The sequence below is a fragment of the Camellia sinensis genome, chromosome 11 (assembly GCF_055761805.1).
Source record: "Camellia sinensis isolate YWXY chromosome 11, ASM5576180v1, whole genome shotgun sequence".
NCBI classification, from domain to species: Eukaryota; Viridiplantae; Streptophyta; class Magnoliopsida; order Ericales; family Theaceae; genus Camellia; species Camellia sinensis.
In genome coordinates, this window is record NC_138971.1 from 52857272 (window position 1) to 52925111 (window position 67840).

Here is a 67840-nt window from a genome sequence, read left to right on the forward strand (position 1 = left end):
ACGTGCCCAACATTTTTCTCCAAAGGACCAGGGTAAGAAAACCCATGGATTGAGAGTATTTGGGGCTAGAAATGAGAACTAGAGAGAGAAGGCAACAATTTTAGGGTTTGGAAATGTTTAGAGAGAGAGAGAGATGAAAAATTGATCCAAAAAGTCTTCTTCTTGAAATAATATATGCACAGACCACTCGAGCGACCAAAACACCACTCGAGCGAACAGACACGATAAATGACACCGCTCGAGCGCACAATGACCCCCTCCTAGTAGTTTCATAGATGACAAAAGATCGCTCGAGCGCAGATATCACACTTTCAGTAGTTTTACAAACTGTAAAAGACCGCTCGAGCGCAAGAAGCATCGCTCGAGCGAACATGCAAAAATCTGGGCAACAACTTTTTGAAAAACTAACTTCTCAACCTGTTTCAAACACAACCAAAACTCCCAATAGCGAAACTCAACAAGTATTACGATGAAAAAGAGATGAACAATAGTTAAGTAGAGGGATTCTCGGATCCAAAATCAACAAATGGGTCAAGTCTAAACTAGAATCGTTATAGCAGTGGTTGTTGAGAGTTTTGTTGTTTATTGAATTGATTGTTGAAAAATGGAGGTCGATGATCCATTTTTTGAAAGTTTTGGCTAATATACAGTTGAATTCTTTTTTTTAATGAAAGGGTTAAGAATAACAAATGGTCAAGAATAAATATATGGTTTGCATTTTATGGAAGAACACAAATTGTTATTACTTACAAAAAATATGCACAACGGTTGAAAAATTGAATCACCAAATGTAGAGTTGCAACAGTAACATGTGATATTATTTCTGGGTTGCTTTTTGAAAAATGAATATTATATTCTTTTGGGTCCCACAATGGCTGGCTATGTGGTTGGCTACAGATAACACAAATGGTAACAACTAACAACTTTAATAGCTGTGCTAACAGCTGCATTGCATGGGATAACAAGCATTACAAGCTCACTAACTGACAAAATCTAATACTAATTGGGTGTTAACATGTTCATTATGGTTGCTCTAAGGCCAACTAAAAAAATGAGACCTTTAACATATATATATATATTTGGGTAAATTATACTTTGCCCTTTATGTTTGATTGCTTTCTCAATTTAGCCCTTGAAGTTTTTATTTTTTCACTTTGACTTTTGGAGAAAATTAGAAAAACTTGAAATATAAAAGGTCAATGTGAAAAAATAAAAACTTTAAGGACCAAAGTAGAAAAATAACCAAACATAAGGAAACAAAGTGTAATTTACCCTATAAAATTTGTTGGTAATTTTTTTTTCTCTTGTACCTGCATAAAATTTTCTTGCATATATAAGTATTAAAATTACTCATTTTTAATTAAAATATTAGGTGATAAATCATATTTGAAAACATTGTATTTGGGAGTGAATCAATTATATTTTGTTTCTTACAATAAATATAACATTGTATTTTCTGAGTAATTTCATATAATTTTTATTATTAGCATAAATCATAGTTGTTGATAGATGAAAATAGGCTAATTTAGTAACTTTTTGGCTATTTGGCTAAAATATGAGTTAAAAAAAACTAGTATATTTAGGATGACTTTTTGACTTTTTACGAAAAGATGTGCAAAAAGTAGAGAAAAAAGAGAATATTTGACTTTTTAGTATGGGTTGTTGGCTTTTTGACCTTTTTAGTGACTTTTTGGCTAAATCGGTCGCTTCCCAAACGAGGCCTGAGATAGATTTTGGACATCTTCAATGAATAATATTATTTATTTATTTCTTCAATTTATTTTTTTTTTCACCTCATGTAACTGATTGAGTAACAATATTATAAACTTCAACTTAAAAAAAAAATTGCTTCTCTAGAGGCAATCCTAATTAGTGTAGTTAATAATATTCTATAAACAATCTATATATTTGATAAATTACTATTTATTACATTTAAATAATCCATCATTTCAATGGTTTTTAATTTTTTTTTTTTTTGGATAAAATTATAGTATTTGGTTTATTAGAATAAAATTAAATAATCATTTATTAACATATATATAGAATGACTATTTGCTTGCTATGGTAAATGATAATTTGATATGTAATACATTTTTTAATTTTTTTTTTGAGTAAACCAAACATGCAATGGCAGAGGCACATAGGACCTAGGGGTCATGTGCCCCCTTGGGTTTTGGGATTTTTTTATTTTTTTTATTTTTAAACATAAAGAAAATATTTTAAATAAGAAAATTTATAAAAATATTATTTAAAGTGAAATGTCAATAAATTTTTTAAAATTATGAGAACAATAATTATAGCGATCCCGGGTTTGTCCCCTTTATGTACAGTGTTCCGAACTTAGGTTCCGTGGAGTTGGTGGTTGTATGTCTTGTTGTCATCCTTTAATTCCATATGTCTGAGCTTTAGGATGTGTTGAGTGTGTTTCGAACAGGTGGGTTGCGCCTCAGTTCAAATTCTTGTTGCCTAGTTTTTGAGTGGTCCGCTCGAGCGGGTCCTTGTGCGCTCGAGCGGGGATTCCATACTTCCAGCATTTCGTGCCTTTGCAAAAGTACTGCAGGCTTGTTTTTCACGCTCGAGCAGGTTTCCCTACGCTCGAGCGGGCCATTTTGGCGCTCGAGCGGGTGTTCACTGTCTGAGAAAATACTGGGAGGGGAGAATCCACGCTCGAGCGGACTGGTTTTCGCGCTCGAGCGGATGTGTTTTGTTTTTGTGTCTTGGAGCTTGAGCGGGCCTTCTTGCGCTCGAGCGGGTCCAGTTTTCGTGTTTGACGCTCGAGCGTCCTATCATTCGCGCGAGCGGGGGTGTCGTATATCAGTTGACAGCTAGGCTATTTTGAATCACTTTTCAACTTCCACTCTCTTCCTTACTTTTCCGAAAAGCCATTGTTGAGAGCTTCTCTCACTGCTTTCTCCCTTCTCTCTTAGGATTGATCTAGTTAGAGTGTTCTTCTACCCTTTGGCCTTTACAAAAAGTGTGTTGATCGTCGAGGCCTACGTTTTGATCCGAAAAGTTTGGAGTTTGGAGCACTTTGAGTTTGGTCTCCTCCTCCGTTTGAGCTCTAACTTCGAGGTAGGGATATCCTACTCCATCTTATGAGCTTTGTCTTTAAATTTTGGCATTTTGATATGTTGGGGGTTGTTGGGAAATTTTGAGAAGGTTTTGGGGTCTTTGTGTAATTTTCAAAAGTTGGGGTTTCAAACATATAAACCGTTATGTATGTAATACATTGGAAAATGGACTTGGTGTTGGATTATTGATGGAGAATGGAACCTTAGGGTTGGCATTGTAAATATGGGAGAAAGCCCTAATTGTTATGATAAATTAATTTGTATAATTAATTTAGGGAAATGAGAAATTGAATAGGAAATATTCAAATTGGAAAGGTATGAGATTAGAGGGTGTAGTTGGATTAATTTATCGCTCACCTAGACAAAATGTTGATATTTTATCCAGTTGGTGCATTTATTTTCTATTTAGAAATAACTGCTTTGAGCTATCGGTGGAGGATAGTCTTGATTGTTGTAGACAATGCATGATGATTAGGCAAATTAAAACTAATCAATTGAGTATGCTATCAAGTATGGTGGTTGGTATAATACATCAAAACATTGTATTAATTGATTGAACATGTATATGATAATTGTTTATATACATTGTATTGTGTGGGAGGAGATGGGGGATGTACTCTACGGTTTATTGGATGATGGGTGATGGACCTCTAAACCGAATATTGTTTGACATTGATACAACACTACCATGTGTATCATTTGTGAATTATAGAAGTGTTTTGATTGACATTGATATAGCACTAAAATGTGTATCATTTGTCTTGATTGATTAAATTTGTATATGATAATTGCTTATATACATTGTATTATGTGGGAGGAGATGGGGGATGTACTCCACGGTTTATTGGAAGATGGGGGATGGACCTCTAAACCGGATTTTGTTTGAGATTGATACAACACTAAAATGTGTATCATTTGTGAAGTATGGAAGTGTTTGTTTGATTTGATATAGCACTAAAATGTATGTCATTATCATTTGTGAAGCATGGAAGTGTTTGTTTGATTTGATATAGCACTAAAATGTATATCTGTATCATTTGTGAAATATGAAAATCTTTTTGTTGACTTTGATACAGCACCAAAAAGTGTATCCATTATGAATTTTGAAAGTATTTTAGTGATGAGTTATCATCTCATTAAATTATGTGGCCAGACTCCGAGCCTTGTTTTCAAACTTAAAGTTGGATAAGAAATGGAAATGAATTGTAATATGGGCATGATTGTCATGAAACTGTAACATGGTATACGTTGGAATATAAGTGTGGACCATCTATCTAATGTTATTGTTTTAGTCATTGTTTATAGTTGGTTTAGTGTATTTCTACTGGGCTGTGACTCACCCTGTATAGGACTTCATTTTCAGGTATTGATGGTATGCTACCTCCAAGAACATAGCTTGGGAGGTTAGAGGCAGACAAACTATTTTGTTGTTGTGTTTTCTTTGGATATATTTCATGTAAATTCAAGCAAAAGGTTTAATATGTATTTGAGTTAGTACTCTCTTTTTGTAACCAAGTGTTGACTTGGAAAGTTGTAAGCCTATAGGGCAGTTACTTTTGTTGTCAATGTGTAATACAATTTGTAAGGATATTCTAATGATTGTAATATAATATCTCTTTCTTGTTACTTGACTGTATGATGTTATGGGTTTATTTTGAAGGCGTTACAATAATGGTTATTTTGATTGAAAATAAAGAGACAATGATAAGTCATATTATTATCTATGAAAATTTTAATATAATGATGATATCTATCATTATTGACATGCAAATATAATTAATTTTAATGAAGATATGAAATTTATTGGATTGTTAGTTACATTTGACACATGGAGTTTATCCTCTATGTAGAGTTTGTCCTCTATGTGTTTCTTTCCATTTATAACTAAAATGACTACTATATAAATTATAATCAAGCAACGCATCTTTATTTATAAAAAATAAAAAAATTACAATAAGTCATGACTAATATTAAAATGAGTTATAACTAACTATTACTTGATATTCATAACCAAAATAACAACCACGAGAAGTTATAACTAAATTATATCTAACACTATAATTTGTTATAACTAAAGACCACAAAAATCATAATTGTGACATATGATAGACACTTTTTTTTGCAGTATGTTGTATAGAATTTCTCTAATAAAATATATCATTTCTATCTCTATTTATCTTCTTTTTAAATTTTCCAATCCACCTATAAAATAGGTACTCCCCAATATTTGTATAAAATTTAATCTCAAGTCCTTTAATTTAAAATTCATATTTATCCAAATGAACTCTTTATATTTAAGTTTAATAATATCTCATTGTTGTTTATTATGAAAAATAAAATAAAATAAATGTTATCATTTATATGTGTCCCCTCTTCACTGAATTCCTGACTACGCTACTGCAAACATGATAATGAATATCATGATAGATGATTATTTCACACAGTTTATTTCAATAAACCACACATAATATATGACCTAAATTTTAGGAGCCCTAATTTTTAGATAGAATTTGGAGGTCCGAGGCACCCAGTCGCCTTGCCTCATGGTTGAGCTTGTGCTTACACATTTTCAATGTTTTGCTTTTAGCTTCTCAGTCACAAAATCCTGGTTTCATCTTAGCGGTAGGAATGGTAATGGACCGGGGCGGGGATCACACTCCCCGTCCCCAATCCCCAATGGTAGAAATTTTTCCGTTCCCGACCTCGATCCTCGATAGGGAGCCTATCACTGCCCCCGTTCCCTAACGGGGATCGGGTTTCCCCTACCCCAAAACTTCCCCGATCAAAATAAAAAAAAACAACAACAAACACATATTCAACAACAGAGATTCAACATATATATCAGCAACAACAACAATCATATTTGTTTTTCATCATCAACATCAGAACTCAGAGCTATATTCAACAAATCTAAGCTCAAACATATATTCAACACTATACTTAACATACATAACAGATCGAACAGATCTGAGCACAAAAAAATAAAAAATAATAAAAATTAACACATTCAGAGAGAAAGACGACTGCAATCGACGACGATGGAGAGACGACAGAACTCTGACGATGATGGGAGAAGGGACAACGGTGATGGAGATGAGGGATGACGGCGATAGGGAGGAAGGACAGCGGCGATGGGGAGGAGGGACAGCGGACAGCGGCAAATCGGCGATGGAGATGAGGGACAACGGCGATGGAGGGACGACGGCGATCGGCGGTGATAAGAGGAGGAGATTGCTGCCGATGCCATGAGACCAACTGCGCAGAGAGAGAGAGAGAGGGAAAGAGGCTGAGATTGATAAATGAAATGAATTAGGTGACTGAGAGAGGCTGACTAACATATATATTCGGGGAATTATGCGGGGGATAATTGGGGGCGAGGCCGGGGCCGGGGTAACCTATCCCTGTCCCCGGCCCGAAAACTATCGGGGATTCAATTTTCAATACCATCCCCGGCCCTACGGGGGTAATTTTCACGGAAAACCGGTTCTAATCGAAGTCGGGGGATTGGGTCTCCATCGGGCCGAGTTCAAATTGCCATCCCTACTTAGCGATGGCAATAATAACAAGAAAGAGAGACTGATAAGTGATGGTATGAATGGAAGAGAGGTTGTGGTCATGGGGGACTGTTGGCCAACAGTGGATGCAGGAGGAGGGAAAGAGTGTTTTTTGTTAATCTTATTAACTTATGACATCATGTGTTTTGTAATTAATTTTAAACATTTCATTTCTATTGGAATTTTGGCAAATATTTAACTGATATGTAATTTTTATTTTTATTTTTGCCTTTTAATTGTTGGAGGGGATGAGCTCCTCTCCATACCTGCATCTCTACATGCCCTTCCATATCTCTTTTATGGGTCCCAATCTAAACCCACACCAATAAGGTAATCGGCTACCACATGGGCCTCACAATAAAGATAATTTATACAAAAAATTAATTTCATCGAATATCTATAAACACATGAGCAAATCATATTTTGTTTTATAAAATGAATGACGACTATGTTTAGAATATAATTTTATAAAATAAAATTATAATGTGATTTGTTTATATGTTTATAATAATCTAATAAAATTATTTTTTTTTATAAATAATTTTTATTGTGAGATTTACGAAGTGGACAATTCATATCATCTATGTATGACTGAACTAAGACCCATAAGAATGATATGAAAGGATATAGATAAATGAGATATGGAGGGGAGTTCATCTTTGTTGGAGCTAGGATCGCAAACGTCGAGTTCGAATTCGAGCTTGAGCTCGAGCGTGAAAAACCAACTAAACTTAAATTATGTTAAAAAAAAAAAAAACTAAACTTAAATTAATTTACTTAATAAGATAAAAAAAAGGAAGAAAAATATGAACAAAACATACAAGAATACTTGTATTAATAATAAATTTCATCAATCAAATATGTAATTTTACATAAACACTAAACATAAATAGAAAAATAAAATTAATTATTGAAAATTTATTTGATATATTATTAAAAGTAAATATATATATATATTTTTTATATTCATGAGTTTTATCAAGCTGAATTTGAAATTACTCAAACTTGGCTCGATTAATAAACGAGTCTAAAAATCAAATTTAAACTTATTTATTTAATAAACGAATTAAATTTAGACGAATTTTAAACGAGCCGAATTCAAACGGCTCATAAACAGTTCAGCTTGTTTTTAGAGCATCTCCAACGGTAGTAGGCATTTTACCTATCTGAATATTACTATAAAGTATATATTTTATTTTGCCTATCAACTGTTTTATGTTTTTACTCCAACCATGCTCTTTATTTTAGCTATTTATCCAAATACTATTAATTTTATAGAATGCCACGTCAACAACAAAGATGGAGGGAAATGATCCTAATGAATGAATACATTTTGCCTAGCGTTGAAGGCTAGCTACATGTAGCTAGTGACTATGAGTTGAGCCAAAATGCCTAATCATATGCCTAGTGCATTGGATTTGAAAAAAGTGAATTACACTAGGCATTTTAACTAACAAGTATTATATGCCTAGTGCATTGGAGATGCTTAATTGGAATTAAATTGTCCACTTAAACCGGGTCGAATCGACGGCTTGTCTGACCGGTTCACCTACAAACCCGGCTTCAAACATCAACAATTTGCCCGCCACTACAAATAAATAAAACCCCCACCCAAAACCCTACTCCAAATTCACTCTCCCTCCACAACTCAACTCTCTCTCTCTCTCTCTCTCTCTTCAAATTTGGCTCCAATTGACACACTCTCCTCTCCTCCAAGTACCAACACATCCCTAGTTCGTTCCAGTCCTCCATTGTCAATTTCAAGCCCTAGAATTCGTTCTAGGGTTTTCACGCTACCAATCTGCAGAACATGTCTTGGGAAAACGAGATCGTATTGCGTGATGTCACTAGTGCTGGTCTCGTTATCAGCGACCGCATCGGCCGAGATGTCGCAGCTCACCTCGACCTCGAAGAAGCTCTGGAAGCTTCCAGATACGCCAGCCATCCCTACTCTACTCATCCCAGAGAGGTACTTCAACAATTCTTAGAACTCCTTGTTTGGTCGCCGAGAAAGCTGTGCAAAAGAAAAAGAAATAATTTTGAATTTTTTTTGGGTGGGTTTTTTGCTGCTGTGAATTGTAGGTCTGAGAGTATGTTTGCTGAATTAATGTGAATGATGTATCTATATCTGGGGATTTTTTAAATTACCCAATTTTGTATTACCAGTACTTAAACTAGTGCTATTAGGGTTTAAAAGATGAGGAATCAATTCAGATTGAAACTTGGGTAAAAGACAACTTTTTGTATTTTTTTTTTGGGTCTTGTACAACTAAAACAAATGGCCAAAGAAGTCCAAATTCATCTTAGGAAGGTTCAGAAATTTATTCATTCACTTTTCTTGGAAAGTTTCAAAATTTTTGTTCAGTTATGTCCCTTCTTCAAGAAACGCTCATTTTTTTTGCTTGTTTACTCATGGTATTGGACTTTATATATATATATATATATATATTCCACTGGATTTTTGCATGCTGATTTACTATTGAAAGAGTTTGGTTGATCTGTGAGTCTGTTGATCTGTGACTCGTATTGATCAACATCTATTGGCATTAATATTATTCTTAAGCATAGTCAGCTTCTGATTAATTTATTTTGCTTGCTTTCTCACTTGGAAAAGGATTTCCTTCAATTTTATCATCTTATGTTGTATAATTTGGTTGCAGTGGCCTCCTTTGGTTGAAGTGGAGGATACCTGGGAGCTACCTTCTGTACTCATTGAAAGATATAATGCAGCTGGTGGGGAAGGAACTGCTTTATGTGGAATATTTCCAGAGATACGCAGAGCTTGGGCAACAGTAGATAACTCTTTCTTTTTATGGCGTTTTGATAAGTGGTGAGATTGGTATCTGAGAAAGGATTTCACATCTTCATTCTCAATGGTTTCCTTTTGATAAAACAATAGTTCTCTGGTTAGACATTTGATAAGTTCTCAAGGGCACTTGGTGGTTCAACAATGAATATATTGATTATGGTGCTTATATCAATGTAGAGGCTTTTATTTATCCAAAAAAAAAAAAAAATTCAATGTAGAGGCTTCTATTTAGAGTAATGATAACATTGAATTAAATTTATGATATTAAATTAAATCATACCTTATTAGATGGAATCTCTTTGTAATTTTAATTATCTTTGGAAAGTAGGAGATTCTTTCAGCATTTTAGCTTTTGAAGGACTGTCAAGTACTTGATAGGCTTCTTGTGATCTGGTTAAATTATACAAGTTCAGCTAGAATGGAACTTGTGATAGAATGTTGTTGTATTGACTAAAAGAATATTGGTTAACCTTTTTGTTCGAAACATATAATAAAAACGTGATATGATACTACTGAATTTTATGGGAAAAAATTATTAGTTAAATGACAACGTAAAAAATGGGCCAAAAAATGCAAGTGCGTAACCCTTCACTCAAAGTGGGTTGCTCAGGTGTTTAGGATGATCTAAATAAGTATACTTTTACGAAAAGATGTGCAAAAAAGTAGAGAGTTAATGTGACTCAAAAAAGATAAAAAGATAAAAAAGTGCACTTTTGTAGGGGATGCCAAATAGTGTGGAGGGGCCTTTTCCATTTGATATAGTTTTTGTTTTTACACTTTTCTCTTGTTTATTTTCCTTCTTTTAATTGAAATTTTTTTTCTACTTTTAGGTCTCATGCATACCTTTTCATTGCATTTCAATATGATTTCATGGCTTATATAGAACTTTGTTATATCATATGATTCGCGATTTGAATTGTACAAGTAAATTCGATTTAGTGGGTAATCGACATGAATAGGTTGCATGAATCACAAATAACTAGAATTGGTGGTGACTTAGTGAATCCTTGAACTGAATCGATGAATCGTGAATCATGAATCGATTGACTTTTGATTTGCTGAAATTGATTTTTGGGTTACTTTTTTGATTTTTTATTTTTCGGAAAATGGTTCACATAAACCCTTTAAAGGTCTTTTAGGTTACTAAATGGCATCCTTTGACTTTCTCCCTCCTTATTTATTTTCCAAGACTCAAACAACACGCTAGAAAAAATGAACCTTCTCTACAATATTCTAGGCTTACATATTCAACTTTATACAAATGTTTGCACTTATAAAAGGAATATTTTCAAGGCATCAAGTGAGATTTAGTTTGGAGAATTGGATTTCTTTAACAACACCACACCCCACCCCATCCCCCCGAGGTTAGTGTTTCTATTACTTTAGTTGTAAAAAGTTTAAAAACATTGTTGATGCATTATTCTTCTTGTTTGGATATTGAGAATTTGTCTCTGTTTACTTTCTTTATTAAGAATGGTTGATAACAAATATCTAAAAGGGAAAATGTAAAGTTCTTACAAGGGAACTTGTGTTAATTTCTAACCTATTAGGCCACATGATCATCATTTAAAATAACATTTTCATTGATTTAAGTCAAAATATTTAATATCTATAAGATATATTTAAAATCCAAGTGTATAGATATATTTTTCTATGTAATTTAGAAAAAGTGATCGAATAAAGATTTGCGATTTGATTTGATTCGATTCGATTTGCAATTCAGTATAAGGTCATTTTGATTAACGATTTGACAACTACGTATAGAAAGAGATAAGAAAAAAAGTTAATACTTGAAGATATTATATGGTAAATATTTCATGCTAACTTTGCGGAATTGTTATGTAGAGTCAAGTCATTACCACTATGTGCTCAGGTGGGAATTCACACAAATTTTTATATTTCGTCAACTACTTCTGTTTCCCATCCCTTGAATAGCATAAGCAGACATCATGCAACCCTGACCTCAATGAAGTTTTCTATAATTAGCAAATGTAGTTATTTTATTTATGTATTTTTTTGTAGCTTTAGTGCTTTTTATAGGTTTTGAAGAGTTTCCATTTCCTTTTACACAAATTGTAGATGGTGATGAAGAGGTTCATAAACATTGTTTTGGTTTGGTCTGAGCAATAACATTAAGAATTTGGTGACTCATAAACAAGGGACATAGAATGGATGTAGACTTGGTTTAGCTTTTCCAATTTTTATTTGAGCTTCATAAGCTGAAATGTCCTTAGTAGCAGGAATCGTGGAAGGGACTGACGCTTCTGAGGAAGAAGCGCGATTTTGCGCTTCCAAGGAAGAATCGCACAAGAATCGCGCTTCTAATACGAGAGAATCGTGCTTCTAATGCGAAAGAATCGCGATTAGGGCTGAGACCTTCTCTCACGGTCGATCTCGACTGTCTTTGTCGATCTCTTTTCTCTCAGTCTCGATCTCCTCTTCGTCTCTCTTCGCCTCTGTTTGCTTCGTCTCCCTCTCTCGTCTCTGTTCTCCCTCTCTCTCTCTCTCTCGATCTCTGTTCTCCCTCCCTCTCGCTCTCGCTCTCCCTCTCCGTCTCCGTCTCCGTCTCCGTTTTATATTATATAATATAAATATAATTTATCATATATATATAATATAATACAATATATTATATTTAATATATATAATATTTATCATATATATAATATAATACAATATATTATATTTAATATATATAATATTTATCATATATAATATAATTTGTCATAGATAATATAATTCTTCTGTCTAAAATAAAAAATTATTTATTAAAATTTATTATTCCTAACTTTTTAGCATATGATAAATAAAATAAATCATCTAATTATTTAAAAGAAATCTATTTAAATCATATATAATAAAAAAAAAGTTAAAAAATTTATAAAATAAAAGATCTAATTTTTATTTTTTATTTATTTGAACATAAGTTATTATTCATTATTTATTATAATAAATAAAATATAATTAATAAAAATAATATATAAGCGCTCCTAATTTACGACTCCTCTAAGTGGCCACGTTCCCCCGCTCCCGCTTCGTGCAACTAAGAAAATGTCTATCACAATATTAATTATGTTTTAGTTTTGGTTATCATCACTCTCACAATCTTAGCATAACTAGGAGTAGAGTGAAGTTGTAACTTGTAAATAGTTCATTTGTAGAGATTAGATTTCAGTGCATATCAACTTGTGCCAATTGCCAAGTTTAGCCCCCCTATTACAACTTAAAAAAGCTTTGGTTTTGTATTGACTTGAGCAATTGTTTATATACATGGTTGGGTGAATGATACAAAACAAAGTAGTAGCTGATTTTATTTGTTTTGGGCTAGTTAAGGTGAATTGAGGCTAATTATACACTTTCCTGGAATGGTGGAGGCATTAGGTTGTGCTTGTAGACCCTCATAAGTGCATATGAACATTTGCTTGCTCCTTAGTTTACTTTGATGAGAAAAAGCAAAATTATTTTGGATTTAACTTTTAGGCTGCGCTTCCTTTCGACTTATTTTCCACTTTTAGGGCTCACCACAAAGCAATAAACGTATAAATTGTAGTTTTCTTTCACAAAATATGTAGTCTTATGCAGGTTTATTGGGCTTTGGCTTATGGTTTTTTTGTTTTAAGCGAAATCCATAAAAGGAAAGTTGATTTTCATTGGGCATATTTTGTGCAGCATATGGTATTTACCTGATTGTATCAGTACTTATACTTGCATAATAAATCCACTCAAGAAAGTCCACTTGGCTTCTTTCCAATTGCATAGCGTTTTCACTCTGCTACATGTATCCTATTTTGCTATTTGAATCTATCTATGGTTGTCTTGTTTAATTGAGTCATAGGTAAATTATGCCCTTTTCTGTTGCCTTTTTATTATTATTATTATTATTATTTTTTTTGTGTGTGTGGGTCATGCTAATGAATAGCCTTGTGGTTGTTAAGGTGGAGATAAGGCAAAATAGTTTGAATCTTAGCGCATGTTTTACATATTTTGAAATACTTTTCTATTCACTTTTTTGCATATACATCATTGCTTGGGCAACCATTAGCATTTTATTTTACTTTATTTATTTATTTTGAGTTTCTCTTAGTTGAAGCAAATCACTCGTTCATACAGTTTTTAGTTGCACATGACCATACCATCTCAATAACTCTCACCTTGCCCTTGTTAGGAAACATTAAAAATCTTTTTAATTGGAAATTTGCACTTGGACCTTTTATTTTAGAGGGAATGGGTTATACATCTTATCGTGGTTTCTTTCAACAACAAGGATCATTTGATCTTTATACCCTGAAACTTCCACCACTTAGGAAATGAAGATGCTAACCGTTAGCCGAACTAGGGTTTCCTACTATAATGTTTATTGAAAATGTGGGCACCTCTGAGTTTGGACTAAGTTCATTTTAGCCTGTCTTAGCAAGTTCATGCTTTCATTGGTTTCTATGTATTTAATAGGCTCAATCTTCTGATTTTGATTTGTGTTAGATTATATGGGTGTATTTTATTTGTTAGTTCCCCCTGCCCCTGGTACATAAAGATTACCTTTAGGTTAATTTTGTACCATTCTTTGTTACATACCAATTGAAATGAAAACCAAGATATATGCTTGTATATACATCCTCAAAACTCAGAAGTACCCAAGTGTGTGAAATGGATTATAATTCATACCTTGATTCTATAGCATCTAGTTGGATAGTTCTTCTGGTTGTTTTCCAAGTCTGAAGCCTGAAATGCTGGTGCCATGCGTCGTGCTGTCATTCATTCATATCACTGTAGTTTGCTTGGGTTTAAATTTTGCTTATAATTGCTACTGTTGGATTGATCAAAGTTAACATGAAGTCATAGTTTATAACCAATTTCAATCTAGTAAATATTATTTTCATAGGTGGTTGCTTGCCTTGAGAAAAACTATACTTGAATATAATGCATTTTCTTGGCAATCTTTCCATTTGGGTAATTTTCAGTTTGCCTTTATAAAATTGGGTTTCAAGGTATTGGAATTGTCTGGGAGTTTAATCTAGCTTTGTTAGCTGTCTGGTTGTGTTGCTACCATTTTTGACACTAAGGAGGTTGGTGAAGGAAAAATTTGGAAGATAGGCTAGGTGTTAGATGTCATATTGGTTAGGAGTTCATATGGGGTTGGTTTGTGGAAGGGCCCGAAGGGCATTAGGAAGTACTGGATCAGGTTTTTTATTTTGTGGTTTGTTGTAGGCAGTGGTGGCTTTAGGGTGTGCTCATAGCAGCATCATTATACATGATGGGGATGTTTCTTTTAATTGGCCTTCTGTGATCTCTTCTGCATTGCTTTTAAGAAGGATGCTTACATGGCAGAGTATGCTAGGTATTTTGACAAAGGAAGAGTGGATTTATGAGATACTGTCAAACTGGGAGTTGGTGTTGAGTTCTTTGAGTTATTACCCAACACTTATCGTTGATAGTAGAGAGAATGCTTAGTGCTGGAATGTGGATTGAAGTGGAATGTTTGGTGCTAGATCATGTTATAAGCTATTGTATGGGGAGGAATGGTAGGCTTCACTTGAGGGGATTTGGTGTGTCAATTTGCCGTTCGATGTGTCTCTCTAGTCTCTTCATATGGACAATTGCTTTGTAAGCAACCCTCACTATTGGTAATTTGGGTGATTGTGGAAAATGCTCCTAACCCTTAAGCATATAATGTGCAAGGAAATGGAAAAAAATAGATCTATGGAATTTGTCGTCACATTTGGAATTTTTGGTTATGACAAGTTTGGTGTTTTTAATCAAGCCTTGTTGGTAAGTGGTTGTGATAGTTTGCTTGTGAAATGGACAATGGAAGGAGGGCAGTGGACGGAAAATATGGGTGTGCTTATTGGGGTTGGGCTTTGGAGAAGGTTTCATGGGGGTGGCTTGTGGAAGGATATTAAGAAAGGATGGGAGCCTTTTTCCGGCCACAATCAGTTTGTGGTGGGAAGTGAAGAGCATGTGAAATTTCGGAATCATCATTGGTGTGTGGAGAAGTTGGAGATGGTCTTCCCTAATTTGCTTGTGTTACCCTAGATACGGAGGCTTTGATGAGTGTTTTTTTTAGGTTTGTTGATGGGCAAGTCTTTTGGGACATCGTTGATTAAAAAAAAAAAAAGAAGCTATTAGGACATTGCTTTTCGAAGGGAGCTAAATGATTGCAAGATGGAGCTGCTAGATTTTTTTTGCCCATATTGTAGACAGAGGTAATGCAGTTTGATGTAAAATGTCCAACTCTGGCCTTTTTAGTGTCAAGTCTTTTTATGAGGTTCTTTTGGGGCATGGGGGAGCCTCCCTTTCCTTGGAGAATAGTCACACAAGGGCTCTATCTAAGGTGGCCTTTTTTTGTATGGTGCGTGGTAAGGTTGTCACTATCAACGACTTAATTTGAAGAAGGTAAGCGTATGTCAACTGGTATTGCATGTGTAAGCATGATGAGGAGACGGCGATTCAATTACTTATCCATTGTGAGGTAGTGCGTTAATTGTGGCCATTGGTTCTCTTTATGTTTGATGTTGTCTGGGTTTTCCCGAGGAAGGTGATTGAGCTACTGTGTTCTTGGAGAGTTCATGTGGGAAGGAGGAAGGCCTGATGTTTGGTTCCATTAGTGCTTGTGTGGTTGATTTAAGGAGAGAGGAATAGAAGAACACTTGTTGGTGCGGATTTGTTAGATTTGAAGATCAGAACCATCCCCTGCTTATTTTGTATAGTTGGTGTGCTGGGATGGTTGATCCATCCTTGAATAATTTTTTGGATTTTGTAGCACCTTTGGAATAAGGCTTTTTTGGTATAATGGATATAGATCATTTGTGTATGGATTGTGCACCCTCTTGGTGCTTTTTTGATATAATTACACTTAAAAAAATAAAAAATAAAAGTAAGGCAAGCTTGGATGGTTGCTCCCTTATTTGTTATGACGAGTGTTAGAAGGAGAGGGATAGGGGACTTTTGAAGAGGTCAAGACCTAGTGCTTAAACTAAAGAAATATTGCTTAATGCAGTCCAATTTTGGGTTTGATGTAAGTAGCCCGATTCTTTGTGCTTACTTGCATAGATTTTATTGGAGTCTAGCTTTCTGGAGGAAACTTGACTTTTCTTGCTGCCATATACGTTGTGTATGAGTGGGTTGAGCCTCTGTTGTTCTATTTTCTTTTCTTTTTTTGGTATTATATGTAATATGTCAATGGCTTGCTTTGTCTCACATTCTAATTATGGCTTCTTTACTAAGAAAGAAACTCAATGACTTTCCAAGTTTAATCATTCTTCATGTGAAAAAGATCAACAATTGTATTTATCAAAAAAGAAAAATAAAAAAAGATCAACAATTAATGTCTTGAAATGTACAGTTTTAGACCTTTCATTTCTTCTTCTGATATCTATGCCAGTGATCTGAAACAAAATTCAATTCAACAAAAGGGGTCAAAGCATGTTGGCTCCTGATATCTAGTTACTGTTTTAATGTTTATGAAGAAAATAGTTGACGCTCTATATTGTGAAAAAGTTAAATATTTAACTGAATATGCAAATCATATAGGTGAATGGTCCTCTTTTTATTTTGTAGCTTTTGAGTTACTCAGTGATCTCATGTCATGTCATGTCGTATACTTGATTGAGTACCATATACAATAATCTAGTTCTATCTTAGCTTCTGTTGAAGATTTCTGCATGTTTTCATATCCACATGATTTGCATTTCTTGTTTTAAATGTTTAACTTTTTGTTTAGGGATGGTCAATGTCCTGAATATAGTGGGGAGGAGCAAGCTATTTGTGCTGTTGGCCTGGCCAAAGCTAAACCTGGTATTTTTGTTGAAGCTATCCAGTATCTTTTGGTCTTAGCATCTCCTGTCGAGGTAGGGACTTTGTTCTAGCTCTTTGTTATTACTGTTTTTTTCCCAAATGCAATGTTTTGACTGCTTTCTAATGTATTCTTCAAGATTCCGGTTAAATGTATAGTTATTGACTAATTTTTTGTGTTATTATGAAGTTATCCATATGATAGTACTGTTAATAGTTGTTCGGATTTTTTTCGTTTTACGTTTCTTTGTATGAATCTCATTCAGTTTGGTTTTGTTTGATAAATCATTAGTTTTAAGAATATATATTGGATGATGTTATTCAAGAACAAATCTTCTGGGGATGTATAATTTGCATTTAATCATTTCTAGTATTTATTCTTTAATTTCAAAATTTCCCTTAATTTATTATTGAATTTTAATTTTTATTAAAGTTTTAGTGCACAATTTTTAGTCAATCACACTTACGAAACAATTTCAGAAGTTCAATCTTTAAAAATTCAAGTTGACGACTCTTTTTTGTTCCAAGTTCTCAAAAAGCACCTTGTGATGGACAAAATTTCAGTGAGGAACTCTAGTTCATTTATTTCTTGGAAGAAAGTGGGAATAGGCAAACATAATGGGGATTGGACAAATGCTTGTTAAATCACCGTTTTTTTTTTCCTCTCTTGCAATTGGAATTCCAAGGAATCACGTTGTTAAAATGTCTACATTGCCTTCATTTATTTCAGACATGTCTGAATGTGACCTATTATTATTAGATGACATGCTTCGGACACTTGGAGGACACACGTGTCCGTTGTTTAGAGACATATAAAACTAATTATGAGTTTGAATAAAATAACTTAGGATACAATGACAAAAGAAAGATGGTATAGATTTATAGGAATTAGTATTACATTTTATTTGTTATTATTTTTGAATGATATATTCATATACATGACAAAATAATATATATAACTATATATTTTGTGTGTGTTTTCCATGTGTCGCATCTTGCATTTTAAAAGAAAATTTGTCGTGTTGAACTAATTATGAATTTGAATAAAATAACTTAGGATACAATGACGAAAGAAAGATGATATAGATTTATAGGAATTAGTATTACGTTGTATTTGTTGTTATTTTTGAATGATATATTCATATACATGACAAAATAATATATATGACTATATATTTTGTGTGTTCTCCATGTGTTGCATCTTGTATTTTAAAAAGAAGAAGAAAATTGTCGTGTTGATGTGTCTGTCGTGTTGCAAGTTCGTGTTCGTGTTTGTGCTTTTCTTTTCTTTTTTTTTTAATCGAATTAACAAATTTTTATTCGTAGCATGCCAGAAAGGATGGACCATCGGGCTTTCAATTCTCGTGTCTTGACGACTGGCCTTGGCTTGGATCCGTGTTATGTTGTTTTGTATTACCTTTGAATAAACTATTCATATATTTCACATATAATAAATTTAGAAGTGTAAATTTTTAAAGTGTCCCAGAGGTATCATCTCTTGTATTTTTTGAAAATTGACATGTCGCATGTCGTGTTGTGTGTCCATGCTTGTGCTACTTAGGAGATAAGAATTTCGATATTTTGATGAACCTCTTCAAATTCGTTGAATAGCACATGCACATGTTCCTTCTTTTAAAATGTATTTGTATGTGCATGTGCAATTATTCTTCATTCTTTAATTGCATCGGTTTCCTGTTAGCTATCCTTTTTCCCCTTGGTAAGATCTTTAATATATTTCTTTCCTTTGAGAATTATCTTCTTATTTTGTGAATTTTTCTTCTTTTTGTTGATTAGTTCAGCAATTCACATCTATGTTCTATTGTGGCCAGTTGATTCTTGTAGGAGTATGCTGCACTGGAAGGGGCGATGGAATGGACCCGTATGCGGAGGTTTCGCTACAGCCTTTGCCAGATTATACAATACCATCTGATGGTGTCACTATGACATGTATCACTTGTACTGATACAGGTCATATTTTCCTGGCTGGCCGTGATGGCCACATTTATGAATTGCATTATACAACCGGTTCAGGTTGGCACAAGCGTTGTCGCAAAGTTTGCCTGACTGCGGGTTTGGGAAGTGTCATTTCAAGGTATCTTCTTCTTTTTAATGCCTTCAAAAGTTTATGGTCATAAGTTTGTACACGGACATAAGATTTATTATAGGATGGCCCTTAAACTCCACTAAACTTTTTAACATGATAACATACATTCCCCTTCTGATGAGTTTCACTGATGTTCTTTATTGGTATTTGGTCCATAACCTGACCTAGGTAAATTGGTGAACTCAATTCAATTAGTCCTTTCCTTTGCATATTGAAATTAACCCCAAGTTGAAGTATGTACTGTCTAAAGTGTTGAACTAATTTTTGGTTCAAAATTCCATAGTCTGAACCCTTTCGTGCTTCTTATTCTTATTTGTTCATGTTTGCTCTCTTTCTGATTCTGATCAGGTGGGTTGTACCAAATGTATTCAAGTTTGGAGCTGTTGACCCCATTGTTGAAATGGTTGTTGATAGTGAGAGACAGATTTTGTATGCACGCACTGAAGATATGAAAATTCAAGTTTTTCTTCTAGGGCCATATGGAGATGGTCCCCTCAAGAAGGTTGCAGAAGAGAAAAATTTGATCAATCAGAGGGATGCCCATTATGGAGGTAGACAGTCAACTGGGTCAAGAGCCCTGCCTCGATCAGCAAAAGCATCTATAGTTTGCATTTCGCCCTTGTCAACACTGGAATCCAAGTGGCTACATCTTGTTGCTGTTTTATCAGATGGCAGAAGGTTGTACCTATCTACTGCTGCATCTAGTGGAAGCAATGGTGCTGTTGGAGGTTTGGGTGGATTCAATACTAATGGACAGAAGCCAAGCTGCCTAAAAGTGGTAACAACTAGGCCTTCTCCTCCTCTGGGAGTTGGTGGTGCTTTCGGTGCTATGTCTCTTGCTAGTCGATCTCAGAATGAAGATCTATCACTAAAGATAGAATCAGCATATTATTCTGTTGGAACTCTTGTTCTTTCTGATTCATCTCCATCAACCACGTCTTCGCTTCTGATCGTAAACAGAGATTCAAGCACGCAATCATCTTCATCTGGTAACATAGGAACAGGTGCAAGGAGTTCTCGGGCACTACGAGAATCTGTATCTTCCCTACCTATTGAAGGCCGAATGCTGTTTGTGGCTGATGTTTTACCCCTGCCAGATACAGCAGCCACTGTACAGTCACTATATTCACAATTGGAATTCTGTGGATTTGATAACTCAGGGGAATCTTGTGAAAAGGCATGTGCAAAACTTTGGGCTAGAGGTGATCTTTCAACACAACACATATTACCAAGGAGAAGAATTGTCATATTCAGTACAATGGGCATGATGGAAGTTGTTTTCAACAGGCCAGTTGATATCCTGAGGAGGTTATTAGAGTCCAACTCACCAAGATCAATGTTAGAGGATTTTTTCAATCGCTTTGGAGCTGGAGAGGCAGTGGCAATGTGTTTAATGCTGGCTGCAAGAATAGTCCAAACTGAAAATCCCATAAGCAATGTTGTTGCCGAGAAGGCAGCTGAAGCTTTTGAGGACCCTAGACTTGTTGGAGTACCCCAACTTGAAGGTAGTGGTGCATTGTCAAATACCAGAACTGCAGCTGGGGGATTTAGTATGGGGCAAGTTGTCCAAGAGGCTGAGCCTGTTTTTTCAGGCGCACATGAAGGGCTCTGCTTGTGCTCATCAAGGTTGCTTTTGCCTTTGTGGGAGCTTCCTGTTATGGTGACCAAGGGTGGCTTAGGTTCTTCTGATGGAAACGGGATAATTGTATGCAGACTCTCTGCTGGTGCAATGCAAGTCCTTGAAGACAAAATTCGTTCTTTGGAGAAGTTTCTAAGATCTAGAAGGAATCAGAGAAGGGGACTGTATGGTTATGTTGCTGGTCTTGGAGACTTGACTGGTTCGATTCTGTATGGAACTGGTTCAGATCTGGGTGCTGGTGATAGAAGTATGGTGCGGAACTTATTTGGTTCTTATTCTCGGAATGAGTCTGCTGAAGGTGGTGCATCTAATAAAAGGCAACGGCTTCCGTATAGTCCTGCGGAACTAGCTGCCATGGAGGTATGGCCTTAGCATGTGTCATTTGCTCTGTTTTTTATTTATTTATTATTTAATTTTACAGATGTTTATTTTGATCTCTTCTCATTTGTTACGAGCCTCTTGGACTGTTTTCCGTAGGTGAGGGCAATGGAATGTATCAGGCAGTTGCTCCTTAGATGTGCTGAAGCTCTGTTTTTGCTACAACTCCTTTCACAGCATCATGTAACGCGTTTGGTTCAGAATCTTGATGCTAATCTACGACAGCAATTGGTTCAGTTGACATTCCATCAGCTAGTCTGTTCTGAGGAAGGCGATGGACTTGCAACAAGGCTTATATCTGCTTTGATGGAGGTACTTCTGTGCTACTGTTACAGATCTCTAATTTAATTACCAACAAACTGTTATTATTTGGTCAACATTTTCCCCCCCTCTCCATTGCTCTATAGGAAAAAAAAAAATGGTTAGTAGCTTGTGTTGGGTCTATCTGTCACTGTTGCTTTTGAATTCTTCCCTTACAATAGATGTCATCCATGCCTCCAGTACTACACAGGTCCTGATGGCAGGGGAACTGTTGATGATATTAGTGGTAGACTACGAGATGGGTGTCCAAGCTTCTTCAAGGAATCAGATTACAAATTTTACTTAGCTGTGGAATGTCTCGAGAGGGCTGCTGTGACTTCTAATACTGAGGAGAGAGAAAATCTTGCTAGAGAAGCCTTCAACTACTTAAGTAAAGTTCCAGAGTCAGCAGATCTGCGGACTGTTTGCAGACGTTTTGCGGATCTGAGGTCTGTCCTTTTAAGCTGAATACTAAAACCTGCAGTTTTTCAACTACTTGTATTCTTTTAAGTGGATTGTTATATATCAGACATAAAATATTTTATGGAAATTGCAGATTTTATGAAGCTGTGGTTCACTTACCTCTGCAAAAGGTCCAGGCCCTTGACCCTGCCGGTGATGCTTTTAATGAGCAGGTAGATGCAGGAATTCGAGAATACACACTTGCCCAGCGTGAACAATGTTACGAGATTGTCACTAGTGCTTTGCGTGTTCTGAAAGGTGAAACTTCACAAAGGGAATTTGGTTCTCCTATCAGACCCATTACACAATCTGCACTTGATCCAGCTTCTCGGAAAAAATATATTTGTCAAATTGTTCAACTTGGTGTCCAATCATCCGATAGACTATTTCATGAGTATTTGTATCGGGCATTAATTGATTTGGGCCTCGAAAATGAATTGTTGGAGTATGGAGGCTCTGATTTGGTGCCTTTTCTGCAGAGTGCTGGGCGTGGACATGTACAAGAGGTGTTGTTTGTATCTTTTTATATATATAGTGATTTATTTTATTAATTTTTACTGGTATTCAGAGCATTCGCATCTCTTCTGAATTTATTTATTTATTTATATCTCTTTCTTTGCTAGATTCGGGCTGTTTCTGCAGTGACATCAGCTTCTTCTCCGCCTGGTTATTTAGGAGTACATATTCCATCGAATCAGGCAAAATATTTTGAGCTTTTGGCACAATATTATGTCTTGAAGCGACAGCATGCTCTTGCTGCTCATGTACTATTAAGACTGGCAGAAAGGCGGACTGCTGATGGGGGGGATGTCCCTACACTGGAACAGAGGTCCTCACTAGTACTTATTGAAGAATTTTTCATGATCTTTTTTACCCCCTATAATAATCATTCGTTCAGTATGTCCATGTTGAATGACATTTCAGGCATGACAATCCTAGAACATGTTCAACTTAGACCTGAGCCAATATAAAGGATTAGTTAATCAAATAATAGATAGTAAATGGATTGGTTTGAAAATAAATGAATTGGTAGTCGTATTATATTATTCTCTTCAGACTTAAACCTAACTAAAGTAACACGGGTTTGGACAATGTTGATACCTTTTGGCAACGTAAATTGACCTAACGTTAAGATAAATAAGGCTTTGACTTGGATTTTTCTTCCATTTGTGTCATAGACCAGCAGGGTGATTTTCATTCATTGTCTACTCCTTCCAGTTCCAATATTTTCCGTGCCACAACAATTTGAAATAGAGAATCTATATCAAAGAAAGGTTAAACTGTTGGAATAATGGTAGTATCTATTTCTATTTGATACATCACAGTTAGTAATATTGGTACATTAGGTGAAGGTATGGAAAGAGAGGGATTTGAACCCTACATAGCAGTTTCAATGCTCCTACTTGAACCACTCAGCTATCTCTCCTCCGTAATGATTATGACCCAAAAACCAAGTGAATAGTGGTTCATTCATTCTCGATTATTGGATAGGTATGCCCAATCAATTCGAACTATAAAGAAAGATATTAAACCCTTTTTTCTTTACTACCTAGAAGTAAATGATCTAGTCAACATAAGTGAATCAAGCAAATCGAGGTTTACATTTGGGTTGAACACTCGGTTGTTAATTCATCGTACTTTCCTAGTTATATTAATTTTTTTAGCTCATTGTATTCAGTTTAAAAAGAGGGTTTGTGGTGCAAAAGACACATAATCTAAGTGGTACATTTTTGAAAAAGATTCATGCAAACTGATCCCGAGTACTTGGGATTCTGATATAATTGGATTGAGTTTAGATGCATACACGACTTGAATAAAATATGGCATAATGTGTATCAAAGAAGGCTAAAAGGGGATTATGGGGTCTTTCTACTTTCTTTAGATACTATTGGCATCTCTAGAAGCTTGGATTTGCATCTGGTTGTATGAGGAAGCAAATTCATCTACTGTTTCCTTTTTCATGGTGGGGTTAAATGTCTCCTAGGAGTTACTTAGGATGATGTTCCTCCTGTGTTCCTATTTTCCTCTTTTCATTCCATCAGAGGGAATAATAATGATTTTCTCTTCTATCATTTATTTTTTCTCCACGTGAAGTCTATTTCACTCTCATAAAAGAACATCAGATGCATGTTTTGTGGTTTGGCTTAGTCAGTTTATCTGAGTTGTCAGCCCCTTAGTAGTTTCTTGTTTTCAGATTTTAGAAAAAAGTTAATGCCTTCGTAAACTTGTGCTGAAACAAAATTTTTTTTAACGAGTGAAGTATGGTTTGACCCAAACTTACGTTGGTTGTCAATCATAAATCATTTCTCTTTGAAATGACGTGAATTTTTCCTGTACTCTGGTCACTTTCTGATAATTTTATTCCTTTCCCATTTGGCAATGTCAGGCGTCAGTACCTAAGTAATGCAGTTCTGCAGGCAAAGAATGCAAGCAATAGTGATGGTCTAGTAGGTTCTACTCATGGTGCTTTTGATGATGGCCTTCTGGATTTGCTTGAAGGGAAGCTTGCTGTTCTTCGATTTCAAATAAAGATCAAAGAGGAATTGGAGGCCATAGCCTCTAAGTTTGAGGCACCCCCTAGAACATCTGAATCTGCTCCAAGTGACTCGTCTCCTGATAGCATCATCCGTGTTGATGCCAATTTTGTGAACTCTATACGTGAAAAGCTCAAAGAGTTATCATTGGATTTAAAGAGCATCACTCAACTATATAATGAATATGCAGTTCCGTTTGAGCTTTGGGAGGTATATTCTTCACCCCTATGCTTTATGTGGTCCATTTGGAGCAAAAATTAAAGGAGTTTTTTTTGTGATCCTGAGGACCCGCTGCATATACTTAATAGCTGTTTTGTTGCCATCTTGTTTAGTTGGATATCCTTAGCTTTGTAAAATGTTTTCTCACTTTGCTAGGCCTTTGTTTTTTTCTCTTTAAACATGGTTTCCTTTGTAATTAGGTTGCTTCCCTATTGTCTCACTAAAAGCTCATGATTATATTAATTTATACAGGAGAGACAAAGTAGCCTTTTAGGCCACGTTTGATTGCTGGATTAATTTAAGGGGAGATTGGATACCATGAGATTGCAGTTGGGGTTAGTGGGGGTAATATTGGGATAATGGATGGGATTATATATAGTTTTTTATTTTTATTTTTTTAAGATCCCTACTAATATTACTTTAGATTTTAGAAGAATAAGGACAAACAATTTTCTAGTAGTAGTTTAGGTCCTCCAACAAACACAGTTAACCATTTTGGACAAAAATAGCCTCCAACAATTAGGTACCTTTTACATTGTTTAAGTTATTTCAAAACTTTAAAATTTAATAACTTTCGATTTACATCTTTATATTTTTGTAAAATTTATATTTTAGAGTCCTATTGACAATATCTTTCAAACAAGTAGCATGAGTAACATGAAATTTTGAAGAAAAAAAAATTCATGAAATTTTACTGTGTTTGTATGTTACAGTGAAATTTCTCTGACTTTGTACAAAAATTGATTATTAATCTAAAATTGATTATTAATTGCCAAAATTAGGTCCTTAATTCTATATTTATTACTAAAAAGTCCAAATTGAAGGTTCCAAAATTACAAATTTTAAAATTTTCTATATTAAATCAGTAAAATTTCATTGTATATATAGTGAAATTTCTCAGACTCTGCATGGTGAAACTTCATTGTGCAAAATCAGTGAAAAATATTTTTTTGAACTCTAAAAGATAAAAAATTGTGGGTCAATTGCAAAGTTAGGTCGTTAATTACTAGAAATTTCACTGGTTGAAGCCAATGCAATTGCACAAGTCAAGTGAAATTCCACTAGCATCAATCAGAAATTGACAGACTTAGTGAAATTTGACTGGCATCAATTAGAAATTGATAGAGACTGAGTTAGTAAAATTTCACTAATTGAAGCCAGTGCAATTACACAACTCAGTGAAATTCACTAACTTAATCCAATGCAAGTCAGAGATTGAGTCAGTGAAATTTCATTGATTGAATCCAGTGCAATTGTGCAAGTCAGTGAAATTTCACTGACTAATTCTAGCAAAAATCTAAAATCAATGAACTTGAAAAAATAAAAAACACAAATCAAATCTTGATATCAATCAATAACATATAAACCAACCAAATTGACGATAGATGGATGGTGTTGGAGAGAGAGAGAAAGAGCAAACGATGAGATCAATTAGATTTGAATCGGAGATGTGTGAACGGTAGTGAATGGCGGTTGACAGTAAAGAGTTGTAGTGAACAATGGTGGAGTAACACCGATGGATACGGCGATGGTAGTAGAAGTGGTGGCGGTGATGGTTGATACAGTTATGGTGGTGGCACCGTGGATGCCATAGATTTGAAATCGTTGGTCGAAGAAAGAGAGAGAGACATTGTAAATCAAAGAGACCGAAAAGAAATCTGAAAAAGAGGGGGAGAGAGATGGTGGGATGTAGGATGGATAAGGGGGAAGGATTATTAGTATAACAGTTGGCTGGAAGGAGGGAGATTATTTTATGGCATGATATAAGTAAATTCCATGGGAGAGGTGGTATTATTTATACCCCATTTAATCCCCCATAAGGGGGACTAGTAATACCAGTGTTATCAATATCGTACGATACGCAATATTTATTGTACAATACGTCTCGTATCAGTGAGAAAAAGATGCATATCACATACTGTATTGCAGATAAACTTGTATTGGTCAATACAAAAATAGTATCATTTGATTCGATTTGTATCGCGATTCTTCACATATTGTTCGATACAAGAATCGAAATAAATTTAGCCTTCTTCCATGCTAATCGCGATTGTTTTTCCGGAAAAAAAAAGAGTGACCCATCTCCAAATCTGAGTTCCTAGAGTTGATCTGGTGTTGATTTGGCTGTTGCAGAAGTTCGATCACTTCTCTGCTCTTCTCTGTTCGTGCGGTGTGTTCTTGTCAATCGAAGACAGAGATACAGAACAAAGTGAGGGTAAAAGAATTTTTTATCTGCTGTGGTCAATATATTGGCTGTTTGGAAACAAAGCTATAATAAATAGCTTCTTGGCCTCACTTGGTCTGTTAACCAAACAAGTATGTAAGTGTTTGGGTGCCGCTGGAAAACAGCTATTATTGGTCCATTTATTTATTATTTTTTGTTTACTTTTTTATTAAAAAAGAATCCCAGAAGTCTCAAAAGCTTTGCGCTGTCAACATATTTATTATTTTGATTTCTTATTTAAGACAGTTTTTTTTCTTTTTTGCTATGTTTATTAGCTATATATATGGTTGGAATGGAGACTAGAAATTTTGTATCTTCATACTTCTTTTTGGTGATATATATTTATAGTTTGTGCTATAATAATATTTTTTCAACTTATATTTTTATATGTTAACATATTTTATGATACGCGATACATTAAATTAGAACAACGATACACGATACGTATCATGAATTGACGACACTGAATAATACCACTCACACAATCCCCGGGGAAAAAAAGGGGACCAAATCTCCCCTTCCAAACCAATCCCCTAAAAAAATGAGGCCTTATAGAAGAATTAAAGGCACCTACCATAAGTTAGTTTCAAAGAATATTATCTGATTATCTCCTAGTTGCTGGACATTACAATATTGATGGAAAATCTGTTCCTTTTCCATTTCTTTCTATTTGATTATAATACTTCTTTTTAGTTGTTTTTTTTTCTTAGTTTTTTATTTTATGCTGGACATTACAATACTTTTTTGTTCTGTGTCTTTCAATGGTTTTAATTCCTTTCCCCATATATTATAGTCTAGAACTTCATGCAAAGTTTCACTAATGCACATGAAGAGATGTATTTAGTCTCTAGAATTTTCCCAGTTCTCTGATCCCAAATATGGGTATACGAACTTGAATTGTATTCTCTTTGTTAAAACCTACCATCACCTACTCCACCTACTCCACCTACCACCACATACTACCACCTACTACACACCTACCACTACCACCTACTCCACTACATCTCCTATATAAGGAGCCCCTCACCATTTGTAATTTATAACATACATCAATCAATAATACATCATTTTTTACATGGTATCAGAGCAAGGTTAAGCACTTAGTATTTTTCGCTTCACCGGCGGGCGGCACCCTCGCCTTGGCCGCCCGCCGGACCTCAACCTAGTCCGCTAGAATTGTCTACACATACCTTCTTCACTATCTCTTCTTTGATGATTGCTTCACAAACAACTGATTTTCCACGCCCTCCAATCCAGTTCACTGCTGCTGGCTTCTTATCCGAGCAAAAGTTTCCAGAGATGCCAATGACATCCATGTCTGGGAAATCCTTCTTGAGTTACTACCAGCCATGAATGGCATCTTAATCCCTACTCTCTCTCATGCTCATGCCCATACTTCTCTTTCGTCTTCCACACTGCTTCTCTTTGTTTTCTCTCTCTAACTCTTCACTACCCAATTCCCGTTTCCTTGGCCGAAAAATCGCCCTCAAAGTCGATTCTTTCGGGCATTGCGAACACCAAGTCTTGGTTCCAGTTCTATGGCAGCGGCTTTGCCATTCGCGTTCCTCCTCAGTTCGAGGACATCATGGAGCCCGAGGATTATAATGCTGGATTATCTCTTTATGGAGATAAGGCTAAGCCAAAGACCTTTGCAGCACGGTTTGCATCTTCAGATGGATCTGAAGTTTTAAGTGTTGTCATTCGCCCATCCAATCAACTCAAGATCACCTTTTTAGAGGCTAAAGATATAACAGATTTGGGTTCATAGAAGGATGCAGCAAAAATATTTGTTCCAGGTGGGTCAACTCTATACTCTGCTCGCTCAATAAAAATTAAAGAAGACGAAGGTTTCAGGACTTACTACTTTTATGAGTTTGGTCGAGATCAACGACATGTTGCATTAGTAGCTACTGTCAACAGTGGAAAGGTATTTATTGCTGGAGCTCCTGGCCCAAGAGAGAGCACATGCATATGTGTGTTGTTTTTCTCTCTCCCATGTGACCCACTCTTCAACCTATACTTTTTCTTTTTTATTTTTTCCCCACACTCCTGTTTCCCACGTTGCTTAGATTCTCCAACCTATATTTTTTCTTTTTCATTACACTTCTGTTCCCCACTCCACTTTCTTTTCTTTTTTATATTTATTTTACTCCATCTTTTGAAAAGAAACAGAAACATCAACTGGTTTGCACACCCATCAGCTTACTTTTCCATTAGTGGTAGGACCCGACCAAACAAATTTGAATCTCACATTTCCTTTTTATTTATTTATTTTTTATTCCTTTCACATTCACACATTTCTCTTCAATTTTATTCACCTACTTCTCTTCAAATTTATTTTCTTTTATTTTCAAAAAAAAAAAAAAAAGAAGCAGCAGAAGCAGAAGCACTGCACACCAAACTCATTTTATTCATGTTGGGGCTCACCCCGATCACCATGTTCCACCATACCAAAAAAATAAAAAAAAATAAAAAAAATAAAAATAAAAATAAAAATAAAAATAAAAAAACACAAACAAAACCCAAACAACCACATCCACAGGTGGGATTTTTTCTTCTCTACTCTGCCGCCGGTCTCTTCTTCTTGCCTCCGTCCTGGGCGACCCTTGCCGGTGCTGCCTCCGTGTTTCCCACTCCACTGGGCACGATCACTCCACCCTGCTCCTCCACTGCAGCATATGGCGGACCTCCAAATCGGAACATCACGGTGGCCTTCCGCTTCAGCTCCTTGTTTTCCGCCTTTAGCACACTTATCTCTGCTCGCGCATCCTTATACATGCGTTGGAGCAGAGCCAGCTGGGAGTTTAACTGCTGCACCTCATTTGCCCTACTCTGCAGCCGGTTCGACAGGTTTGTGACCGCAGTCATGGTTTCCACACATGACTTCAGAGTATACTGATTGGCCTCAATATCAGTTTGCACCGCCATTTTTTGCTCCACCGACCGCATCGGAAAGTTTAACGGAGCAAAACCAAAGGCGCTTGGTTGAGGTTCACTGGCCACCGCACCAGTTATCTCTCTTGTTGACTCGTTGAGGTCGGGAAAGAGAGTGAGCAGACCACGGGACGAAGAGGCCATATTCTGGGTAGCTGAACGGGAAGACGAGGCCATGTTATGGGTTGCTGAGTGTTTCAGAGAAGGGTTGGTTACAGAGTGTTTACAGAGTGTTTCAAGATTTGCAGCTCTTAGCGACAAGATCTCAGAGAACGAAGAGGTTTCAACTGGTTTGTTATGCTTCCAAGCCTCAGCCTCCGCTTCGGTTTATAAAGACCATGATGAAGAGGCAGACACGCGCATCATGCGCCGCTCGGCGCTAGCCGACAACATGGGCGCGCCTTTTGATGGCACGCCTTTTTATGGATTGGGCATGCCTTTTGATGGCACGCCTTTTTATGAATTGGGCATGCCTTTTGATGGCACGCCTTTTGAAAGATTGGGCACACCTTTTGAGGGTGCGACTTTTACAACGGTCCGACATGACCCCATAAACTGTCCTGACATTTGATTCCGGTTAGCTCCTTCATGGGTCCGACAAGACTCAGTAAACTGTCCCGACATTGATTTCAGTTAGCTACTTCATGGGTCCGACAAGACTCAGTAAACTGTCCCGACATTGATTCCGGTTAGCTCCTTCATGGGTCCGACAAGACTCTGTAAACTGTTCCGACATTGATTCCGGTTAGCTCCTTCATGGGTCCGACAAGACTCTGTAAACTGTCCCGACATTGATTCCGGTTAGTTTCTACAAGGGTCCAGCAAGACTCCGTAAACTGTCACAACAACTGTCACAACATTGTCTGCTACAGCGGTCCGACATGACCCCATAAACTGTCTTCTACATCGGTCCAACACGAGCCAGTGTCTTCTACATCGGTCTGCCATAACCATACAGTCTTCTACAACGGTCTGACACGACCATACAGTGTCTCCTATCCATTTTTTATTTTTCAGATTATTTTCTTGTTTTGTTACTCTCTCCAAACTCAAGTTGATTAGTTCCTATCCCCCTTGAGTTTGCGGGGGACTGTTAAAACCTACCATCACCTACTCCACCTACTACACCTACCACCACCTACTACCACCTACTACACACCTACCACTACCACCTACTCCACTACATCTCCTATATAAGGAGCCCCTCACCATTTGTAATTTATAACATACATCAATCAATAATACATCATTTTTTACACTCTTTCTCTCTCTCTCTCTCTGGTTGTTTGTGAGAATCCACTTTGACAAAGTTGGCGGGGCCCATGCAGGATGCAGCCAGTTACTGAATTTCTGATTGAGTAGTGTTTAGCATTTTTGCTTTATTTGTATCCGATGGGTTTTCCTGCTTTTGTTTTCTGCTTTCAGATATGTCTCGAAATGCTGTATTTTGCAAACTATTCTGGTGATGCTGATAGTAGTATTGTGAGAGAGACATGGGCAAGACTCATTGATCAAGCTCTTTCAAGGGGTGGCATTGCTGAAGCTTGTGCAGTACTAAAGAGGGTTGGTTCCCATGTTTATCCCGGAGATGGAGCTGTTTTACCTTTAGATACATTGTGCCTTCACCTTGAGAAGGCTGCACTGGTACTTTTCTTTTACTTTATTTCCATTTTTGTTCCTTCTCTTCTTTTATTTATTTATTTATTTTTTTGCTGTTTAATTCAATTTTTTCTTATTTTATTTTATTTTATTTTTGTTTTCCCTGCTCCAGTGGTTTCATATGATTAATGCTATTGCTGACTGACTTGTATACCTGATATGTTGTCATTTTTGTAGGAGCGATTGGTTTCAGGGGTTGAATCTGTTGGAGATGACGATGTCGCAAGGGCTCTTCTTGCTGCCTGCAAGGGTGCAATAGAACCTGTCTTGAATACTTACGACCAGCTGTTATCAACTGGGGCAATTTTGCCATCACCAAATTTGAGATTGCGTCTCCTCCGTTCAGTGCTGGTAATACTTCGTGAGTGGGCAATGTCTGTATTTGCGCAGAGAATGAATACAAGTACTACTGGAGCATCTCTCATTCTTGGTGGAACATTCTCACTGGAGCAAACAACAATATTTAACGAAGGGGTTCGTGACAAGATCACGAGTGCGGCGAACAGGTCAATTTCTTATTCGTTGTTAATTCCACTTGGGTTCATAAAGTATTCATTTGTAGCAAACAGTGTATTTGGTTTTAGTATTCTGAATTCAGTTTTTGGAAATTGAATTTTTTTATATAGTGAATATTTTTAAAATTTTAAGTAATTTTTTTACTTTTTTAGATGCACCGTACTTAGATGTATCTAAATAGTAAAATATTTGTGAAAAAATATATTAAAAAATTAATAAATACACAAAAATACGAAAAATGTATTGAAATTTTGTATTATTATTATTATTTTTTATATTTTTGGTATTTAGTAAATTTTTAAAGATTTTTTTTCACAAATATTATACTTTTTAAGTGTATTTATATTAGGTGTGTCTAAAAATTAAAAAAATTGCTTAAAATATATAAAAAAAATTCAGTGAAAACAAAAAAATACGGAAAACGAAAAAATAGAATTTTTTGAAAAGTGAATTTTGAAAACTGAAACCAAACAGAGTGAATATTTTTTTAGGGATTGAGATTTATGAATTATATGCATTCATGAAACCATTCGAGCCTGCCTCTTGCTGCATTCAAATCTTTTGACACAATGTCAATTTGCTGACCTCATCTGAAGGTTTAAAATTCTGTTTTCAACTCAGCATTTTTTTGTGAGTTGGGTGCTGTAGAAACATACCATTCTTACCAACCCCCTCCATATGTGTCCACAACCACTGCAATTTTCAGTTAGGAGAATTAGGTTTTTATAATTTCGTAGTGTCTTTATTCCAATGAAATAGTGCAAAACTGATTAAATCATTTCGAATTGTACTTGTACAACACATGTTTACCAACTCATCAATCTGGATCAAACTACTGATTCTTTCCATGGCATAGACCACTGTTAAATTAGGAATTGCTTAGAAATAGATACGGACACGCATACAGATTTTTAGAAAAGACGTTGCAAACATAGATAGGACTTTTCAAATCGCAAACAACAATAGATTTGACACATTGTATTTGGAAGGATAAGTTTTGAAGCCAGAGTTCAGACTTTTGAGCGCAACCTTCTATGATAATTTAAAGGTGTACTTGCAACAGAGAGCACACAAAGAAGCAACAAAGTGATAATTTTACATGGGAACCGATTAGGACCTTATGTTATGAACTTTAGGGTTGATTGAAGTCCTACTTTTATGTTTTGTAAGTTATTATATTGCTGGATAGTTTTCTTTCTTTTTCATTATTTTTATTTATTTGTAATGTTTTACCAGATTTTATTTGTTAACCATAGTTGTTGATTTTTGGTTTTGATAGACATGGACTATAGTATAGGTCCATGGTCGTTCTTTTGGGTCAACTTAACAGTATCACATTATTAAATTTAAAAAATATATAGGTCCAGTACAGTATTAGTTGTCCAATAGTCAAAATTTAATATTTGTGAATTGTGATTTTAATAAATTTAGGGAATCCTAACAGTATAAATTGCATGTAAACCAACCCAACCCAAACTAAGCTTTGTATTCCACTCAAGAAAGGTTGGCTACATGAATTTATGAGAATTTCAGATTGTATGTTTTGCAAGTGTATATCTCTTCTTTCCTCTTATTATTTTTTCCTTTGTCCTTTTGCTTTTCTCCTCAAAGTAACTAATGCTTGTGGTGCTCCTCACATCAGGCAAACAAACTTGTTTTAACACCAAAACCCTAGCCTATCAAATCTCAACAAATCCTCACTGCTCTTACCTCTTTCATGTGACAATAGGGTGCAGTGCAAATGTGGTTCAAGCAAGAGTAATCAAAGATATGATAAAACTTAGAAATTTTTCATAAATTTCATGGCTGAGCCAATTGGACCCATATATTCTCAAGGTTATGTCCTATAAGGTTGTTATTTTATGATAATCCTGTATAAACGATTAAACACTAAGAATGACATGTGGAGTTTTGAAAGGATTACTCTGGTAGAAATGGTAATCCTGTGTTATGCAGATCTGCCACCTAATAACTAATGTGCTCTGCATACTTTCTTTTTCTTTCCCTACCTACATTCAGTTAATACCATATGCATAGGATGCCTTTTGGTATGATGACATAACGAAGTGAAAGGTTGATAATTTCGGAGACTTTGCTTGTATGAATAAAAATGTCTTGAAATAATGGTGTGCCTTTTCATGATGATTTGCGAACCAAAATTTGGGGCCTGATGAATGGGAGAGAGAAGTTGATTCCAGTTTTCCGTTGTTCAGAGAGGGGTTTATCACCTCTTTCATCTTTATACTTTTCGCAACTTGCTCAACACTAAAATTTGCATTTTATTATGGACTTTGGTATACATTAAGATAGAAAGTTTTTCATTTTGTAATTGTTTTATTATTGAATTACGTTATTTACTTTTCTAGTGTTTTGTTCATGCTTCAAATTCTCAAGTCTCTATTCTATTTCTTGGATGGGAATGTAACAGGTATATGACTGAAGTGCGGAGGTTAGCTCTTTCCCAGAACCAAACAGAGGCTGTCTACCGAGGTTTTCGAGAACTTGAAGAGTCGCTTTTAAGTCCTCTTTCTTTCTAGCGATTTTGATTGTTCTCATTACATGTCTGGTGTACAATGATTAATGTTTGTTTCTGCATATTTATTCGGCAATAAAAGCATTGTATTTTAGTGTATCAGACAGCATCAAACGACATACAAGATCTAATTTTAGATGTGTAACAGTGATCTCAGGGAAGCATACAACAATGTTCAACCGACTTGGATTCCTTTTGTATCACATCAATGGCTGCCTGTTGGGGCTGGAACTCCGGCAATAAGAGAGTAGAATTACTGCTGGAAGGTATGGTTCATATGTTAAAATAGGCAATTATTGCTGGAGTTATAGTGCAAAGGCCCATTCTCAAAGTGAAATGGATTTGTTTCCATTGTTCCATTGTCCTGGAGTTATACTTCAAGGTAATATTACCATCATTTGTAGAATTTTCTCTTCTTCTTAGGATTGTCTAGGCTACTTCTAAATGTGGGATAGGGAGCTTCTAAGCAGTGGTTGTGGATTGAACCTACAACGGATGACAAATTGTGCAGATACAAGTTAAGGGCGCTATCACCCAACTTCGCCTCTGGTGAGATTTGAACTACCACCGTTGGCTTATAATTCTTGAAGTATGTTGAGACTTGGACTAGGTTTGAATCATGGATTTGTGGACAAGATAAGAAAGAACAAGTGAAAGAAGTTAAATTTATTTCTTTCTTTTGGTTGTCCTTGATAAGATTCAATATAGTGTATTGTTCAAATACTTTGAAAGTGTGAACAAAATTGAACTCATTATTTGCAAATTTTTTGAAGTATGTGGACAAAAGGAAAAGATAAATAAAAAAAATTATTTTATTTTATTTTTATTTATTTTTGGTTGAAAGATGTTAAAATTATTTCTTTGGTTACCTTTTTTACTCAATGGTAGATGCTCTATCTATAATGTTAGGCCTTGTTTGGCTTGTGGTTTTTCAATCACCATTAGAAGTGCTTCAGTTGTGGTTGTTTCGACGTTAAATTATTTATCTTTTAATTCAATTTGTGAATAATTCTAGTTCAATTCTTCATATATTGGGTTAGATTTATAATTGATAGTTTGGGAATTGTTATCGGTTGTTGGTGTTTGTATTTGATATTAAATCATAAATACAAATCTTATAGAATTTCATATAAACTTGTGGATTTGAGAGCTATTATGTGATAGGTTTAATTAAGGAGTAATGCTAGAGACCCTAAATATTCTATCAAAAGTTTTATCAAATGTCTCACATGGGTGTGGGGACTTCGCACAATGTGGGTCCCATGTGGGTCCCACATCCATGTGAGACATTTGGTAAAACTTTTGGTAGAATTTTTGGGGCCCCTAGCATTTAAAACCCTGCCAAGAGGGTGCACCTCAAACGCTATAGCACATTTCAATTGCCTAACATATATGAGATGATCTATTCAAAGACAAAAAAATATTATCATGCTACAAGATAGTTCCCAAGCATTTCCTCCCAAAAAAAAATATATTACATACTAATCACGAATCCATCAATACATCCAACTTCATAAGCAATTTTTACAATCAACCTCCTTCATAAAAAAAAGGGTAAGCTTACATCCTAGAATGACCCTAAGCAAAACCTCAACCACAAGATGCCCACCTGTGATCCTTCAAAAAAAATTCTAGTCTTCCAAGTTGAGGCGAGCCACACAAAAGTCTATGAATCTGAAAAAAAAATTATTTAAAAGAATGAGCTAAAGCCCAATGAGTATACCAATACCATGGAGTTATAAAACTTGCTCCTACCAATAGGGTTCAAAATAAAGATACTAAACATAAGAGCTTAATTGGACTTCAATTTATACAAAATAAAAATAAAAATGATGCAATACAATTTTCATAAAACGTTATCAGGATTTTTCCAAGGAATCTCATAAGGCAGAAAAAAAAACATACATTTGGATAATGAAAGTAAACAAAAATATAACTTTTCAATACATTAAGATTTCCTGTCCATCATACAATCCACTACATAGCCTTAGGGTCGCGTTACCTCGCGACTTAGGTGGTGACGGTACCGTTACCCAGAACATAACCATAGGAGCATAGCTCATGTCATCGTAGCACTTCAATTCTTGTTTCAATGTTTCGGTCCCCAGGACCCCTTATACATACAACGACCCTTATGGTCCTTAAAACATTTCGGTCCCCAGGACCCCAAAGCATTTTGGCCCTTGTGGCCCCAAAGGCTATATTCGGTTATATGATCAATAAAATAAATACCCTCACATAACATTTCACTGTCATTCAATCATCATCATCATAAAATTTGAAAGACTCAACTTAAATAAATTCTCATAAAAAAATTAATGCTTCATTATACAAATGAAATCGTATCTTTATTAAAACTCAACCCTTGGCCTCAATAAATTTATAGATTTTCTTTTTATACATATATCATGATGAAATGTATCATTCACTTCCTTTAATTCAAAAATTATTTTCAAACTTTGTAATAAAGATAGAGGTAAGGTAATTTCCATGGTAAGTATACTCACCTCCAAAAATAACAAAAGTGTAGATTTGAAACTCTACAAATTAATTTCCAAGAGGTGGAGAGATGCCTTCCTCCAATCCTAACAATTAGTAAATAGGATCTCAAATTAGGAAAAGCTTTCAATGAAAATTACAACATCTACAAAAATGATCCTAAATAAAATTATGCTAAGGAATGGCAAGCTAAAGAACTCCTCCAACTTTAAATCACCCAAACAAATAACTTATCCAATCTCCATAACACCCATCCTTTGAACATCTTTGAGTTAGTAACTTTTTAAATATCCAATCAATTTATATGCACAATACCACCATCAATTTACTACAAAAGTCAAAAATCAACATTTTTGTATAAACTCAACAACTTAAGTAAAATCTCTTCAATCACTTATAAAATTCCTCCATAGAACATAGAGATACCCAATCCATCATTTATCAACTCAATTTCAACATATAAATTCCCTAACACCAAAATCCCCAATTTTTACATCACATTCAAACCCTAGATTAACCCAAAAATCTAAATCTCCAAATCAACCATCAAATTGACCATTTTTTTTTTTTTAAACATGTAAAACATTCATGGAAACTAATTGAGAGTATAAAATTCAACAAGCAAACCCCAAATCATAATAGATCTAAAACACAAAAATTTCATCATCTCTAACTCAAAATATGTAAAACCTTCAACTAAACTTTTAGAGAAAGATTCTTACCAAGTACAAGCCTCTAATCCATCAAGAAAATAAATCCCATGCTTTGATTCTTCAAAAGATTAAGAAAAATCTAGAGTTTGTGCTTCTATTGTGTTATTTTCGGATGGATTCAAGGAGTGCCGACCGGACCCATTTTCCGGCGAGATAAGGTGGCCGGAGGTGGTGGAGATGGTGGGTCAAGGTGGTGGTGTAAGGGTGGAGCAAAGGTGTGGTGTTTGGCCTCCAAGAAAGTAAAGGAAAATGAGAGAGAAAGTAGAGAGAAGTTAGAGAATGAAGAATGAAGAAAAAAAATCTGCACTTCTAATTTTTTTTTTGTGTTGAAATGGGGTGTTTGGTTACACCTACCATCAAGTTTGGAGTTGGGTTTAGATATCCTAAATGGAGTTTAACATAGGAGTGTGTTTGGCTCTAGATGAAAAGTTGGGAATATTATAATTCTACCCCCCTAAAGGAAAATTTCGTCCACGAAATTTATTCGTTTGTTTAGTCTAGTTCATACCTTGAAAAAGATGTGGATATCGAATTTTCATATTATCCTCCCGCTCCCAAGTAGCTTCCTCCAAAGCATGATTTTTCCACAATACCTTTACTAGTGGTATGGTCTTGGAACGTAGTACTTGATCCTTCATGTCCACAATCTCTATGGCTTCCTCTTCATAAGACAAATCATCCTTGAGTTGGATTGGTTGGAAATCTAACACGTGAGATGGGTCAGGCATGTACTTCTTCAATGTGGATACATGAAACACATTGTGAATGCGAGATAGACTAGGTGGTAAGGCCAAACGATAAGCAGTCTTGCCAATGCGCTCTAATATCTCAAATGGCCCAATATACCTTGGACTTAGTTTGCCTTTCTTACCAAATCGCATCACTCCCTTCCATGGCGAGATTCGTAAAAATACATGATCTCCCACTTGAAATTCCAAATCTCTCCTTCGATTATCTGCATAGCTCTTTTGTCTACTTTGAGCCGCCTTCAACCTTTCTCGAATAATATGCACTTTATTGGTAGTAATTTGAACAATCTCTGGCCCTAACAATTTTCTCTCTCCAACCTCATCCCAACATACTGGAGTTCTACATCTTCGCCCATATAAAGCTTCATAGGGAGCCATCCCAATACTTGATTGATAACTATTATTATATGCAAATTCTATTAAGGTCAAGTGTTCATCCCAACTACCTCGAAAATCTAGGACACAAGCTCTCAACATGTCTTCTAAAGTTTGAATTGTCCTCTCGGATTGCCCGTCGGTTTGGGGGTGAAAAGCTGTACTGAATCTCAGTTTAGTACCCAAGGCATTTTGAAGACTAGGCCAAAAGTGGGATGTGAAGCGCGAGTCTCTGTCTGAAACAATAGATACCGGCACACCATGCAATCTCACAATTTCATCCACATAAATTTTTGCTAATCGATCAAGTGAAAAGTTTTTCTTAGTAGCCAAAAAGTGTGCAGATTTGGTCAACCTATCCACAACAACCCAAATAGAGTCATGCCCCTTCTGTGTGCGAGGCAGGCCCGAAACAAAATCCATGGCAATATGCTCCCATTTCCATTCAGGTATAGGAAGAGGTTGAAGTAAACCAGCTGGGCGTTGATGCTCTGTTTTAATCTGCTGACATACCAAACACCTTGACACGAATTCTGCTATTTCTCTCTTCATATTTGGCCACCAATAACTTTCTCTTAAATTTCGATACATCTTTGTACTCCCCGGATGCATTGCATAAGGTGAATTATGGGCCTCATCTAATATCTCCCTTTTTATCTCGGGCTCATTTGGAACACATAACCGATTTTTAAACATCAACACACCATCTTCTTTAATAATAAAGTCTAACAGAGTACCATCTTTCACTCGAGCTCGGGTCTTCTCCAAAATTGAGTCTTTCCCTTGGGCTTCTCGAATGCGATCCACTAACAAAGGTCTCACTTTAATTGTAGCTAACAAGGATCCCGACTTCCCAACTGCTAGATCAACTCCAATAGATTTTATTTCATGTAAGAGACTAAATTGAATGCCCTGAATGTGAGTTAATTTCCCTGTAGATTTTCGGCTAAGAGCATCGGCCACCAAATTAGCTTTTCCTGGGTGATAATTAATGGTGCAGTCATAGTCCTTAATCAGTTCAACCCATCTCCTTTGCCTCAAATTTAAATCCCTCTGTGTGAATAAATATTTCAAACTCTTATGATCAGTATATATCTCACATTTTTCCCCGTATAAATAATGTCTCCACAACTTTAAAGCAAAAACAACCGCTGCGAGCTCTAAATCATGGGTGGGATAATTGCGTTCATGGTTCTTCAATTGTCTAGATGCATAGGCCACTACCTTTCCATGTTGCATCAACACACAACCGAGCCCTTGATGAGAGGCATCACTATAAACAATAAATCCTTCACCACTTAACGGAATAGTAAGCACTGGGGCAGAAGTTAATCGCTTCTTTAATTCTTGAAAACTCTTTTCACAATTCTCCGTCCACTCAAATTTGGTATTCTTACGGGTCAAATGTGTTAATGGTGCCGCATTCAATGAAAACCCCTCTACAAATCTACGGTAGTAGCCTGCCAACCCTAAAAAGCTCCTCACCTCGGTCACGTTAGTAGGACGATCCCAATTCACCACAGCCTCTATTTTCTTTGGATCCACAAAAATACCTTCACCCGAAATACGACACGATCTAACCAAAACTCACATTTGCTAAACTTCGCATACAACTTCTTTTCTCGTAAGGTCTGCAATACCACCCGCAAGTGTTGTTGATGATCCTTTTGACTCCTGGAATAAACAAGTATGTCATCAATAAATACAATCACAAATTGGTCAAGGTATGGTTGGAACACTCTATTCATAAGGTCCATAAATGCGGCGGGGGCATTAGTTAGACCAAAAGACATAACAAGAAATTCATAATGGCCGTAGCGAGTTCGAAAAGCAGTTTTCGCTATGTCTTCTTCCTTAATCTTAAGTTGGTGATACCCTGATCTGAGATCGATTTTGGAGAACACACATGCTCCCTGAAGTTGATCAAACAAATCATCTATACGCGGCAAAGGATACTTATTACGCACCGTGACCTTATTCAACTGCCGATAGTCAATGCACAATCTCATGGTGCCATCTTTTTTCTTCACAAATAACACAGGTGATCCCCAAGGCGAGACACTTGGCCTAATGAAGCCTTTATCCAATAACTCTTGCAATTGTATCTTAAGCTCCTTAAGTTCCATTGGGGCCATACGGTAAGGTGCACTAGAAATTGGGGCAGTTCCAGGAATTAAGTCAATAGCAAACTCAATTTCTCGATCTGGGGGTAATCCAGGTAGTTCATCAGGAAAAACATCTATGAAGTCACACGCAATTGGTATATCCTCCAATCTTGGACCACTCAATTCGGAGTCAATCACATAGGCTAAGTATCCTTGGCACCCCTTCTTAAGCATTTTTCTAGCGGTAATAGCAGAAATAACATAAGATGGGGACGCACATCGATCTCCACAAAATCTAAATTCAGGTTCCCCAAAATTGGAAAATACTACCTCTTTCCTATAACAATCCACCGAAGCATGGTAAGAAGCCAACCAATCCATTCCCAAAATCAAATCAAAATCAAGCATCTCTAAAGGCAATAAATCCGCTACCATCTCCCTATCTCCCAACTGTAATACACAACCTCGATATACCTCCTCAATTATAACACAATCCCCAATAGGAGTAGTAATGGATAAGCAATAGCCTAGAGGTTCAATAGGTTTATCAGCATGCAAAGAAAATGATAGAGATACAAAAGAATGTGTAGAACCCGGATCAATAAGTACATGTGCCTCCCTACTGAACACATAAATAATACCTGTTACCACCTCCGGATTAGCCTGAGCATCCCGCTGAGTCAAAGCAAAAACTCTCCCCTGCGAGGTTTGTCTATCGGATTGAACACCTCCTTTATTCTGCTTGCCAAATCGAGTCCCAACCTGACCTCCTCCCCGGCTTCCCCCTCGGCCGGCACCTGAAATTTTATTACTACCAACTCCAGTACTAGCAGATAAAGCAGTTCGTGTGCAATCTCTAGCCAAATGTCCGGGTTGTCCGCAATTGAAGCAAGCTCGTGTATCTCCCAAATTAGTCATTTTAGGAACTGTGCAATCTTTCACCAAATGACCCTTCTGGCCACAACGAAAACACAAGTCGGTACCAGCATGACAAACACCTGTATGTGCCCGCCCACATTGCTTGCAAACACTTCGAGTAAACTGAGATGATGTCCCACTAGACTGTCCATGACGCTGATTATAAATGCTTTGGGTTGGGGTGGGATGCTCTCTATTTTTTGATATGCACTAGAGCTCTTGACTGAACCATAACCATGACCACCTCTTTTTGACGGTCTATTAAATGTGTTCTCATGATGGGATGAACTAAGGTGGCGCTTCTTCTGTTGTTCCGCTAACTTCATTTCTATGACATCTTCCTCAACTGTTAAGGCTTTATCAACCAAGGTTGAATAGTTAGTTATTCCCAATACTCGGATACGAGATTTGATGTCCAAATCCAACCCATCTGTAAAACGACGACATTTGACCTCCTCATCATCCACAAACGAAGGGGCAAAACGAGATAAAGAAATGAACTTAGCTTCATATTGAGCTACAGTCAAATCCCCTTGCTCTAGCCGAAGGAACTCTCTTTCTTTTTCATACCGATAGGTAGCTGGAAAGTACTTGTCATTGAAAACCTTAGTGAATTGGTTCCAGGTCAATCCTCCGGTGCCACTTGCCGTAAGTAGGCGTTGCGTGGCCTCCCACCAATATTCAGCCTCCTCCACCAGCATAAAACTAGCAAGTGCAACTCGCTGCTCGTCTGATACTTCCATCACAGAAAATATCTGCTCTACCCTCCTTAACCAGGCCTCTGCCTCCATAGGATTGGGCGATCCAGAAAATGATGGAGCCCCCAACTTCTTGAACCTCTCAATTGTGGTGAGGCGGTTCTCTGTAGGTTGCACAAATGGCCTTGACTGTGCTGCATTCTGTTGTTCAAGGATGTGAGTCTGCCTCTCCGCTAGGCTAGCCATTGACTCTAAAAGGCGCTGCACACTAGGGTCTAAAAATGCTGGAGCTGTGTCAACCCTTGGTGGTACGACTCTATCTGAATGTCCCACTTCTGGATTGGCACTTGACTCTTGAGTTTGCTCATTATGCGATTCATGTTCAATCTCTTCTTCCTGAACCCGAGGTGGAACTTCATTTCCAACACTAATTTGTTAATTAAGAGGCTAATAATAGAGAGACAAACAAAGGTGAACTAACATTCACGTAAATACGCTTTTGAAGTTTTGATTCAAATTTAGTGCCAATTTTTATGTTTTTCTCACCCGTGCTTTGCCTTGCCAAGCTGTCAATGGCGAAAAGCAAGTTTCAATGTTGTGTTCACAAGAAAAGTATGCTCTACTACTAGTCCTCACTCTTCTTTGAAATTGACCTCCTTGCTACCCCCACAACACGAGGAAGGAGACCCTCACAATTAGGGGTAAAATGGATTGAAATTTTAATTTTTGATCTGTATTTTGTAACATACGGTCTATTTTGATTTTAAATTTTTTTATATCGATGTAAATTGAATCAATCGAATATTATATTTAAACATTTTTTTTTGATAAAAATTTGGTAGGAGAACTTTTATATCTTTTCTTCATTTATTTTCAATGTGAAATTCTATAAATTTTATATAATCTTTTAAAGCTTCATACGAATCTCTCTTTCACATCAAATCAATAAAATTGATTTGAACTATAGCATACAGTTTGTATCAATTCCTCAATCATCAAAATTGAAATAATTAATTCAGTGCTAATCTTACCTTCAATACCAATCAAATTAAACCGTTTACACTCCTACCTATAATACTTCTATAGAGTAGAGAACTTGTATGTTATAATTTATTGTAAGTTAAAGATTAATAATTAAAAAGTAGATGTCAAAAGTATTCCTCCCAAGGTTTGGCCTTGACGAGACAAAAAAGGTGTCCCCAACCAAGGGTGGGTGTTGTGTCGTGCTATTTTAAGTTCATGTTAGCATTGCCTCGATATAAATCTAATTTATTCAATTTCACATATAAAATTATTTCTTACCTCATTTTCTCACTCTAAGACACAAATAAGTGGGTCTCATATACATTTATAAATGCGCATTATATTGCTGTGTTCAAGAGTGACAAAATGATGTAAGAAATGGATTTATATATAGCATTGCTCATTTTTTTTCTTCTTCTTATTATTATCGTATCTTATCATTTTTTGTTTATATCTAGTTAATGTGTTATGTCAAAACTTTCACTCTCAGTTAAAAATACCATGTGTCATTTTTAGCTTGAGTCATGTCAAAATTCTTCCCCTTAGGTTCAACTAATTTTAGATCTTATAGCATTGGTAGGCAATAAATAAGGATTTGATTCAGTTAATCTAAATTCACAATCTAAACTAAAGGCCTTTATAAATTATAAATGTTTTAATTAGTAATTTTACATCTAAAAATATCATAAAAGTAATATTTAACTAGTACTTTGTTGTAGTTGGTTCATTTTTTTATTTTGTATTATGTTTTATTTTATTTATTTATTTATTTACTATTATTATATTATTTTGGTAATTTAGATTTTGTTAAATCATAAAGCAACAAAATCATATATCTATATATATTTTAGTTCTTGTAATGATATCTTCATGTCTTGATCTATGTGAGTAAATCTAGTATATAATTTTAGTGATTATATAATCAAGTATAATTTGTGTGGGTATTAACACAAAAAATAAAAAAATAAAAATTTGTAAGTACATATCATTGTATCAAAACTTTTTCTTTTCTTTTAATTGTATATAGAAGGCTCAATTTCAAAAGTTTACCTTAGGTTCCAAATCACTTGGGGCCGGTCCTGCCCTTCTCTTTAAAAATTGATAAGTTAGAAATACTCTTCCTTTAAATTCTAAAAGAAAAGAAAAAAAAAGTCTCCAAATATAAAAAATAAATAAACAAATAACTATAAGCAATTAAGAAAAATTGAAGTATTACCAGACACCGCCATTGCGTTCAGAATGTCAAAAAAATGTTAGGAACATCAAAAAAATCTTCGAGTAGAATCTCTTGGGCCATAATACTAAAACGGATTTAAAAATAGACATTAGACAGAATTTGTTGTGTTCGCATCTCATTTTTTAAATTATTTTGCATCCAAGGCATGGAGGGTGTGTTTGATTGGACGGACTGTATAGGGGATTAGAATTTATAGGACTTGAATCCTGGAACTGTGAACCCTCCGAACTATTTGATTGGATTGGATATATATCATGTGTTTGTTTTCTCATGGGATTAAATGTCTAGAAATTACTATTTTTAGTGAATCTAATGTTTAGTTGGATGGACTGGATAGAATAAATGAGCAAAAAATTATTTTATCATTTTTCAATTGTTTACTAAGTAATAATAATATTAAGCATATCTTTAATATTTTAATTATTTTTAGCTAGATTAAATAAAAATTTATTTTATTTTACTTTTTACACAATTAAATAAATATATTTTTTAAGAAATAAATAAATAAAATATCAATAAAAATATATGTTATTTTTTTAATTAAAATTTTAAATAAATTTGTTTTTAAAAATAATAATAATTAAGCAATAAAATTGAATAAAACATCTATTAAAATTTAAATAATGAAATTAAATAAAAATAAACAAAATTTTTAAAAAAAACAATAAAATATCTATAAAAAATTATTTTAAAAAAATAAATAAAACATCAATAAAAAGTTAAATAAAATTATTTTATATTTAAATTGAGACATTTAATTTTTATTGAATTTCACTAAATATAATATATAATTAAATAGTAGAAGGTGAAAATGGTTATTTCATCACCTAATCCCAACAGTAAATAGTCCCTCCAAAATTGTCTTACACCTCTCCCTAGGATAGTATAATCTCCCATATGGGCGATAAGTAGTCCAGCCAGACTAAAAAAAACAAACGTCGGATTGGATACTTCCTCCAGATTACAATCCGTACAGTAAATAGTTCCTCTTATTCCCCAATCAAGCACACCTACGCTTGTTTGGGATGATCTAAATAAGTATATTTTTTGACTTTTTATAAAATATGAATTGGGTTTGAAATGATGTAGTAAAGATGTGATGTAATTTAAATAAGATAATGTGACTTAAATATGATAGTGATTTTTTGACTTTTTTACGTTAGGCCAAACGTAGCCTTACAATAATAGAACATGATGTGAAGAATACGTGGCATTGCTTTATCAACAAGGTAATGGTAGAAAAATGAAAAGAAAAAACAAACCTAAAATAATTACAGAGCAAAAAAATATGGGTTGTTAAAATATTTGTAGTGTACATGGAAAGTAAAAAAATAATTACTAAAATTCTGTAAAATTGCATTTTTCAGCTTCATTATTATTTGCGCTTCTCTCCATCTTCTCTCTCTTCCTCTTCTACTTCCTACCATCTGTAGTCGCTAGACAATCCTTCTCACTCTCTCTCAGACTCAGTCAATGCCAATCTCACCCTCTCTAATCCCTCCCTTACCCCTCCTATCCCTCTCCCACTCCCACCTCAACCTACTTTACATGATTTTGAAACCCATTATACATACATATATATACACAATAATGTTTTGAAATTCAAACAATTGAATAAACTGGAAAAGAAATCCGGTGAAAGGTTTAATCGTCAAGTCAATCAGAATTAAACCGTGATGTCATAAATATCTTATAAATATATTAAAAATTATATATAAATAATAATAATAATAATAAATATTAAGATATGTTAATTGTGAGATCATTTTTGTAATGCATATATTTAAATTTAAGATGCATTATATACCTATATAAATATATCATTTAAATTGTTTTTATATTAATTGCTTGTACAAATAATAATTGTTTTGACCAAAAAATAAAATTTATGCATTAAATAATAAATTTTACTTAACAATTACAAGTTGGTAACATGGTGTAGTGGTTGTTGCAAACCGGTTCTGGATGGGTTTTCAAAAATAGGTTGATTTTCTCCTCTAAAAGGGTATGGTCAAATTTCATCAAATTTTAGGCACCCTTAAATAATTTTGGTATTAGTAGGTTTAAAAATAACGGTTCAAACCAACTAATTTAACTTTACAATCTAAATTAAAGCTCCTTAAAACATCCCCAACACTTCATTATTTTTTTCATCTAATTTATTTTCAAATTTAAATAAAAAGTTTGATTAGATGTCAACCATTCCAACCGTTTCATCAAAATATGTTTATCAAAATCTTCTCTTATTTCAAATTTTCCTTTCCATTAACTTTGATGAGAAAAAAAAAAAGAAATCTTCAATGCTTTATCTATTTAAATTTTTGTTAAATTCAAATTTGATAAAAAAATGCTTCTCCTTTTATTTGATAAACATTTGACGAAAAGATTAGAGATGGTTTTGAGTCACGTTTTTATCAAATTTAAATTTGATGAAAAAAAAATTAAGGATTGGAGAGGCTCTTACAAATTATATATAAACTTAGGTAGTAATTTTACTTTTAAAAATGCACAAAAAATGATATTTAATTTCATATTTTACTGTAACTGTTTAATATTTGTTTGGTATTACTATTTTAGATTTTGTTTGATATTTTTCTTCTTTTTCTTTTTAATATATTAGGTGATGTTTTTTCTTATTGTAAATTGAATTTGCTAAATTATAAAGCAACAAGAATGAATTTTCATATTTTTTAGTATGTAAATTTTCTTCATGTCTTAATTTGTATAAGTAAATTTTAGTAATTTTATATGCAAGCATATTCTATATGGATACTAGTAAAAAAAATTATAAGTCTTACTTGCCTTTTTATCTACAATTTTTATTTATGATTACGTATACAAGTATACTATAGACTCTTAGAAATGGACTCAAAAAAATACATTTATAAATCTCATTCATTCTAGAGTTTTTTTTTTCTTCTAAATATTCCAAAAAATAAATCTATTTACGAAAAAGAAAATACCCAGAGCCCCTTTTCCTCCCCACCCGCTTGGCCCCCCCCTCTCTCATTGGTTAGATTTTCTTTTTTTTTTTCCCTTTCTCCTCCAATCACCACTCACCATGTGTGTGTGGGAGGTGGTGGGGGTTGTGATTGGAGGGGGTCTCTATCAAAGCCCTTACGAAAATAATTCACTTTTGAAACTATTTATCAAACTAATCTCTTTTCTAATATCGCGTTCAACTTGCGATTTCATAATGACATGTCCCTCTCAGTTATTGTTGATATGTAATGAGGTGCCAACATGGTGTAAAGAAATCGCATCTTAAAAACCTGATTTTGTAGTGAAATTAGATTTTGAAGTTGTAATTTGATAGCCAGATTTTGAAGGACTTATAGAAAAAAAAAAAAAAAAGTTTCAACATTATAAATAACTTTGTTCATAATCACATAAAATTTGAGTAATTATGTTGCAAATATAATTCAATATACATAATTTTTTCTTCTTCTAAATACAAAATTTTAGGTATCCTATGTACATAGCTGAAAGTACCATTTTATATTTAGACAAATATACAATAAATAAATAGTGTTCTCAACAATCAGACAAACCACAATTGCTAGATTGAAAGTAGTAAATTTGATAAATTGTAGCATTTTGCTAGAGATGTAAGCCCAATTGATACTTGTGCACTACTGTAGACGGGCCCGAACATCCCGGGAAAATCCCATTTTGTTCATTGGGCTTACTACAGTTCGGACTCAATGTCACGGTTCTTAATCTGATCTTGCAAAGTGCAATGCGAGATTGATAAATCACCAAAGAGTCCAAATTCGGCAAATCGCTTTGAAAAATTGATTTTTAGAAAGAAGTGCCAAACATGGACTGCTTTACCAGATACAGAGTCGCCACCTAAATATTTTATTTATGGAAAATTTAGGAAACCTTGACTCGTGCCTAAGGCCGCGTGTCCGTCATGACCAAAGTTGCTTCGGCTCGGGAACTTGGGTACTTGAGGGGAAGGTCATGCAATGAGCACCTCCGCTCGTTCGATCAAAGATCGGCCTTTACTAACATGATATCTTGTTTTTGAAAACACATGTGCTCTTATTCCGGTTATTAACCTAGAATTACTATGTGGTGTGCACAGCATACAAGTATAGACTGGATCGTCTAAGTTGGAACAAAACATCTCATGTTTGTTTTTGAAGGCAGTTTGCTACTCGCAAGTAGGCTAAAATGCGGATTTTGCCACCCTTAAGTGGGCTTAGAAAACATGGTGATTTGCCCCTCTCAAGTAGGCTTAAAACTTGCAATCAATGAATTGTTCCAATTCAAGTAATCCAACTTTCACCCACAGACATTCAGGCAGTTATATCACATAAGCAGTTAGCCTTATGGCAAGCATGCTATCATGGCAGTCACTCACACACATGCAAGGATGCTAAAGCATAAACACTTACCGAGTACACTGAGCCAAAACAAAAGCTATGTTAGAAATCAATGCATGATCCTAGCTATGTCAAGAATGCCTAATGCAACACATACAAAATGCAATTAAGATAGGCTTGGCTATTCTAAAATGTCATGTGAAGTGCAATTTGATACATGTGTTTAACTCAGAATTGAAATACGATGCAATTAGTATGATGCGCCGAGCCCGGTGCATGCAAGACAGATGAATGGATGCAAACATGCGAGCATAAGGATGCTAATTGAAACATGCCCTAAAACTAACCATCGTAAGCTGGTAAATAAAAGGGAGAAAGAAATGGGGGTTGGAAGACATGTATCACACACATGCACACTTATTTACAACAGTTGTGCCCTCTCGACGGAGGGTCCGAATGAATAATACAGAACTAACTAGCTAATCTAAGCTAATTTAATTAAACTAGTTATTACACAACAAAATGAATAACAAGCTACAACTAATTATTACACAACTCTAACTAATTAACAAATTAACTAAGTTAGCAATTGAATAAGCATGTAAACTATATGAAATAGGTTGCCTCAACTCTGCATTGGATGACGAAGGATGCGTGCCCAGTCACCTCGTGCGAAAATCCTTCGCGATGCCCTGATTTGTCTCTGTTTGCAACTGGTTTCAGAACACTGCAAAAAGCTCCAGAAGGCTGAAACTCTATCTTGGGAATCTGTAGGAGGGCTGCCGACCAGTTGTTGGCATTGGAGACCACCTGCCGATCACTTTATGTGCTGAAAACTAGAAAAAGTGGTCGGCTAGCCACTTTATCTGGTCGGCCAACCAGTTTCTGCTGCCAGACTTCAGTTTGCTGCAACAGAGAGCAAGAAAGGGGCATGGCAAAGTATTTGCAACACATGTATGCAAAACCACCCTCCCTCTCATTACATAAGCTCAAGGGGGTGTGGTTCTCGACCCTCGGGCCACCAATCGCGCATCTCGATGCATGATGGACGAGGAGCCAAATTGCACAACTCAATATGAAATGAATGCACACACGAACACATAAAGCCTAAAACTCCATCATGTATAGTCAAGAGTGTCAGCGATCGAGAATTAAGGCACGTTTCATCACTTCGAGTATGAAACGTCCCTCATTTCCCGTGTTTGGACTAACTCCTATTCCAAACACAATGCAACAAATAACATGGCATGACATACACAATGCGGCTCAAGCATGCAAACATTCAATGCAATGAAACAAGCATATGAACACGATGCAAGGGACAAACATGAAAACATGCAACTAACATATTAGCATACACAATGTTATGAACTACATGGCATACACAATGCTCATGACAACTAGTATACGCAATGCACATGGTAACTAGCATATGCTAGGCAATGGACATGGCATGCATAAATGCAATAATCAATCATGCAACAACATGGCATTCTCAATGCTATGAACCACATGGCATAGTCAATACACGATGGACTTAAACCAAAATGGATAGGCCTCAACCCTGTCCAAATCAGTGGCCATATATGCTAAGACAGAAACTCAAAATGCTATACAAACATGCATGCATATCGGCCCAAGCTTAAGGCTCAAACCACAACTCTCCAAAAGCACTGAAAGGATGAAACATGGGGTACAATGACATATGTTCTAGCACTGAAATGGCATGCAAAATGACTTAGAATCATGCCAACAACCCATGTAATGCATGTTGAAAGGCTCAAGCGTCAAAGCTAGTGAAGTGTATTACACTAGAGGCATGCAAGATAATACTCAAATGGCCAAACTAACCCCAAACAGACCCTATGCAAGCCAAAACAGTAGCAAAAATGAGTTGGGATGATGGCTTGAAAGGCATGAAAATGAGGCTCATGCAGTGGCTCACAAACAGGGCACAAAAGCACAACCCTCAAGAGCATTTAAAGAGCGAAAAATATGGAAGTGTAACAGCCCTACATGCTCTGAAATATCATTCTCAATGATGCCAAAACAAGCAAATACCTCAAGTTAAGCATGCAAGAGACCTCAAAACTCGAAGCTAGTCAAGGCTATTACACTACAAGCATGCATGACAAGCCTCATTCGACTAAGAAGCCTCAAAACAGAGCTAAGACAGCCCAAAATAAGAACAGAATCATGCTAGGGCATAGCCAAAATATGCTAGGATAATGAGCCAAAACATCATGCATACAAAGCTAATAAACAAGATTTACACTACAAGCATATGGAGCATGCAAGAGGCTACCAAACTAGCCAAAAATAGAGTCATGACATGTCAAATGATGGCAAAAAATCTACTGAAATGGAGCCAATACATGCTAGAAAGACATGCTACTTTGATGAGCCACAAATGGGAACACACTACACATACAAGAAGCAAACACAAGTTGGCCAAACCAGCCATAGACAGAGCTAAGGTAGGCCCTAAAAGTCATGAAAAAGTGCCTGAACCAAGCCTTGAAAGTATGAAGATGCATGCTTCTTTGATAGGCCAAAAATGCAAGCAAACAAAACAAGAAGAGAGGGGATCACCCCCCTTTGATTTGAGACCTCAAAACCACATGCCTACTACTGAAAATTCACTAGATTACCCCCCTCTGATTTAATTCGGAATGCTTAAACTGATTAAATTTTGTCCTTATTCACCTTTATATCTATATATCTATGTTCTAACTTTGACTTAGAAGCCTCAAGTTAAGGAAACATCTTGTGAGAGAGAGGATATAGAAGAATTTGAGAGGAGGAGTTCTTCAAGGAAGGAATTGGGGGAAATTAGAGATTTGATTCAAGGAATGTTTATCCCTTTTTGTTTTGTTTTTAATTAACCCCTTTCCCTCTCTTTGATTAGAGGAGGAATTTCTCTAGAGGTTATGCTAAGAAGTTACTAGAGTTGTTATCTCATGTATTGAATCGATTTGGGTTGTGTTTTGATTCAACTTAAGGTACCTATGAGAAGATACACTCTAGTCCTCCAATGAACTTGTTTGAATTTCATGATATGGCATAGTTGTATGCATATATGTCTATGTGTGAATGTAAAGCTAGAAATCTCATGAAAGTGAGTGTATTTGTGAACTTAACATTAAGAATCTAAGATGTGTTAATTGATGTATGTATTTTTGACTTCAAATTATATGAATTTAAGACCTTATATTAGCAATTTATGATTAGGTTTTAAGGTTCTAAAATACCTACAAGAAATAGGACCTTGCTGAATTTCAGACTGTGTAGATTTTGCAAATCACCGCACGTGCGGGAGTCATGGCCGCACGTGCGGGAGTCATGGCCGCACGTGCGGGGGTCATGGCTGCACGTGCGGGGAAATGGTGCAATTTTGGAGCTTGAACACTGCTAAAAAGGCACATGTGGGGCATCACTGCCGCACGTGCGGGAGTCTTTGCCGAACGTAAGGGGCTCACAGCCGCACGTGCGGCCCAAGTCGGAAAAAATGGTTCGCTCCGTTTTGCGTGTTTGACCCTCAGATATTTTTAGAAATTGCATTTTGTACCTATTAATGTTTATAAATTTGTTTGAAATGGAGTGACTGAGGAATTAATTCAACAAAGAGAAATTAACTAACTTAAAGGTTATGAATGTGTGCAGGACACACTTCGGGAGGAACTAGTGCCCCGCAGCAACACAGTGAGTAATAGTACTCGATGTATCTTAATCACGCTAAGTGTTATTGCTATTGACGTTACATTTAACATGTATGCTACTTGGGAAGAAATGTGAAATTATGAAATAAGAAACAGTGTGAAGTTATGAAAATATCGAAAGAACTTGTGAAGTATGAAACGATGAGGCCGAGGGCCAACTTGTGAAGTATGAATCTATGAAGCCAAGGGCCAACTTGTGAAGTTATGAACCCAAGTTATGAAACTACGAAGCCAAGGGCTAATTTGTGAACGTGTGAAACCGTCAGGCCAGGGGCCAATCTATGAAATTGTGAACCGATAAAGTCGTTCGGCAAATGTGTACAGATTCAGACTCACTACATGATTTCCGCATTACTTACGCTTTTATATGTGTTACAATATTAATGGTGTATTGTCGCGTTTAAGTGCTATTGTTCACTGAGCTTGGCTCACTCTATGTTATGTCTGTTTCTGTAGGTAACCAACCTGGAGGTCGGTCCTAGTCCTGTCTCCGTCGCACTTTTGCCAGCCTAAGCTTAACCAGACACTTGGTCGAAGTCGTATATTTTTGGAGTGTTTTGCTAGATGATGGCTTGCGTAGTTAGTGACTTAGGATAAAATGTACTTAATGTTTTTGTTATACGCCTATCCTTGGGGCTGGTTCTATATATGCATATGTTTATATATAGCTCTCAAATGTGTATCCCCTTATGTCTATTCGTCTTATGCTATATTTGTGATCCTGGCATGGTAGTAGTAGCTCAATGGATGTCATACTTTCTTATATACTACTCTATGATATCAATGCTTCCGTTCAGGCCCCTATGCTATGTATATATATCAGTTTAAATGACTATTTCTACATAGGTCATGCCCGAATTTTTAGGGGCGAGTTTGGGGGCGTGACAGTGGGGGTGTATGGTTAAGGGTTGCGGTGAAAAAGTGAAGAACAACACACTCTTTAGGCACCAAATATAGAGATATAGAGAGAGATATATGTTTATAACTTAGGAAAATTTTAAGAACCTCTGCCATGGAGAGGGAGAGCCTCTCTTATAGAATAACAAAGGTTCAAGCTTCTTGGAGAAGCTAAAACTTGGATGCAATCCCTCTATACACGTGTATGGAGGATATAGTCTGTGCCCTCCAGCTGGCACAGCTGGCATCCACACAGTCTGCCAAAACAGGGGGAGAGCTGCCAACCACTTAAAGTGGTTGGCCTGCTACTTGCAGTGGTCGGCTGACCACTTCAGGTGGTCTCCTAGGAAAAAAAAGTGGTCGGCAAGGGGAATTGGTGGTCTCCACACTGAAAGCAAGCCAATGGTGGGGTAGGAGACTAGAAAAGGTGGCCCAAAGACCAAGAAAACCAGTTTCCCGACCAGAAATCGGCTGGCGGGAAGGAAAGTGGTCTCAAAGGGGAAAAACTGGTCTCCCACCCTCGTACCACCTTCCAAGCAAGGAAAACAAGGTTTGTACCAAAAACAAACCAACACGGATGCAAAACGAGAGTTTGGGAGGCAAAGCGCGCAGCCGGGAGCCTCGAAACCCAGCTGTTGAGCACCAAAAGTGGTATACGATCACAAAAGTGGTCTCCCGGACCACAGTGTCCTTCTAGATAGAGGAAACAAGGTGTGGTTCAAAAACCACGCCAAGCGGAGAACGTTAAGCGGTCCCGAGACAAGGTGCACGGCCGAAGGCTTTAAAAACCGGGAACTGATCTCCAAACGGGAAAAGTTGGTCTACGACCGCGAAAAGTGGTCTACGACCACAAAGAGATGGTCTACAAGACCTCTCCCTCCCTCCGGGAAGAGAAAACAAGGTTCGGTCCACAAACCGAGCCAAAACACAAAGAGTTCGGAGACCCGGAGGCAAGGCTCTTAGCCAAAACCCCGAAGCTCGAAACGAGCACAACATGCACTATCACCGAGTGCTCAATCGATGACGTCTGAGTCTTAAGGTCGGTCAAAAATGAGGTGTCTACAGTTGCCCCTCTTTGATAGAACTCGAAAGTCATAAGTGACGGAAGTGAATGTCAAAGCCCAGAGACGACCCATTTTTGACAAGGCCGAAGACTTAGACAAAGATGTAAGATAACAAAGAAATGTGCCCGCTGGCAGGGGCAAAATGCAAATGACAATGCAAGAAGCCAAACATAACTTATGATCATGCAAAGAAAACTGTAACGAAGCAATTATGCAAAATAAATGCAACATTTTTAAGCAGGCGAATGCAAATCTAACTACATTACATGCAGAAAGGATGTAAGAGAATTATACAATTCTCGCTACGTTTCACACGCAGTAAATACAATATCTGTCTGGTTCGTCTGGTCGCGCCAGCTTCAAATGAACCGTACATATAATATCGTGCCTGCAAAAGCGAGAAACTCAACAGGTACAATATTGTTAGAAATATGCATAGCAATGCAAGTGAAAAGTGCACAACAACGCAAGTTAGAGGGGTGCATAACAATGCAACCTAAGTATGACGCATAACAATGCGAAAAGGGGTGCAAAACAATGCAGCCGAAACGAGCGTGCCAACACAAGTAGTAAGTGTATAACAAAGCCACAAGTGGTGTGCATAACAATGCAGGTGAAACATGTGTGACAATGCGTGCGAAAAGTGCAAGATAATGCGAAAAAAAATGCGCAACTTCAGATGTATGTTTGAAAGAAAATACCGAAAGAGGAAACGCAAGCCTTAACAAGCGCAATTCAGCGATGACTTCCGATTTACCTCTCGAAAGGGTCGTAACATACTTAAAAAGGATACATCTCACTCTTTGGACGAGTGACGATGAGCCATACATCGACGACTTGAATCGCAGTTCCGCGGGGACATTCTTGAGCCGAAAAGTGTACTTTTCTTGCATTTTCTCGTGAATCGGGGACTCCAATCACCACCAAAACACACAGGGAGAACAATGGAGCTCTGAAGATCATCTAGGAAGTTGGCCGACCAGTTACAAAGTTGGCCGACCAGTTGTTGCTCACCAAAGTGGTCGGCTGACCAGAAAAACTGGCTGGCCAACCACTTTACAAAATTTCAGGGCAATTCGGTCTTTTAAGCTTCGGTTCTTTAAGTACACAACTCCAAATCAGTTTTGCTCACAACCACAAGGCCGAAATACATTCTCCTTTGCTCCTAGACCCTTTGCTCTCTCAGATCTGCACTTTATACGCGTTTTCCAACACCTTACGTGAAGTTGTTTTCGCGAAAACTTTCGATTCTCTTCGTTTTGAACCGATTAGAATTGGGTTTCGGAGCCTCTTTCTCCATTTTCACCACTTGAGGTATGTTTGTCTCACAGTTTAGCACCTTTTCTCGGGCGTTGACTTTTGTTGACTTTTTCTCTTCCCGAGAGTTGACTTTTGTTGACTTCTTGCGATTTTGGCTTATTTCGCTCGTTTTTGCATCTTTTGCAGATTTCTTCAGATGGCTGACGATATCCCGTATGGTGGAGGCTTTCTATATGCAGAGGACGAGCCCGACATCATACCATTGCCTTCGAGGATACGGCCATTCGACCCAGAGGAGTACGACTCACAGGAGTACGTTCTACCTCCTAGCACCTTCTATCACTTCATGGACTTCGCGCGGCGGGCACCTGAAGACCTGCTGCTACGGAGCCGGAGTCCCATCTATCTCATCACGTGCATGAGGTACGTACTACATTTGCACATTTTCTGCGATGTATTTTGCACTTCTTTGCATATTTACATACACAGTTTATGCTCAGCATTCCGCTAATTTGGCATACGGCTCATTTGGGCACACAGCATATTTGGGCACACAGCACATAACACTGCTTAATCTGAACACACAGTCCATAACGCACACAGCTCATAACATCGCTCAATCTGAACACACAACCCATAACACGACATTCTGTTTTGTTGGCACACAGCTCATACTTTTGAAATTCTGAACACGCAGCTCATAGCTTTTGTTGTAAACACACAGCTCACATTTTTGAAATTTGAACATGCAGCTCAAACTTTTGTGGTGAACACGCAACTCATATTTTTGAAATTTGAACACGCAACTCAAACTTTTGGTGAACACGCAGCTCACATTTTTGAAATTTTGAACTTGCAGCTCAAACTTTTGGTGAACACAAAGCTCACATTTTTGAAATTTTGAACACGCAGCTCAAACTTTTGGTGGTGAACACGCAGCTCAAAATTTTTGTAGTGAACACGCAACTCACATCTTTTGAGTTTTGAACACGCAACTCACACTTTTTGTGGTGAACACGCAACTCACATTTTTCAAGTTTTGAACACGTAGCTCAAACTTTTTGTGGTGAACACGCAGCTTACATCTTTTGAAATTTTGAAAATTTGAACACGCAGCTCAAATTTTTATGGTGAACACGCAGCTCACATCTTTTGAGATTTTGAACACGCAGCTCAAATTTTTATGGTGAACACGCAGCTCACATCTTTTGAGATTTTGAAATTTTGAACACGCAGCTCAAATTTTATGGTGAACACGCAGCTCACATCTTTTGCATTTGAATTTGCATGCAGCCCATACATTTGATTATGAACACGCAGCTCATACATTTGAATTTGCACGCAGCCCATGCATTTGAATTTGCACGCAGCCCATACATTTGAATTTGCACGCAGCCCATACATTTGATTCTGAACTGAATACATCTATTCATTCTGAATGCAGGTGTCCTCCCGTTTCACGCGGGGTTATGGGTATATCCTTGCGAGGGAGTGGTACGCAGAGCTCCCGAATACTGTCCGACACATTGTGGACGAGGCAGGGTTTGGCCCGTTCTGTGCGGGATTGTCACGTCATCCAGCGAGCAGGACCCTCTTGGGCGCACTTGTAGAGAGATGGTGGGACACCATCAACTCCTTCCATTTCTCGGCTACCGGGGACATGACGATGATCCCATTTGATTTCTCCATGCTGACGGGCCTTGACGTGGGAGGCCGGCCGATCCCATACGACGCAGATATGGGTGAGTGGGAGGCGGTGTGGATTTATCTGCTCGGAGACCGTCTGCCGATTGACAGATCATCAGGTAAGGTCAGGTGCACCTGGTTCTCAGAGCAGTACCGGAAGACTATGCCCCAGACCATTGAGGCCATACATTAGTATGCCCTGGGATTTTTGATGTTCCATTTCGAGATCACACTGTTCTCCGACAGGGGAAACACAGTTGGGCTTTATCTGCTAAGTGCTCTAGTGGACCTATCACAGGTTCGGCGCTTTGATTGCGGTGGCGCTGCCCTTGCTACCCTTTACTGCTACATGAGTGCGACCTCCGGCGAGCGGGGGACCATAGTTGGGGGCTACTGGCGAGCCTGGGAGGTACATTCTACCTTCTTGATTTATAGTTCTGCTTTCGATTATCTGTACACGGCACACATTACATTCTGTATTCTACATTCTGCACTCAGCATTCTGCATTTTCTGTATATTTTGCACTCAGCTCTCTACACTCAGCATCTTGTATTTTTCGTACATTCTGTATACTGCACACAACATTCTGCACTCAGCATTCTGTATTCTGATTCTGCACTTGGCATTCTGTATTTTGATGGCCACTGTCTTGCCTTTTACAGCTGTGGGTTTATGCATACTTTCAGATGCTGGCTCCTGAGTTCATGGTCGAGGCACCCCTTGGGATCCCCTACTCGCGCAGATTTGAGGGTCGGTGTCGGCCGAGGCCCTGGCAGACTTTACTCTTCCTCCGGCAGTTCTTCGATACTGTACGGACGACGGAGGTAACCCAGAACTCTCAGTTTTTCATACTTTCAGTTTTGATTCATCTCATATAGTCATGACATCTAATTAGCTCACGCACTTGCTACCTGTAGGTTAACTGGCAGCCTTGGATAGCCATACCAGGGAATCCTCGATTTCTGTTTGTTGGGGCATGTGGCATTTCTCGATACAGGGTTCTACTTGAGGGATCGGTTGGCAGAGCGTGGTTCCTCGGAGAGCGCTTCATGCGCCAGACGATGGGGAACTCTGATCAAGACGTCCCCTCATTGCCTCCACCAGAGATGCGGTCTGCAGGGGATCTCACATCCCGGAAGACGGAGGACCTCATGTTAGGTATTGATGCGGTGCTTTTCTTGGAGAAGGGGGATTACGCGACATATCGCCATGCGTACTTGATGCCTCCACTGTCAGATGTCCGTGCCTCCGGGAGAAGGGCTGCTGACGTGCCTTCCTCCAGTCGCGCCCAAGCTAGAGACATTCCTTCGACCAGTGGAGCCGGCACATCGATGGGTGGAGCTGGATGGATGCCCTTGACTTGCCAGTATGCTGGATGGCCAGATCTTCCGACCGGGCTGACAGGTTGGGAGTATGGGACACCATACCAGATTCTGCTAGAGCCTCCGCAGCCGGATCACCGATACGTCAGTGACCCTGACTCACCACCAGTATGCTTCACAGTTTTCATTTATCATTCAAATATTTAGACATTCATTCATTCACTAATGACTTGGACTTGTGCATGCAGCCTCCCAGGGAGTATACTGAGGGGTTACTCGGAGTGGTGGCTTCACTCGAGGGCATGGTTCTGCGGAGGGAGACGATGCTTTGTGCCTCCGGCGTTCAGGTACTTCTCAATTTCTTCACATTTAACATCCTTCTGATGACATATGGAAACTGAACATTTCACTGTATTGATTCATTATATGTGTAGAGCACATCTGACACATCGTATTCACACACCATATCTGCATGCACCCGCTCTATGTAATACTCGCACCTGCATCTGATATACATATTGGCTGACGCATTGAAACTATCTTTTTTAGGTCCCGCCTCTGGGGACTAGGCCATCCAGGCCTTCTCGAGCAGCTAAGTGAGGAGTCTCAACACGCGACCGAGGTGGGCGCAGAGCACCTACAAATATGAGGAGGAGTCTAGTGAGGAGGAGGAGTCGGCACATCCACAGTCAGAGACATCTGTAGGCAGGGATGACGACTCTGGTTTTAGTGCTGAGGGCGGAGGCGACGCTGAGGAGGATTTCGAGGACGGTGACTTCGATTCAGATGATGGTGCCGGTGCCGGTGGCACGGAGGCTGCTCAGCCGAAGAGGGTGAAGAGGGCCTCTTGGTCTTGAGCTTGATGGCGCTGACGCAGATGTTCCGGCTTTATTTTCCTTTTTACATGTAGTTATAGCACATTGTACAGCTTAGGAAGTTTTATTTTCTTCCAAAACTTGTACCTTTTTGTAAAATGTTGTAAAAAGAAGCCATGATGGAATGAAAACGACTTTTTGGTTCAAAAAAAATGTTGTACTTGTATTCTGAGCATCGCATCGCATTGCACCATTTTGCACAAAAATGAAATTTGAATGGAGATTAAACCCTGTGTATTACCAAGTCAGGTAGTGAGCCGACGCAACCACTAAACAACTTAACTTACTAAGAAACAAAACCTTAGCAAGTTTACAACTCGATAAGCAACGAGCAACAACTCGATAAACAAAGAGCAACAACTCGATAAGTAAAACTTAACAACTCGATAAGCAAAACTTAACAACTCGAAGAGCAAATGCATTTTGAGACAAACAAATCGACAAAATGCATCCGAAACAGAGGTAAACTTGGACCTTCAGTACTCTCAGCACACAGGGAAGCTAAAGACTTCCTTTGTGTTCTTCGAACTCTTACCTTCAACTCACAGTACAAATGTGCTGAAATGTTGACAAGGAGCAACATCTGCTGGGGAAGCCACGAATGCCGCTTTTCTTCCTGGTCATATTCACAACTTTCCCTATTTTTCAACGGGGTGACGGACTAGGTTAGTAAAGTATCCAAAATCGAGATGCAAACTTGCTACCTCAACCTATGGGGCTTCCATACAGATTTCAAGTCGGGGATACACCCCTGGGTATTAAACCAGACTGTAGCCTCAGAAATTCCGAACCTTTGTGTTCTTGGTGACAACCATTCGAACTCTAGTTTCCACCGTCGCAATTGATCTCCTAGGAACTCATCGCAAACACAACCAAGACGCCTCTGGCAAGGATTGGTACTCCAGGAGAGCACTTTTGATTGCCGTTCTGACACGAAAATAGTCGGCATAGTATTTGATTCACTTTGAACACACAGTTCGTATTGTGCACTGCTCATTCTGAACACAGCTCATAACATAGCACTTGATTTATTCTGCTCACAGCTTATTCTGAACATACAGCCCATTCTGAACACTGTTCACTCTGAACACACAACCCATAACACGGTACTTGATTTATTCTGCTCACAGCTTATTTTGAACATACAGCCTATTCTGAACACTGCTCACTCTGAACACACAGCTCAGAACACAGTATTCTATTCATTTTGAACACACGGGATGTAAAAAGGGAACTTGCAGAAGTCGAAACACACTCAGATGCTCCGAATTTTCCTTATTTTCCTTTGCTTCACAATCCGGAACCCATAGCTTCAGATAGGTCCTGGTTCCACTATTCTAACATGACCTAGGTTGGACCCCGCGGTTTATAAAAGAACGAATTCTTGTTTTGCACAAATGTGGAGAATTAAACAACACTCTAAGCACAAAATGATTTATTTTTGAAATTGAAATGAGGAAGGGGTTCTCAACCAGGTATTGAGCCTATAACTAACCACAGTCAAAACGAGTTAACAAAGAAAAACAAAAGGTAAACAACCTAAAACACATCGAGTAACACTCGAAACGACTCAAAACAAGAATCGAGAAAAACAACACAACCATCACGACACTCAGACGTATTACAAAGACAAGAGACCTCTCAGATCATGAGGAGCTAGTTTCTCCGGGTATTGTTTCCCACCCTTTCTCATTTGTGATCCTCACATCACTCGGCCCTCAGGCTCTGTTTTTCTTAAAAAGCCCTTTTTCTCACTTTTTCTCTCTACGCACATCTCTCTATTCTTCAATCTCTCTTATTTTTTATCCCTTCCCTGGGTGGTTGATAGATAAATAGGAAGTTGCAGGCTCATGCCCAGCATATTCAGCTCGTGGCTATTTCCTCCGGTGACGTCTAGTCGATGCCCCGGATGAAGGAGTGGAGTATCTTGATCCATTCTGGTTCGTGCTTCGCACTTGGCTTGATACCTCGCTGCTCAGAGGATGAGAGAGCTTTCAACCCTTTGTTGTTAGCTCCTGTTGTGCGCTTTGTGGCGAGTAGAGTGCCCTTTCCGGCAAGTATGTTGACAATGGGGAAAAGACAGAACACCTGACTCAACTGTGCCCCTAGTTCATCATTTTGACCATTTTTTGTTTTGGCTTTCTACTAAAACAATTTTAATCAAAATGAGAGTTAGATTAACATACTCGTTCAACTGTCTGATTTGAAATCATGCAAGTAAGGCTATGAACACTGAAAATTTTCTTTTTTGGGTCCAAGAAATGGTCCAGTTTTGAAAAAAATGGAATAATTTTCGAGAAAATTAGTTAAACCTCAGTAAAAAAATTCTCAAAAACTGTTTTTGCAAACGACCGCTGCTTAATGAGCACAAAACTTACTCTTGAGATGCACAACCTCAGATCCAGGCACTGTATGGCAATGGAAAATTGCCCCTTGTTTGAGCGCAGCACATTGTATGGCAACGAAAAGTTGCCCTTTGTTTGGATAGCACTGCAGCATACTGTAATCAGTCCTCCAAGTGACGATCACAACCGAATTCTCGGATACAGCGAAGACAAAGATGATCAAAAACCCTTACATAGACATAGTTGATTTGGAAGTGTTTGTGGCTGGACTTCAGAACGAAGTTGTCTATGTATCCCAAACATGGAAATTACGTAGTTCCAGTTAAGGTATACTCGTGTATTACCCCTCACCTTTTACGCTCTAACTTTTGCCAAGGCCACCCTTCCAGGTTTTCAAACTTGCGAGCTCTGTTTTTCTTTTCTTTTCAATTCTTTTCTTTTCTCTTTTTTTTTTTTCATCTTTTCTTTGCATTTTTTCTTTGTTTTTTTGTTCTTTTTCTTCTTTTTCTTGCTCTAACTTTTGCTTGGGTCACCCTTCCCATTTTTCGGCCCAGCTAGCCTTTCAAGGATAAAAGTGTAGCTTTGTCCATGTCAAATGGTTTTGAGATGCTGAAGTAATCTAAATCCAAGAGGATGGCTGTTGTTCGCTGAGGATGCAAAAGTCTATTTAATGGGGGCTGAATTTGCCCCTAGTGTTGTGGATAGGAACTCAGTTATCCTTCAGCGATACTTTCTTCTTTCCTCCCTTCTGGGATTTGGCATTCTTGGCAATCTTCATTAGTTTTGAGAAACATCCCGATTTTTGGCTCTTCAAGCGCATCTGGCATTTTTGGTGCCCCTAATTCGAGGGGTGCTGCTGGTCTGGCTTCAAAAGCTTCCTCTGATCAAATCTGATCTTCTTGATCTGACTTTCCTTGCTGCTGATTCACGGGCTACTTCTAATCTGGCCACACAGGCCTCACACTGTGGTTGATCATTGAACATTCTGAATTAAGGTTCAAGGTTTGAGAGCAAAAGGGGGCGGGTCTCGAGGCTGAGAGCGATCCTGGGCTGCACAATCTCAAGAGCGATTCCAAATAGGTCTTCGCAGGACCGCGCAAAACATTTTTTGAAATCTTTTAAGAAAGCGACTAATCGCTCGCGCTAAAGACAATGTAGGACCAATCTGGATCAAGCCAAGATCCTTCTCAGTACTCACGTTAACAAACATGATCTCATTCATTAAGGGCTTAGCATGCCTCTCTTTCTCTCAATTGATCAAATTTTGCAAAACTCGAGAAATTCTTTCCTTTTTGTTTTCATCACAATGTTAGAAAAAGTTTTGAAAAACTTAGGCCAATGCAATGATTTCAAGGCACAGAAGAGCAGGTACTGCCGTTTCATTCTATAAACTTGCTGGCATAATAGGCTCAAAGCAGAAACAAACACAGAATCATGAAAATCACAGTTGTTTCATTCAAATCTTCCGGTGTAACTGGCTCCATAGCAGAAACAGACCCAAAAGAAAACAAAAGGACAAACACAAAACAAAATAGTGATGCCCGAGGTAACATCCCCGTAATCACCAGACTCCTATACAACAGGATTGACTCGATACAACAAGACAGACCCCAAACAAAAGACTGATTTAAAGCAGAAAGACAGACTCAAAACAACATAAAAGAACTGACTCAATGCCCAAGCCAGAACGCAAAATAAACAGCATTCGCAAATGCTCAAAACAATGCGTGCCATATGCAACATCTAGAGTAAACTGAACGCCGCCCGCAGGTGGTTTATTCCCTGATCACATACATGTATTATCCTCGAAGTTCACTGATCCAGTAACGATGGACTTTGCTGAACTAGGTGGGAGGATGACCTCATTGTCAATCAATCATGTACTTCGTGGCGAAGACGGAAGCAATTGTCGGTGGCATGACCGGTTTGTCGATGGTATGCACAGTATTGGGTAGCGTCATGACTAGACGGAAGATAACTAGGGAGAGGACGACGCTCGAGGGGTTTGAGATGCCCCTTTTCAGCAAGGATTTGAAGAGCCTTAGACAAAGGCATGTAGAGGGCATGGAAGACCTTGCGACCTCGGGGTAGATACTTCGAGGTTTGCGGACTTTTGCTAGACGTACTAGCAAAGGGGTCGGCAGGCGCTAATTTGGTTTTCTGACCTTTTCCGGATGCAGGATTGGATCTAATAGGATCGTTTCCAGTATGACGGCCCTTCTTCCGGTTCTCCCATTGGCTTGAACTGCCCTCAGTTTGAGTGGGGAAAGTGTCATTCACAATCTTTGTAGCAACTGCGAGCACCTGTTGTTTGTTCAGTCCCCCGGCTTTCAAAGCCTCAATAGCCTACAGGAGTTGTTCATAAGGATCAATGTCTGCTCTCACCTTGTTCTTTCCACTAACCTCGGCTTGATCGAAGGTTTGGGTTGCTACATCAGAGCGGAACCTGGTTGTTGTTGACATGCCATTGCCTATACTTAGGATGGGTTCAGGTTGGCTGAGTTCAATTACAATCTGCCCTAAGAACGGCGGCTCTTCTGGCATGAAGTTCCCGGCATGTGACATGGTCGACGGTGGAGCCGATATTTTGTAGGCTAGATCAGTAACAGATCTCTGAAAATCACCAATCATTCCCATCAGCTCAAAAGTGGTGGGCTCACGGGTTTGAAATAATTGAGGTTCCCAGATTGGATGTGCGGCAGGTGACCTGGGCAGACGTTGCATCTCAACATCGGTCTCACCCTGTATTGTGATTCCTTGGTTTAGTGCCGCTGCTATGACGACAATTTCTTCTGAATTCTGTGTCATCGTGAGTCTGCTGAACTGAACAGAGGTGATGTGGCTGGTGGCTGACGGATCTGACGAATCGGTGAGCCTTGACTGGCCCTTTTCTGCCTTGCCTCAGCGAAGGAGAACACTGGTTGCTCGGAACCGAATCTCTGAACCTCCCCTGAAAGAGAAACCAGGCAGCATCTTAGCCCAATTTCACCAGAACAGACATAAGCATAGCTGAATAACTGTATTCGACCACTGATCACTGTTCCCCAAATTACTGTTCCAAAACTGAATCTGATACCCACAAATATAACTGATTCTCAAAATACTGATGCCCGCAGACCTGACACTCAGACTTGCAAACCGATACGTGCATTCCCTGTAGAGGCACACTCTAAAAGCACATAATCAAGCAAATGAGAGCCAAAACACCCTTATGTTGGGGTAGGGTTTCCCTGTCCTATTTTGTCAGGAGCTAAGGTTTCACTACGCATGCAGCGGCTTCAGACAACCTATAATTGGGTAAGTAACTTGTCCTAGCTTGGAAAAGTCACTATGGATTCCGAATATGTACTAGGTCGAATGGTCAAAAAGGGTGCCCTGGTAAAAATCGGGATTTGTGTTCCTGTCGTGGCAGAGCCCGCAACCAGTCAGCTTTACGGCGCGCTTCTCAAAGCAAGCCTTCGGCAAACCGTTCAGGAATAGCATATGGCAAACACGGTGTCCTAGGTGCACCAATGCACATGCAATGCAAAGAAACACATAAGTAAAATAAAAACAAGATATCATGAGTTTGAGTCAAGTTCTCTAAATCCCCAGCAGAGCCGCCAGAAACTGTAGATGCGCCCGAACATCCCGGGAAAATCCCGTTTTGTTTATTGGGCTCACTACAGTTCGGACTCAATGTCACGGTTCTTAATCTGATCTTGCAAAGTGCAATGCGAGATTGATAAATCACCAAAGAGTCTAAATCCGGCAAATCATTTTGAAAAACTAATTTTTAGAAAGAAGTGCCAAACATGGACTGCTTTACCAGATACAGAGTCGCCACCTAAATATTTTATTTATGAAAAATTTAGGAAACCCTGACTCGTGCCTAAGGCCACGTGTCCGTCATCACCAAAGTTGCCTCTGCTCGGGAACTTGGGTACGAGAGGGAAAGGTCATGCAATGAGCACCCCCGCTCGCCCGATCAAAGATCGGCCTTTACTAACATGATATCTTATTTTTGAAAACACATGTGCTCTTAGTCCGGTTATTAACCTAGAATTACTATGTGGTGCACACAGCATACAAGTATAGACTGGATCGCCTAAATTGGAACCAAACATCTCATGTTTGTTTTTGAAGGCGGTTTGCTACTCGTAAGTAGGCTAAAATGCGGATTTTGCCACCCTCAAGTGGGCTTAGAAAACATGGTGATTTTCCACTCTCAAGTAGGCTTAAAACTCGCAATCAATGAATTGTTCCAATTCAAGTAATCCAACCTTCACCCACAGGCATTCAGGCAGTTATATCACATAAGCAGTTAGCCTCATGGCAAGCATGCTATCATGGCAGTCACTCACACACATGCAAGGATGCTAAAGCATAAACACTTACCGAGTACTCCGAGCCAAAATAAAAGCTATGTTAGAAATCAATACATGATCCTAGCTATGTCAAAATGCCTAATGCAACACATACAAAATACAATTAAGATAGGCTCGGCTATTCTAAAATGACATGTGAAATGCAATTTGATACATGTATTCAAACAGGAATTAAAATACAATACAGTTAGTATGATGCGCCAAGCCCGGTGCATGCAAGACAGATGAATGGATGCAAACATGTGAGCATAAGGATGCTAATTGAAACATGCCCTAAAACTAACCATCGTAAGCTGGTAAATAAAAGGGAGAAAGAAATGGGGGTTGGAAGACATGCATCACACGCATGCACACTTATTTATAACTGTTGTGCCCTCTAAACGGAGGGTCCGAATGAATAATACAGAACTAACTAGCTAATCTAAGCTAATCTAATTAAACTAGTTATTACACAACAAAATGAATAACAAGCTACAACTAATTATTACACAACTCTAACTAATTAACAAATTAACTAAGTTAGCAATTGAATAAGCATGTAAACTATATGAAATAAGCAGCCTTAACTCTGCCTTGGATGACGAAGGATGCGTGCCTGGTCACCTCGTGCGAAAATCCATCGCGATGCCCCGATTTGCCTCTGTTTGTAACTGGTCTCAAAACACTGCAAAAAGCTCCAGAAGGCTGAAACTCTATCTTGGGAATCTGTAGGAGGGCTGCTGACCAGTTGTTGGCATTGGAGACCACCTGCCGACCACTTTCTGTGCTGAAAACCAGAAAAAGTGGTCGGCCAGCCACTTTATCTGGTCGGCCGACCAGTTTCTGCTGCCAGACTTCAGTTTGCTGCAACAGAGAGCAAGAAAGGGGCATGGCAAAGTATTTGCAACACATGTATGCACAACTACCCTCCCTCTCATTACATAAGTTCAAGG

General features: G+C 37.4%; 1 protein-coding gene and 1 long non-coding RNA gene across 3 annotated transcripts; both read left to right on the top strand.

Annotated features, from left to right (window-relative positions):
• Nucleotides 1-8244: 8244 nt before the first annotated feature.
• Nucleotides 8245-35554, top strand: NUP155 (nucleoporin 155). Of its 2 annotated transcripts, XR_003646725.2 has the most exons (14): nucleotides 8245-8594; nucleotides 9286-9455; nucleotides 17152-17278; nucleotides 19052-19314; nucleotides 19675-21325; nucleotides 21443-21655; nucleotides 21845-22092; nucleotides 22200-22611; nucleotides 22729-22934; nucleotides 24492-24849; nucleotides 31442-31660; nucleotides 31853-32181; nucleotides 34620-35106; nucleotides 35236-35554. XR_003646725.2 is itself a non-coding variant. In XM_028258210.2 (13 exons), exons 1-13 carry the CDS (start codon nucleotides 8436-8438, stop codon nucleotides 34726-34728), a joined length of 4464 nt encoding a protein of 1487 aa, XP_028114011.2. In that variant the 5' UTR covers nucleotides 8245-8435; the 3' UTR covers nucleotides 34729-35554. The 2 variants fall into 2 exon arrangements, 1 of the variants encoding a protein (XP_028114011.2); XM_028258210.2 differs by having other exon boundaries at nucleotides 34620-35554.
• Nucleotides 35555-52970: 17416 nt separating this feature from the next.
• LOC145803129 (uncharacterized) lies at nucleotides 52971-53783 on the top strand. The gene is made up of 2 exons (XR_014345239.1): nucleotides 52971-53074; nucleotides 53548-53783. It is a non-coding gene; the product is annotated as an uncharacterized LOC145803129 (long non-coding RNA).
• Nucleotides 53784-67840: the final 14057 nt, after the last annotated feature.

Bases quoted from the DNA above. Each gene is read 5' to 3' on its own strand.
- NUP155 (XM_028258210.2), top strand. From the start codon at position 8,436: ATGTCTTGGGAAAACGAGATCGTATTGCGTGATGTCACTAGTGCTGGT. The intron at 31,661-31,852 runs GTACTTTTCTTT...TCATTTTTGTAG, and splicing joins ACCTTGAGAAGGCTGCACTG to GAGCGATTGGTTTCAGGGGT. The intron at 32,182-34,619 runs GTCAATTTCTTA...GGAATGTAACAG, and splicing joins ATCACGAGTGCGGCGAACAG to GTATATGACTGAAGTGCGGA.